At 36.2% G+C, this 70,357-nt stretch overlaps 1 protein-coding gene across 1 annotated transcript; it reads left to right on the forward strand.

The window, feature by feature from the left end:
* The first annotated feature begins 6,185 nt into the window (after window positions 1–6,185).
* On the forward strand, window positions 6,186–49,592 carry TINAG (tubulointerstitial nephritis antigen). The gene is made up of 11 exons (XM_072410411.1): window positions 6,186–6,578; window positions 9,877–9,940; window positions 17,693–17,782; window positions 21,343–21,457; window positions 26,323–26,446; window positions 31,191–31,341; window positions 33,064–33,247; window positions 34,024–34,069; window positions 39,231–39,351; window positions 46,148–46,187; window positions 48,873–49,592. Exons 1-11 carry the CDS (start codon window positions 6,200–6,202, stop codon window positions 48,996–48,998), a joined length of 1,440 nt encoding a protein of 479 aa, XP_072266512.1. The 5' UTR covers window positions 6,186–6,199; the 3' UTR covers window positions 48,999–49,592.
* Window positions 49,593–70,357: the final 20,765 nt, after the last annotated feature.

Below are 70,357 nucleotides of genomic sequence, written 5' to 3' on the forward strand. Positions count from 1 at the left end.
CACAAGAACACTGGCACTCCATGTGCTAACTCAGGGACTGCAGGTAAATAGAATTTTGAAACAAAAAAGACAGGGACAGAGCTTCTACACAACACATGTTTCAATTGTTTTCATAAATGTATTTGTTTTCATGGGAATTAAACAATGGAAATTTCATGGTGCTCCATATATCAATAATGTAGAAGAACATTTCCCTTCATTCTGCATCTGGAAGGCTAAAAGACAAATCATTTTTCTAAATGTCCAAGCTTTTAGGTTTATCAAACACTTAAGAGAGTGTTACAGGGTACAGGATACAAAATATATTTGTGCGTCCTGTGGTTTTAGAAAGGCCATTATGATGGTCCATCATGAAACTCTGAAGAGTATCTAAACTCTAAAAAAAAACAAGAGAAAAGAAATACACATTGTCTTTTAGATGTGGTGGTTGCAATGTTTTTTTTTTTCAGACTTTTTTTTCCTTTTATTGTTAATCCTGTACATAACAAATATGCCAAGTGATCAGGAATAAATGGGAGCGCAAAGCCTCCCAGGATACCTACGTCACACATCCTGGGAGGCTCTTGGCTGCTCCTTCTGCACATGCCCCATTGGGTGAATGTGATTTTATTGCAAGGGTGATTTTATTATTTTGGGTTAGTTTTGGGTTTACTTCCAATGTAATGGTTTTAAGAGTGAAGTGTGCATTTTTCTGCATTTTAACTAATCACTGCTGAAAATATACTGCTGCTATTTTGTGCAAATTCCATCAAACATAAAGGTCTTACTTTTTTGTTTTTATTATCAAAGGTTAGTTGTCTGTCAGAGCTATTTAGAACATTGAAAAGATTTTTCTTTCACAGTAAATGTTAAACACCATGTGATTCATCACCTTGCCCTGTGAAGAGAGACTACAAGTTACATACTTAACATTTAAAAAAGACAAATCTGTTTTTGTTTGTTTTCCTTCTTAAAATAAATAGCTTTGCAAGATATACAACAAATCGATGCATATTCTGCATTATAGATTTTTACACGATAAGTTTTATTTGCAAAATAGTGAAAACAATCAGTGACAATCTTTCTTTATACTGTAACTGGCCTATAGATTTACAATGTAATAATAATAATTTTACAAAGCATCTTAAATTCTAAAATAAAAAATCATACTTTTGTTAAATCACATTTTTTATCTACACATTTAGGTAACATGGATTGTCCTAGTTTGTGTGTAAATGATTTATAAAGGAATAATTAAAATCATTTGCAACAATTGATCATCAATGATCAACATCAGCAAAGTTGATGGCATTTTATATAAATGCTAAGCATGCCATTAACAGAAAGCTCACTTAATCTATGCAGGAGCTGTCAACCATTTCCACTTTAAAGCCTTTTTTGCTAAGTCTCACATCCATGTTTAATCCTTGCTTTAGATCACTTATATTTGGTCTTTTCATACTTTATTTTTAGTTGATTGTTCTCTGGTCACTTTTTAGAACTTCAGAAGTTTAGAATTAAGGCGTGGGCCTGCATAACTGTGTATAAAAGACATAATTAGGATAGGTAGATAAAGTAAACAAAGGGTGGGGGTAAGAAAGGTATAAGAAAGGGGGAGAGAAGGATGGGAGGTCACAATTTTGAGAGGAATAGAGTGATTCAGAGGACTTTGTGCTCACCTGCCTTTTCATGGAAGCTGTTGATTAATTGTGGAGTCTTGTGAGACCTGGAGCCGGATGATGAGGAGGACCTGGAGGCACCTGATGCTCCGGCCACAGGGCCTGCGGGTGGGCCGATGGTGCGTAGTGGTGGTGTGAGTTTGGGGAGGCTTGGGGGTGGCGGGCTGGTGGGAGGCAAACGCAAAGCGGTCTGGCCTTTCTTCCGCTGGGATCATAAAGATACAGGGCTTCGGATGAAGTTGATGACTTTGGCAAGGTTGGCTAACCAGCCCTTTCTTGGAGGGGCTGGGAGTCAGGGATCATTTGACTCTCCAGCCACGTGCAAGAAGGGGATCTGAGGGCAATTTAATGGGGGGGTGTACACATTCTGGAACACTTGCCGTTTTGGCCAGGAATTTACAGGGTGCAGGAGAGTGCAAAGTTTTGCCCTTTTCGGGTGCCTGTCCCACCAGCGCAGGGGGGAACACTTTTGAAAAATGGAGAACCCTGGTGAACCTAGAAAGGATGGGGCCTTTCGTAAATAGATATATCTGAAAAGGCTGGCGGCTAGGGTGCTGGAAGACAGTTTTGCTGGCGGCTTTCACATCCCATTACCCATCAATCCCTTTACCTGACAATATGTGATCAGCATTGCAACACCGGGAGGTGGTTTGGGAGAAGTTGCAGAAGGAGGCTTAGTGCCCAAGAAGGAAAAAGGGAAGTTACAGCTTATCTACCACCTGTCATATCCGAAGGGGGGTTCAGTGAATGCAGCTATTGATCCTGAGGTTTGCTCAGTGTCCTATGCATCTTTTGCGGTAAGATGGGTGCAACAGTATGGGAAGGGGGCGCTGCTGGGCAAGGTGGACATTGAGGCGGACCTTAGGTTGTTTCTGGCAGTTTTATGTGGATAGATGTCTTCCCATGGGCTGCGTGGTGTCTTGTGCGCTCTTTGAAACCTTTAGTACGTTCCTCGAGTGGGTAGTGTGTGACCTAGCCGGGCTGGATTCGGTGTTATATTACTTGGAGACTTCCTGTGCAAAGGCCCCCTGCGAACCCTACAGCATGGGGCTGACCGGTTTTGGGTGCCTTTGGCACCAGACAAATGAGAGGGCCCATATGCGCTCTCTTTCTTGGGCATAGTCATTAATTCCGTCGAGTGTAGACTACCAGAAGGGAAATTGGCAGCTTTAAAGCAAGAAGTGTTGGCGGCAACAGAGAAAATGAAGATAAGGTTGAGGCAGATTCAATCATTGTTTGGCAAGCTCAACTTCGCTTGCCACATTATGCTGATAGGAAAGATCTTTGCCAGGAGATTGGCGACGGCAGGGGTGCGGGGTGCTAGGCCCATCTCATTTTGTGTCGCCTGACAAAGAAGTTGAGGGAAGACATGCAGGTTTGGCATACTTTTTTAGAAGAGTGTAATAGGCAGGCTTTGTGGATAGAGGGCCCAATAAGTACTCCAGATCTGGAGATATTCATGAATGGGGCAGGATTAAAACGTTATGCTGTATATTTCCAAGGGGGCCTTGGGTGCGGGCCAGTGGCTGCAGGAGTGGGTAGAAGCGGATTTGCTAACCAACATAGTGCTGCTTGAGTTATATCCTATAGTGTTGGCAGTAGAGCTTTGGAGTGCAGGTTGGCAAATAAAGAAATTCGATTTCATTGTGACAACTTGGGTGTGGTAAAGGCAGTAAACAAGTGGTCGGTGTCCCCACCGCCGGTCATTCATTTGCTCAGACATCTGATTTTGTTATGTTTGCGCTTTATTGTATACGTGTCGGCAGTGCACATTCCGGAAGTGGCTAATAGATTGGCGGATGCTTTATCACGGTTTTTAGTGGGAGATGTTTCATGCACGGGTGCCAGAAGCGGAGCAGTTGAGTGTGCCTTGCCCCCCTGGGCTATGCCGGATTGTAATGAAACCCTGATGTCTTTAATCTGGCAGTCAGTCGCCAAATCCACGTGGTAAGCATATACGGCGGTACAAAGGGAGTGGTTTCTTTATTGCGATGAGTTGGGTCAGGTGCCGTCTGAGGAGGAGTGTATATGTTTGATTCTGGGTTTTGGTTTGGACTCATTTCTGTATACAATCTTGTAGTTTGTTAGGTTCCTATCCCTGCTTGATGTGGATTGTGGGGCACTCCTATGTGAGCTGGGGAGCTAGGCGAGCAAAAATGTGGCCTGTAGGACTTCAGCTGGGGATTTTGCACTCAGAAGGAGTGCTTTGATGGATAGGAGTGCCAGGCATGCCATGGAGCAGGATGCTAGCTCAGATTCATAGATTCGCCAGGTTGGATAGATTGCCAAACATAGTGGTTATACATGCGGGCAGTAATGACTTGGGGATTAGGTCCATGTGGGAGCTCATTAGGGATATTAAATGGGACTTCCTGCAGTTAACTACTGCTTTCCGTGAGTTAATTGTGGTGTCATCAGAGATTGTGGCTAGAACAAGGTGGAGGTGGGCATGGTCTGTGGACCGTTTAAACAAGGCTGGGGCAAAGTGTGTCGGGAGGTTGGTTAGTGTGAAGTGGATCTGACATGCCACAGTCTTGACATGACAAGTGTAAAGGGGATGATACCCTCAGACCATCACTCTTCATTAACCTTAAATGAATACACAAGACCTGTCTTTGGATAAAATTGGCCATAGCAGCCTCATATTAGCCACAACAGCTTATTAATTTACACAACATTAAACAACATTAAACAACCAATCATATTTAACAGTAAATTATAACAGATATTTTGTAGGTCCATGACAGCACCCCTCATTACTACCAGATTCTACATGGATATTGCTGAAAACCACAAAAGACCTCCAGCCATTACCACGCCGACTGAGGGACTGTTTACAGGTATCCAAATGCTCACACCAAGCCTCACGACAACTCGGTGTCTCATGAGACCCACTAAATACCAGAAATCCATAACCTAAATGGAAATCTAGACCCCCACATTATTGAATGCATAGACAAATCCACTCCCATGAACCCACAAAAACGCTCCGCCGCTATGACAAATAAAAACATCACAAATGCCCAGAACCTAGGGTGGGAGGGTGGGAGATTTTTTCTCCTCTCTCTGTCACTGACCAGTGACCTTCCCGCACTTTTCTGTCTCCTTTATCTCCTCATCTCCCCCTTTACCCTCCCCCTCCAGTTCTGAATCCACCCATCACTCCATCTCACACCCCCTTAACTGCCTATCACCATTAAGCCTCCTCAACTCCACCCTCCTCCCCTTACCCTGTCATGTGGCCCTCTAATTACTGCCCCCCTTTTGTTTTCACTTCGAGCCATCTTTATCCTTCTAAAATATATCAGATCACTGTAGTGCACCCTACAGGTATTTTATTCACATTTAGGAATTAATACAACTGAATGCACAAATACAATCTCTAACTTTATTTAGGGATGGGGGGGATATGAAAAATCATGTCATTTTTCTTCTATTTAATGTTTAACCATTAAAAAACACACATAAACATAGAAAACAACTTTTTTTGGGGGAAAAACAACATATATTTTCTTTTGTTCTTATGTTCTCTGTGTCATGTTCTCCCTAACCATTTAGTAACTTTTGTGCTAGTACCATGTTTGGTAGCCTTGCAATTAACTGAAAAAACTTGTCAGGCAGCTTTAAAAATATTGTTTTCCTGACCATATATAAATTTTGATTTATTTTCTTTGTTACTTGTGGCAAATTTCCTTGCCCACCAGAAATTTTGGTTACAATACTATACTCAGTGATTTACTTGAAAGTTGGCACTTGGCTTTATAATGCTTTTTTTCTCAACTCTGATTTAAAACAAAAACTGCATGCTATTTTAAGTTTCTAACAGGTTTCATTAGATGACAATACCATGTTAAATGGCTTTTTACATATTGTAGAATATACAAAGTGTTGTACGATCAGCTTGGTAAATTTGTTTTTTGTGAAGATTTCTCTACTTGCGAAAATAGGGTTTATACAGTGAAATCAATCAATTAAAAATTGTCTGCCCATCCCTACTCATACTGACCTTTTCTGACACTTACCTGAGTGTTAGATGACCATGCAAGTCTTCACTGTAGAGAGATCAGAGACTGTAATTTAAAGAGATAATAGATATATAAAAATACATCTATAAATGTATTCAGGCACATGACTGCAATGTACATGTTTTTATATTGTCTAAAACTGCACTATTTATAAAGCCACAATTCGGTCATGAATTCAGTTTACAATAAAATGAGCAGCACTTTTTAGTTTATTGTCGTTTTATTGTTGCAAAGGGTTAAGGCAAATGGAATATTGATGTCATAATACCTTTAGCTCAGTGTAAATCCAGAGATCATATATGTATTTGCATTTGCATTTGTAGGTTCAAAGTCTACTTGACTGAAGTTATTTTACTATATAAGTGTGCTGAACGTTTTATTAGCATTTGCACATTTTGAAGCTGATGACTTGATAACACAAGTTAATTGTTAATCAAAATCACCCAGCAAAGTTCACTAATTTCAATATTCTATGTTATCCACTTCACACTGTGATTGCCTATTTCCTAGCTGAAGATGGGTTTTCTGTGTCAAATTCCATGGTGCCTATTATTCACAAATATCCTTTTCTTAAACAGCTTTGTGTCTGGGAGAGGTCCACTAGTAAATTTATATTCTGTAGAAGATATCAGCTTATTTAGGAGCATCAGAGCCAAAAGATCAGTGGAAACTGACAGTTACTGTCAAAAAAATGGCTGTTGCGACAGCAGAAATGATGACTGCAATGCATATTTCATTGGTAAAAATGCGACGTGTTATTGTGAGACATTTTGTGACCAGAAGGAGTTGGGACACATAGATTGCTGCCCGGATTACTGGTCAACCTGTGCTGGACAGAATCTAGAGCAGGCTACGACAAAGGTTCCATTGACTGTGACCTTCGACAATGGAAACGGTAAGAGAATAAGGTGATTTTGGCAACTACATTTATACTGAATTATGTTTGCAAAATGAAGTTCAGGACCAAAGTACATGATCTGCACTAAATTAGATAAATAGCAGTTAAGGTCAGTAAAGGTTGTTTTACAGATTGCAAGCAGACAAATGAAATCTCAAGGCACTGTAGCAGAACACACCATTTCAATCACGGGCTGCTTGGATTTAATGTTTAGAATTGTGGTTGTCTGTCTGTAGATCAGTTACTAATGCAGAGGTTATGCTTAATGCATACATGAATCTAAACTATCACATCTTTTTCTGTATTGCCTACAAAAAGTGTAAATTGCATATTACTGTGCATTGCATAAACAAGTATACTAGGGACGCTTTTACATGATCTTGCTTTGCAGTTACTAATAATTTAAGAATTTGTACTTTATTGTCCCTAAGATACCGATCAACATCTGGCTTTTAATTCCTAACAATATGCTTTTACATTTTGAATATGATATTTCACATATCATTAATTTCAAACAAAGAAAGTAAAGGCAAAATGAGTTCTTAAATGCACTGTGACAGTAACATAATTATTGCAGAGTTGGGTGCATAAAATGTAGTTAATTTATAACATGTTTGTGAGATAAACTTTTGATTGGTAAATGATATCACAGAGGTGTAGGGGAGACCTTTGAGAGTTAAATCAGCATTTATTAAGTAAGAGAATACCCTGTTATCACCCTAAACAGAATGTAAATGTTACTAATGTTTCCTTGACTAGAAACAAATTGTACATTTTTTAAGGTAACTTCTTTTCTCATGTGCCAGGATGACTTTAAGCTGCACCAGTGCTATGACTATAGACATTAAAGTATTTATATATTCCTTATTAGCAATGAAAACAATTTATTTTAGCTTCCAACATCTTATAGAAACTTTATTTGTTTATATTAAAAGGCTAGGAGACTATCTAACTCCACTGAATACAAGAGGGTAGGAGCTGTAAATGAAGTGTTTATTTTGTGAACTTTGAAGATTATTTTCTCCACATTTCCTTTAACTACAAACCCGAATGGGGCTTGTTTTAAAAATCTTTACAATATGCAATGCCTAAATGTGCATAGTTTGGACACAGTTTCACTTAACTGCTTTCCTAAAAATTTGCTGTTAACAGAGTCCCATAGCTGAAGTGCAGATTACATATGCAGAGTATTGAGATTTATTCTTTTCATGACACAGTTCATTTCTTTGTCTCTCATTGCATCCTTATTTGAAAGTACATTAGATAGACTTTGAAAAGAATCAGGTTCTGACCTAATGCTCTGGGAATTTAGTGTCATGGATGCAATAATGTAGTATAAAACAGATATAATTAATATTATTTATTGCAAAGTAATGATTACCAAATGGCTACTAAGTATTAGGCCTGATTATTAAAGCTCTCCAAGGCCGAAAGGATACACTTGAACCTGGGTGATTCAGAAAACCTTGAATGGATTTTTTAAAAGGTATTTGCTATTTGTTAGCAATTTTTTTTATAATCCTGGACCAGATCCATTGTATATTTGCTGGGTCACCCAGGTTAAGTGATGAAAGTGTATCTTCACCAGTCATGTAGAGCTTTAAAAGTATCAGGCCCAATGTGTTCACAAAACAAAATCCTAAAGATGTACCTGAGCAAGTCATCTAAAATTGTTCACCTAGTCTGAAGTCTAGCTGTTTTTATAATCAGGAAAAATGTCTACAGTTTAGAATATGCAATAATTACTGCCATAGTCACTTTTTATGTTAAACTACAAGGCAAGCTATGGATATAGTCTTGGACTTTTACATTAACCTTTGTGCACATGTAAGGGAATTGATCCCATGCCCTGAGTGGTGTTAATAACAAAATTGGGATGAGAGAGTAAGAGAACCCCAGAGGGGGCAACAAAAAGAAAGGAAAGAGGCAAGAGAGTAGAAAAAATGGGAGGGATTGAGTTCCCCTCCAAAAAAGGGGGTTCAATAAGAGAGTGGGCAGGTGACCTGCTGACAAACAATATGTTTCTTAGGGGTTGTAGTACTGGAATACTGTATCGATTGCAGACAAAAATGCTACAATCACAACCTGTATAATGTGCTGGTATATATACACTATAGAAATGCTACTGAATTTACAAGTATGCTAATAAATAAAATACACCGATCTATGCAGTAAAGAGGTCAGTTCAGCAGTCCAGAATTTCTGTATCAATACTCTACTAAACTAAGACTTTCTTTGATGTATATTAAAGCAGATGTTTTATGATTATATGTATAAAGCAGTAATAAAACATTTATATTCACAATCAAGTAGAAAATAAATTCCAGATAGAATTTAAGTTTGTCCACAGCAAAGGCAGTGTTTCAATGTACACAAAGATTTTAAAAGTCCAAATAGTAATCCCAGTACAAAGTAACAAATAAATCAATAATATTTCAAAACTGTAAGGAAAAGTTGTTAAAACCATACTATGCTGTCAGGTACCTGGTGGATGGTGAGGATGACACGGATACCTTTCTTGCTTCTCTTGCCTAGGTTATCCCGATGGTGCAGAATGAGGCACATCGACACTAGAAGAGAACAAGTACTAGTTGTAGTGTGATCAAACAGCCAGGACCCATTACAGATCTATCAAAGTCAGGTGAATGGGCTGAGGTTGACTAATTCCTGGTATGTGAGGTACAGAACACTGAGCAGGAGTAGGTCAGGGGGATAGGCCAAATTGAGAAACTGAGCATCAAAAGCTCAAAACCACAATTGTAAGAAAGGCAGGGTACAAGCATAACATTTGTCTATGCACGATGTCCAAAATCATAGATCTGGTAAGCAAAACATCTAAAGACCACTCAGAAATAAAGCAGTGGAATGCTGGAGTTTATATAGTTAGCTTAATGCCAGTGACCTCAAGCTACTGAGAATCTATCTTGCCCTAACAGTAGCTCCCAGAGTGACCCTGGCCCCAGGCCAGCCGCCCTAACACCTCAGGCACTATATATCAATATATGTTGTCACTAAGTTTACATATGTTTCTTCTTAGCTTCTGAGCTGTACTTGTAGGTTCATTGTCTTTCTAATAAGTTGCCCCAGAGTGCATGGAAATGTGACAAGGGCCTGACATTGTGAAATTTTGGGGGATAACTTGACTAATTTGAATGTTTATATATATTTGTATTCTTCAAATCTATGAATAAGGTGTTAGAGATGTATATTGTAAAAAGTACAGTTAAATACCACACTATAAGGGTAAATGAAACAGATCTTTTTCATGAAATAATGTTGCACATTGTATTGACAGGGTGCGACAAAGCTGGAACATATTATGAAGATAGATCAGTAACTAAAGACAACTGCAATTACTGGTAAGGTCTCTGTACTTTGTTTTTCATGATATTTTGTATGTATTCTGATGATCCACTTTAAAGAATATGAGGCAGTAAACTGCAAATGTAAGGTCACTTAAGGGTTTTCCAAACCAGTGATTTGACACAAAATGTCCCAATGAACTAATGACTTCATTGAGAGTTCATCTGCAGTCAAAGCTGATTGAAAGCACTTGCGTGCCTCCTATCAGCTGTGAACAATCAATGATAAGTACAGCCCGGTGACCGTGGGAACTGAACTCAGATGAACTCCCAATAAATAAATCCTCCAGGGCTGCAAGGGAATCCTCCTGTTTGTGATCCCCGGGCACTGGAGGTTAATTTATCTCTAGTGCCCCTGGATCACAGTGGATTCTCAGGGCTGCAATCATTCTTGCATCCCTGAGAATCCTCCTGAAAATGGAGTTTCTCCATTAAGAGTGGGACCTGAACTCAGATAAACTCCCAATGGAGAAACTCCATTAAGAGTTCATCTGGAGTTGGCCTTTTTTTTTTTAAAAAAACATATTTTTAAACTCGAATTTGCAAAGTTGAATTCCGTGTTGTTCGGGTCGGGTCTGCTCGAATTCGAACCACCATTTTCAGGTCAAGTGGAGGAGGCCTGTCTAATCTGGACTGTCACTTTATTGCGTGCAGTGGGCCAATTGGACTGCATAGTCATATTAAGAAGCCTTGCACATCTCTTGTAATAGGGAAATGGTGGTAAATATATGCCACATCAAGTTGAGTCAAAATTATGTCCTCTGTAAAAGAACACACGATAACTAGAGTAGAAGCATGATAAGAAAGATATAGCTCAGGAGATAACTTTAATTATATATGAAAATGTATATCACTACCACACTTTGGAATGCAAATGCTTTATTGACTGTTTATGTGTATGTATTCATTCTCCCACACTGTACATGAATGACAGCTCCATTCCACCATTTAACAGATTTGTTTGTAATTGGTCCCTCTGAAAGACAAAACTCATCAATATCCTGGAAAAGCCGTTGGGCTGACAGTATTGGAAGGTAAAATGATTTACCCGTGTTGTATTGGGTCTTCCAAATGCGGTGCAATGTGAAAGCATGTGAAGTGGATGCATATGTACTCTTCTTTCAGTACAGTCCACTACTATTATTGACAAATACTTTGAATGAATTCACTAAACAGGCAAGCAGCGTAGATGTGCAGTGCTACAGTAATTACCTTTGGGAACCAGGGACCTCAAACACATTAATATATAGAGCAAAGGTCAGATTTGAATCTACTTATGTGTGGTATATGTAACAAATATGTAACAAATCTACTTATGTGTGGTATATGTAACAAATTGTGACCTTGCATGTTTACTTGTGTAGCAAAAATAAACACTACTCGCTAATTAGGGAATCAACAGAGAATACTAACCATGATAAAACTCTTTATCAATAGGCAAAGATGTTGCACACTTTAGCTGAAATGATTTAGGAATACCAATATATTCTGCTGTCCCTCTGGGCTCTGCTGGATTCATTCCCCAACATGACACATTTGTCAGATTGGTCTATTAAATACTATCCCACAGTTTAAGATGCAGGGACAAAGATCATTTGTGTAGCTGCATGACATACAGTCTAGGCATACCTCCAAAGATTAAATAAACAAGGACATTTTTGTAACCTGCATTGTCTATAGGATTAGGTAAAGCATAGAATTTAGTAAAAAAAAACATCTAAACACGGACAAATACCACAACCACCAACACATTTCAAGTAATACTTCCTGTTACTCTAAAGTAGACCATATCAATCCACTCACCAAATATTCTTTTTTTTAAATAAAAATGTGGGAATATAATGTGGGATTGATTCATATTTATATTTAAATATCATTCCTAATATAGTATTAATATTGTAAGCACCAGAAAATAAAATCTTATGCTAAATCCAATTTATGGTTAACTGTAGTTCAGCTGTACTATTTTTGAATCAGTTATTTTTCATTTTCCAATAGCCAAGCATACCTAAGGGGGACCTAAACTTAAAAATTTTTAGTTTACATAAAGGGAAGACAAACTTTTTATGTAAAGTAAAAATATTTTTTTTTTTTAAAATGCAACACCCTTTAAAAAAAATAAATAAATAATCAAGACAGAATGGGTGCACAGAGCTTCCTGGGATACGTACAATATGCATCCCGGGAGGCTCCTGGCTGCTCCTTCGGCGCATGTCCGAGATCAGGCATTCACAGAAGGGGCATTTTCCTACACTGAAGGGAAAGAGATTCTGGCTATGTCACCCAATCTCGCACCTGTGCAGTGCAAGATCAGGTGACATAGGCAGAAGTAGGAAAAAAATAAAAAATAGTGGCGCCCAGCCCCGGTATCCTCCACGCCCGGACGATAAATGACTGACTAAGTTAATGTCAGAAATGTAATACATGGGGAATCAATAAAAACCACAAGTGAGTTAAGTGAACCTTTAAAATTAAGGCAAATACATTAATGCCTATTCCCGGAGGAATATCTCAAGAGTCTGAAACATCTCCAAGGTTTTTTTTTTTTTTTTTAAATCAAAGCACAAATTTGCAAACAAAAATAACGTTACATAAATACTGTGCAAAAGAAGGAACATATCCACTCTGTTAGGGATGTGATTTGCATTTGGCATGTATCATGGGTTTGATGCAAATCCTGTTAAACAATGTATTTAGCATAGTACCCATACATTTGTTGCTGGCTGCAAATATTTTTATTGGCAGCCTTTTTTTATCGTTGACAATATTGTCTTGCAAAAGCATTTCTATTTTTTATGTAATTTATAGACAATTCTCTTTTCTATTTTGATCAGTGTTAGTTTTATTCTAGTTCTATGCTAAAAAAGGCACACTATTTTTTAATAATTTATTTATAATCCATAAAGTATTAACAGTAATAATAAAAAGGAGAGCAAAACATTAATTAGAATTACCAAAGTGTTACAAAAAGGGTTAAAAGTGAAAATATTTTATTTAATTTACTTGTAGGGATTTTTGCTATAAACTTAGTAACAATATACTATACTATACTGTTTTACCTAGAGACATGCTATCCTTACTAGAGAAAGTACATATGGAAAAAGACTGAGAAATCTGAAAGCAGGGATTTTATTGAACAAGAGTACACAAGGTCTGCATGTACTATTTCTGTGGAGGTTCTATAATATTTATGTGCAGGTCATGTTATAACTCATAAGGTTTACACTTTAGGTGGACTTGTTCTGTAATGTTGAAGATGTTTCACTACTTATCCCAGAAGCCTCTTTAGTTTTAAAAACAACATATGCAATCATATAAAGTATTCAAATTATTAAGTGTATTATGCTGAATTTTGTGTTACTATTAAATTAGATGAATTTTATAAAAGTGAATTACTACTCATTTTCCAGATTGTCATAATTCAGTATGCAAAAAGTCTGGTTAATTCCAGTTCTAATTAGATAGGTCATGAAACAAAATATGTTTTTCTAACCAGTGATGCTTCCCCTTTCATTAAAACCCTTAGTTTTTCCATTTAAGTATGGAAATACTCTGTGCCTTTGGAAGACAAATAATATGTTACTGCCTAATATATGCACCAATTTCATGTATTTCTTTCCAAAAAAAAAAAAAACTGCGGTCCTAACTGCGGTTCCTAATTAATATTTTCAACTAAGGATACTACAACATACATAGAAGGTTAATGAGCAAACCAGAAATATTATTTTTTAAGGATGGGGAGCTGGCCACTTCCATGGTGGACATATATTAATAGAATTTTTTTGCATAGAAAAGGTCTTTTCATATGGCTTCAAGGCCAAAACAGAAAATGTGCAACAAATGTATACAAAGCTATATGTGAATTAAAAGTCAATTTTCCCTAAATTTTAACTAGACCCTTAAATGACATATCCCTTGTTCTACTGCAAGGGTGCCCAACCTATGGCTCACAGGCCACATCCGCCACACGGAGCTGCCAGATCCGGCCCTCTGCTCATTCCCTCTCTGCTCATTGTCTTGAGGGGATGGGGCGTCCACATCTCCTATGTTTCTCTAAAAGATTGTGCTGCCAGCAGAAGGAGTCCTATAGTCCTGGCAATCAGCTGAGCTGTGTCCATGCTGCTGTCATTATCCCCATGTAAACCTTCATATCTCCTACACTGAGTATCAAAGAAATGTGATATTTTAGGGTACCCTGAGAGCTGTTACTAAACCAAATTTCAGCCCCCTAAACAAAACAACTTGCCAGATATGGTGATATTTTCACATTAAGGGTTTACATGGAAGTGGGTCCCTAATCATTTCCACTTCAATGGAAATTATCTTTGGGGTACTGTCAATTTACTCGGTGCTGTGGTGCCCCAAAGATATACTTGCTCGTTCACAACCTTCAAGACTGAGTATAGACTGGCAGTGAGGTTGCAATGTGGTTATTCCTACCTAATGCCATGGAACCCATAGAAGAGGAGACTCTAAGTACTGCTCACTGCTGCCGGGAGTAAAATCTGCAGACAGACTCATCGGCCTGTGGGGTGCCTGTTACACATAGCTGACTACCTACTTTCAATGACCCTCAATTTCTCCTGAACAGAGGGATGTTGGCTACTGGAAATGTGGGAGCCAGTAGGAAATGCCTTTTGCCTCCTCCGCCAAAAAAAAAATTGGTATACCCATGATATCATGCTACCTTGTCACACATAGCTATCCTCTTACTCTCTATGAATACCAATTTTTCTGTAGGAAAAGGTAAACGTAACTGCAAGTGCAGGACTCTTGTGGCTAGCTCCCCCTAAAATTTCATCACTACAGCACCATCACAAGATAAGAAAAACTATATCTATCATACCGTGCTACCCTGTCACACATAGCCGGCCACTTACCTTCTATTAAGCCTAATTTCTCAAGAATTGGGAGATGTACAGACCTGAAAATGTAGTAGTAAGAACATGTACCCCTTGGCTATCTGTCACATGAATTGCATTTCTCTGGAAGTACACATTGCACAGATTTTGGGGTAAAAAAAAGGTTAGCTGCCCCTTATAACAGACAGGATGTATTGTATGGTGTAGTTTCTGCTCTTTGGTACAGGAATGGTGAGCAGGGAGCAATATGACCAGCCAGCACTGTATGATAGCTTTAGTTTTGTGTCTTTCATTAATAAAAGGTCGCATTAATAAAATGAGCATCCAATGGTCAGTGCAGAAATTCTTGATTTGTCATGTCCTTTATTTGGTGCACATACCTTACAGTAACTAGAAACATTTCAATTTAATTTAATAAACATGCATCTTTAATGTTTGTTTGCATTGTGGCCCGCAAGTTTTATCTCAGTGTCAACAGCGGCCCCCAGATAAAAAGATTTTTAGCCACGACTGCTGTACTGTATCATTTCAGTTTTAGTCAATACTCAGTATTCCCTGGGGTCTTAAAACAGCACATGGAATCTGTCAATTAGGTATGGGAGTGTGAAGGGTTACCATCATTGGTCATCATCACTGGTGATGATACACTTTTATCAGTAAACCTGGGTGATCCAAAAAACCTGGAATGGATATGGACCAGGAGTTAAAACATTTGCTTACAAATAGCAAATTACTTAAACAAATCCATTCCAGGTTTGCTGGATAACCTACGTTTACTGATGAAAGTAAATCCTCTCCAGTCTTGGAGAGGTATAATAAATCAGACCCAATGACTTGACCAATTTATCTGAAACAAATTGGACCTGATTTATTAAAGCTCTCCAAGGCCAGAGAGGATACACTTTCATCACGGATGCTGGGTGATCCAGCAAACCTGAAATGCATCTGGTCCTGAAAAACATTTGTTAGCAAAAAGCAAAAACCTTTGAAGAAATCCATTCTAGGTTTGCTGGGTAACTCAGCTTCACTGATGAAAGTCCAACCTCTCCAGCTTTTGAGAGCTTTAATAATATTTATTCTTATGTTCATTATGTTTGATTATGCACTCAAAACTAAATTCATACAATCAATTTTTATATTGGTTACTTTATGGAGTATAAATATGTAAAATGTTTATATTTCAATTATACATTTTGAATGTTTTTCTTAAACATTTTATTTAATTTTATTAACATTATATACTTATATGTCTACATCAGTATTCTAATAAAAATCATACCCAAATTTCATCCTAATGATTAATCATGAATTTTTACATGTAAAATATACACTTATTTAAATACACTGATTAATAAGGATAAAGAAATACCTTTTAAATCCAATACCTAAATAAAAAATGGTCTAATGCTTAAAAGTTCATTTAAACCGGGTTTTCTGTTGCCTTTAGTCAGTAAATCTGGTTTCTTTTTGTAAGAGGATTTTGTCTACATCTTCTCCTCTTATGTTTTGAGACTCTTTCCAATGCTATGAATGTGATTTTATCAGTATTAAAATTGCTTTTTTTTCTCTTCATTTCATAGTTTAATGTACTATACTATATACATTCTGTAATACCAAAATACACTAACAAATCGGAGTGTAAACTGAACACATCCCACTCTCAAAATAAAAAGTTTACAGCCTAGAAAAAAATTAAATAAAACAAAATTTAAATACGAGCAGTTAACACCAGGCAATGATGTAAACCCCTGATCATCATGGATATTTTGCAGATATTGGATCATGAATATTTTGCAGAAGAAAAGAGAAGGACTATTAATAACACATTAGCTGTATTTCTCATTTGTCTGAATTGTACAAAGGATCTCAGACACATCTGTTCAATTCTATAGGCTTAACTATGAGTGGCCTTAATCTGAAATAAAATATCTTTATTCTATAGTTAACATATTTTTGAAGGGAAGCGATAGATTGACAATTAAGCTGCAGTTATTTGTTTATTCTGCATACATTCGTAACAGGTTAAGAACATACAAGACTACTTAAAGATAATAGTGACTGAATAGCTGCAGAATAAGACATGCAAGGTCTAGTTGTTATTTAAAGTGCCGTAATGTTTTGGGTCTGGGATGATCTGGAAATAAATTAAGACCTTTGAGCACCTATATTATCATGACCTGGTTACAAGTTACAATCAATCCACAGATTTGCCTCTGTACACAGAGAATGTTTACTTTGCATCTACTCTTTAATCAGGATCTGTTTTCCTTTTACACTGCCTTTTTTAAAATCGCTAAGATACAAAAAAAAAATAAAACCTGGCAAAGGTTCTAACCACTGCACACAGTGTTAGAAAATGTCCCCATTAAAGAAATATCCTGTCACTTTGTCTGTGTAGGTTCCCGTTTATCCAGGTCTTTTCTTGACTAGAAGTAGTTAGTCAAATTTGATTGGACTTGGTAATGTTAAAGATGTTTCACAGCTTTCTAAGCCACTTATCTGTTCTACATGAGAACTACTGTTAAAAAGCTGCAAATGTCTTCAACTTTGCAAAAACAAGTCCAGCCGAATGTAACTAACTACTATTAGTTTTCCTGGCACTTCCAATTTCTTTAACCCCCATGGACAATGAGCATGAATTTGAACCTATCCCACAATTTCCCAAACAAAAAGAAAACTTTAACCTGGAGTAAGAGGTGAAGGGAAGTTGCTCTACACATTTTGTCCTACATACCATTTGTAATATATTTAATGTTTATAGATTCTCAGTTCAGTTGGCTTTTTATTGTTTACCTCTATATTTAACATCGACTTTTGTATGCATTTCAGTTTTTCATTATTTATAGTTATTTGTGCATACTGTTAACAGGTGATTTTTCTTTTGTAGTTACTGTCACAACAGCCAATGGATTTGTACAAACCACACTTGTCTTGTGGAACCAGACCTGATTAATTTAATCAATACTAGAAACCTTGGGTAAGTAGACAAAAACATTTTTAAAACATATCCAATATATTCAATATTCTCTAGTTTTAAAGATTTGATTCTGATTGTAAAGAGTACAAAAAGTATTTATTGTAAAATGTACCAAAAATGATAATGGCAAAATTTGTTATTACTAATTAATACATTGAGACTGTATTGACCAATGATATTTCACCTTCTATTTAATTAATGTACGGAATAAAAAATGGACAACATCTTCACTTATGTGTCTATTTTACCTCCACAATATGTCAGTATGTATACTGTCATTGTTGGTCTCTTTCCTAAAATAGTAGTTGGCTGTAGTACAAGCCACAGACCAAGAACAGCTATGTTGTAACTGAATACCAGGGAAGTTCTTTTCTGTATAATTAGTTCAGGTCAGAAATTAGGTAGTGTAAAGTTGAGAGGGTAAAATGAGGACATGATGACTCACACATATAATTGTTTCACAAAGAGCACAGTAAATAGAGTTTTTTGATAACCACTTCATAGCTTTCTCACAAATGAAGATGTAATATTTCCTTATGTGCCAAAGAACGGTGTCAATAACAAGGCTATTGCCTTAAAGGTATGGGACATTTGGAGTACATAGTTATGATCAGTGATTTTAAAACTACCAAACTGATTCGGGTATCCTAAAAATACTTGTTTTTTTCTAATTTCGTCTTACAATGGAACAAAATGAGAGGACAACTTTACCAAAAAGTAGGCAAGCACAAAACTGCAAATTTTGTAGAAATATCAATTTGCCAAAATTTAAGCTCATCTTTTCTTTTTGGCATGGTTTTGGCATGGCATGGAAGCTGGTTTTCTATTCACAAATAAGGTGAAAAATCTAAGTGCACAATAAAAAACACCTATTAATATAGACCCTTTACCAATGCTAAAGTGAAGGCAGTAACATTTGTATAAATCGTATAATCAAACAAGTATAGAGGGACATTTTGTGAGCCTACTCTTATCTTTATCTATTAGAAGATAACATTCTGCCTATAAAGCAATAGATAAACAGACTGTGGGATGTTTTCTGAAAGCTTTGGAATGAAGTCATTACAGATAGGAAAATATTTCATCTCATCCTACGTTAACATCCATTAAAAATTTTGACAGCTCACGTATATGATATTGAATACTGATAAAGTTTCTTAAGTGATTCTGAAATGATTTTGATGTATAGCAATTTTACCATTTATACATAATTTTCAGATGAAATACAGATAGTAATAGTAATATCTAGAATTTTTAAGGGATTGAATTATTTTAAGTGTGTTATCATGTCACAGCATTGTGTACCAATGTCCAGCACTTTATCACAAATTTAATTCCCAGTTCCCTACAGCAAATGGTAAAGAAAGATATCACTATGTCTAGTTTATACAGCAATAAAGATGAGAAAATAACCCCAACTAGTTGGAGGCGTAAGTTACAAAGATGAGATGTGATCAACCAGAGATGGGGATGCAAACATCTGCATCATTCCTCCAAACCATAAAAGGTTCTCTGGTTTGCCGAAAAATGAAGGGGGGAAAAAGTGTGTAGACCCTTTTTCTTTTGACAAAACCAGACCCCTGTCTGCCCCAAAATGTAACCCCTGTGTTGAAGAAGCCTGGCTGAGCCTCTGTCTTTGTTTAATCAAACTGGGCTCCAGACAAAGACAGCAGTCATTGACTAGTTCTGGAGGCAACTTTAACCAATGGCCACCATCAGTAGCATTTGTCAGTGATTTTTTTCCTGAAATGAAACCAAAATTTTAACAAAGCTTCTTTGATGGATCATTGATTTCATTATTGGGGAGGAAATCCCTCCACCTGACTTGTGCTGCTGGTGCCAGCTTAGAAAAAAAAATCCCTTGGATCAGGCATGTTCAGGGTTTTACCGGGATCAACATCATTTTCTTACTTGAAAACCATACTTAGTAGAGTTGTGCATTAGCTATTCACAATAATCACAACTAATCATGTGTGCCATAAAACGTATCTGCATTAAGGGTTGCATTTTATTGCTTTTTTGGTATATAAACCGCTCAAAGGGAATTGTGTCTTTACTTCTTATCTTTGAGGAAATTACCCCATTAACACTTCTCTAAACTATATAAAGCTTGAAGAAGGGATTTAGGTCATCCTATAAGCTGGCATATCTAATATTTAGGCTAGCCAACAAAGAATACAGTTTGAACTAAAATCTTTCTCCGTACACCATACTTATCCTAAAACTACTGCTTTCAGTCAGAAAAATGTGTGCCGAATCTGGTCCTCAAGGATTGGAGGTGAATACTCCTAATATTTGCTTATGCATTGCTTAATAAAAATATACCAAGAAAAATAATAAAACACACAATAGGGTAATCATTTTTTCCCTATATCCTATTTAAAAAAAATCATAATATGCTAGCAAACATGTTTACCTAATGGGATAAATGTTCAAATCCTGACTATAAAAACACTGTCTTGTTTACACTTACCTTTTGAATGTTGCAGCTCTTGAAGCTACCCAGAGGCTCACCTAAAAAGTACCCACAGTAACCAAGTAGAAGAACTATAACATATACTGGATGCTAAAACGTTGATCTAAACACAGGAAATATATTCCAGAATTCCAAATTAAGTTTACAACATACCACAAATGTTCATCATGACGATTTGGACCTGATTCATTAAAGCTCTACAAGACTGGAGACGATAAACTATCATGGGTGAACCTGGGTGATTCAGCAAACTTGTAATAGACCTACTCCAAGATTGAAAATATTTGCCAAACAATAACAAATGATTTTAAGAATTCAGTTCCAGGTTTGCTGGATCACCCTTAGTTGTCTATCTTCTCCAGTCCTAAGGAGATTTAATAAATCAGGCCCTTTGACTTTAAACATTTTAAATAGTTATTGATATACATCTATGTTTATGGATCACATGAATCAAAAGTTGATCGACTTAACAGACATTGCATACAGGCTAACAAGCCATATGTAAATCACAAAACACATCATTTCATGTATATCACTGTAGCCAATATGGAGTGATATCACTTGCCGCTAGCTAAAATGATACACATGGGCATTTCACATGGGATTCCTAATAACAGGTAGAGGTAAAATAGCTTTTTAACACTTGAAGTGCCAAATTATTATAAACACTAGCTTTCTGCAAGCTACATACATAAAATATGATAATTTACATAATCACAATTTATGATTTTATTCTATTTTGTAGTTAGTGAATAGCTTGGATAGCTTAAAGCAATGCAATTTTAACAAGCTGATGTTGTATTTCCTAAAATCCTTATTTTCTTTTGCTGGAATTATCACATAAAGATTCCTTTATGTTCATATAAAAGGATATTGGAAAGTGATGGTTGCCATAAACTTGTTTTTTCTTCCTTTTCTTGATATACTCATATTTAGAGTAAAATCATATTGTGGAATAAAACTGTATAGCAGTATAGCAGTTTGTAATTAACTGTAGCTCACTTCTGTCCCTTCTTCATTATTATTCTTTGGTATTTTTACTGCTTAAGCTAATATTAGCAATAAAAAATATTTATGAACACAGGTGGAGAGCAGAAAACTACAGTCAATTTTGGGGCATGACGTTAAACGAAGGATTTGAATATCGACTGGGTACAATACCTCCTTCTTCTTCACTTCTTAGCATGAATGAAATGGCTGTAAGTTTTCTTGACATTTTAGTATTGTTTGTTTGAACAACATGATTGTGCTTTAGGGGGTATTTGCAGTATGGAATATAGTTTTCAAATTGCTGTTAAAAAATCAAACAGATCATGCTTTCTTTAACAGGAAAATTGTATTTAATTCAAATACCAAAGAGGGTTCTTTGTTTAGGCAGCTTGAATCTCATAGGAAGAGGTAAGGTTAACATGGGTTTACTAATCTCAAGAACCACAGATATTAGAAGTCACTAGGAGCACATTTGATGATATCCCCCCCCCAACACATGTGATTGTCAAGTGATTCCCTTGTCCCTGAACTTTAATGAATGGCAACTTTAAAAAGAACCTGGACCCTGACTATCCACTCTATAGCATTTACATATTTTGCACGGTCTGACCATGGGGTGAATTTGCTGGGTCAGCCACTCCTTGAAGAATATGCACCTGTTTTCCATTTATGAATAATCTTTCTCACTGTAGAATGATGGACTTTAAATTGTTTGGAAATGGCCTTACGAGAGTAATAGGCAGCAACAATTGCCAGTCTAAGATAATTGATGATGTATTTCCTCCCTGGCATTGTGTTAACACTTGAATATTCTCTCTAATACACCCACACATATTGGACAGGACTGCAGGGATGGGTCCTGGCTTGGAGGTATAGTTCCCCATTATTAAGGACATGAGCTTTTTAAACCAGGGCACATGCTGGGAAAAGAGTCTAGAATTAAAGGAAGCAACTCTGCATTGGGTTGCTAAGGTTTAATTTAATTTCAGGTCTCTGGAATGGGATGGAATGTACTGAGTGGGCCTTCCCATTACACCCCTGGTACACCAAATGGTTTGGCTTTTGCAGACTGTAGGTCTGGTATAGGAGCACAGGTAGACTAACATGGAGGAGGAAGTGGAAGCGCAGCAAGCAGCCTGAAAACAATTTTCTGTTGACGCTAACTAAGGAGCTGTGTTGTTATAAGAAAAGCTTTAATGCTGTTTGATCTGATCTGATTTGATTTATGGGCTCTGAGTAAGCTGCCTTTTCATTTTGTTTTCAGTTTAAGCTGAAGAAAGCTGTTTGGTTTGGGATAATATTAAAGCAATTTATAGGGACAACCAACCTTTCTGTGTGCTGCCTGCAAGAGCTATATATATATATATATATATATATATATATATATATATATATATATATATATATATAAACAATATAAACAATGCAGACATTATTTTAGTCACATGGTAGGAAGATCTTTTAAAATAAATGGACTACCTGACCCTACATCTACAGGACAGCACAATCACATATATTGGCAATGCTATTGTGGCTTCATATATATAAACGGTGTCTAATAAATTCTGTTTTAAGTGAATATGAAAAGACTGTTTTGAAACTTGGCAAATGCTTTGTGTCAACAGGTTTTGTTTTCTGTCTGGCTGTCATACATCAATTTTTAGTTCCCTGTTTTCAATAGGAAATCATTGTCAATGCACAGTAAGTGCAGTATATGAATTGCAGATGCGTTTAGAATGCTTTCACAACTTCACAAGTAAAGTGACCTTAATAATAATAAAAACAAACAAACAAGATAAAACAAAACTGGAACAAAGGAGAAGTGCATCATCTTTTTTAAAAGCATCATAAAAGCAGCCTAAAATGCATGACTTGTTTTCTTTGTTAAGGAATACATCACAGAAATTAATGCTGCCTCAAGACCCAAAAATAAACAACAATAAAGTAACCTATTCCAACAATATCATTCTAAATATATGTAATACCAAATTAAATATATATTTTGTAGCACCTTAAAGTGAAGGATTCATTCAAAATTACATTACTTTCATAATACTTCTACATCTCCTTGCTTTAGTGTTTGTTCACATTTTCAGAATTATTAATGTGTGTAATTTAAATATAAATTTAATGATTTTCTTTTGCTGTGTTTTATCTGTATTTTACATGGTTTTTATCTTTGTAATAAACGTAATAAAAAGCACTCCACATTTTATCCAAAGTGAACTTTAAAATGCAGGTTAGAAAGGTAAATGCACCATTTTCGAAATGCAGATGTGTAAATGTGTTCCTACAGGAATATGAGCATTTGTAAAGTTTAGTTTTAACAGTTATATCTGCTGGAGATGTTATGCAACATAATGAGTTTGAGCAATATGCAGATTCTGACAACTCCAGCATATTAGGATATTGTTAAGTTCCTGTTTTTTTCATCTGTTCATCTGCAAAGCTAGCAAATTGCAGACAAAAATGTGCAGGAGTTCTACCAAAAAAGAGCAGCTACTGAGGCAGTTTCTGTAAATAAAATGAAATGTGTCTTTCCAGGCAAGGATTCAGGAGGTCATAAACAGGAAATAATACCTGCATGCCATAAATTTCATTATCCAAAGCAGAATAAAATAGAGGTGGTAATTAAACACCAGAAGAAATCCTTGCCAATCCACTCTGCAAGAGATCTTCGTGATTTAGACATGCATGCATTATACCATTATGATATACCCTTTACCTACCTAAGCTTTACATCTTTATTTTAGGCAAAGCCTCTTTCATTAGAAATGAATCTATTTCTTTTACTTCTGACTCCCCATTTTATGTAAAACTCTTTGATCTCTACATCTTCAGATCCTATTTATAAAGGGACAAACAGAATTTTTCCTAAGAAAAAGTGCATTTTTTTGTGCACAAATCATGCCTTTTTTTCAGTTCAGCCCAACGTTGATCAGATAAAAAAAGTGCCACTTTTCACGATGAGCACCATTTCTAATAAACACTACTTTGCATTTACATTTCTAGTTATATATACCATATATATATATAAAGCCTAATCACCACATTTGATACCTTTAGATGGTTTTCACCGTTTTGAAAGTAAACACGTAAGTAAATAGAACTTCCTATCTTCACTTTGGAGGAAAAATTGTTCTATTTCTTGTCCGGTGAAACAGTTGTCAACAGAACAGGAAGTATGAAAAAATCTGCTCATAAAATTGGCACTTAAGTATAATTTTACCCCAACAACTAAAACTAAAAAAAATTGCTAATATTATTAGGAAAGGCACGTAACACTGAGAAGATGAGCACTATGCCTGTGCACAATAGACCTTTACTCAGTCTGCTTCTACATAACTATTGCCAATGATACAATGATGATGATACATATTATGCAAGACAGAGGGCATCTGCAAACTTTTTTGATATTCACATGTGGTCCCAAAGTAGCTACTCTGTTCCTATACAACAATAAGAATAGGAAACAAGTCTATATATCATTTATATATATATATATATATATATATTCCTAAATGCTTTATAAAATAAAATCAAATATGTGCAGGATTTGTAGAAGGGAATAGGAATATTAATATAATCAATACAGTTTTACTTTGTAGACACACATTTGTCAAGTAAATATAGAACAGGTGAAAGTAACATATGCTAAGTTTTCATATCTACAATTTACCAATTCAAACAGTTCTTGTAAGTATTGTTAAAAAATAAGCATGGTTACTTTAGGAGTCCGTATTGTCAAATATTGCAGTTGATTTTTTTTATTATATGCTTAACTGCACACAAATAGAGCTCATTGATATTGTGATTTAAATCATGATGCTTCTGATTCAGCTAAGCACTACTTTTTATTGTATATTAGTGGCTACAAGTCCAAGTTCCCAAGTTTTAGATTATGTAAATATGGTGAATTAATGTGAGTGTGGACTCAGGAAATTCTATTTTCAGTAGACAAAGTTTGCAAATAATTTATTCATCTTCTGAATGTAATTTGAGGTCATTATATCATATTTACATGTTTACCAGGTAATAGAAGAAAAGCTACTACAAATGGAGGTTGATCAATTTATTTCCCACATGATGCCAAGTGATCCCTAAATAAAATATTGCTATTTGCAAAAACAGACCAAATTTACTCTTGGTCTGGTCTACTATAAAGCTAAATTTAGCATACCATACACCTTTGTATACTATTACCTTATTTTATAACATATTTTCTTTTAAATTCCTGTACATTGAAATAAAATTTCAAACAAATCCCAGCTGTCTTCTACAAATTAAAAAAACTCCTTATGTAATGGAGTTAAGGATGAAGAGGTGTTTGTAGTTCAAATCCAGAGAGCAAACCCTACAGGATCACCTACATCACGCATCCCGGGAGGCTCTCAAGTGCTCCTTCTGCGTATGCCCGGGCATCTCAGGCATGGGCAGAAGTACCCTTTTTGTGAAAAGGGAAAAAAATTGCTGATCTCAAGTATGCGCAGTGAGATTGTCAAATTTTTTCCAACCTATGTCTCGCATCTGGGTCGGGTGACATAGGAAAAAGAACCTGGAAGAATAGGTGAAGATGGCGGCGCCCGGAGCGCGGGCCCGAAGACAGATGTCGGGACGATGCGGGACCCGATGGAAGAGACTTCTGGATGGATCAGACTTGATCAGATTGAAGGTAAGTGGATTTTTTGTGTTTATGGGGATTTTAGGTTTAGTTCCGCTTTAAATCCTCCCTAGCTGTCAGGTAACCTTACTTTATAAAATATTGTCCATTTAATATTTCTGTTGGAATACACTTTGTGATCCAAAATAGATTGGGTAGCAGTGATATATAAAATATAAAATAGTTGATCAAAATAAATACATTATGTAGCTTGATTAAAGAAATGTAATAATTAAACAAGTTTACACTCAGCTGTCCTTTCACAATTTACTGACAGGCTGTGAAAACTGTTGGCAGTCTTCTACTTCTTCACATTTGAAACTTTTGGAATATCAGATGTCTGTTAAATAATATTTTGCTGTTTTTTTTATGTACCATACAGTTATTGCTGAACAATTGGCTGTTTTATTTTAGGTTCGAGTATCTCCAGATGAAGAATTTCCATTGCACTTCATTTCTTCATACAAATGGCCTCAGTATATCCACAGGCCTTTGGATCAAAAGAATTGTGCAGCATCCTGGGCCTTTTCAACAGCAAGTAATACATATTAAATATTATAATATTATGTTATGCAATGTTAAAGAAGAAACAAGTTTTAAGGTTTAACAGATTGCAGAAAATAATTTACACAGTCACAATGACAGCCAAATCGCCGAGTTCAATTTCCACTAAAAGGAAAAAAAAAATTCACATATGCATACTACTATCAGTGTTTTTCCTTTGTGTCTTTTGCAGGCATTTTTACTCACTTCTTTCTCTGGAGACATAAGAGAAAGTAAGAAAGTAGAAATAAAGTAAAAAAAAAAAAAAAGCCCCTTATACATTTAAAGTATTAGCAGCACAGACATCGCCATATAGGAAAGATTTCCCCAAACAATATTTTTACAGAGAACACTAAAAAATATTGGATTTCCCAGCACTTCATGTGAATGGTCACCGGAGGATTAACACCCCATCCACTCACTGAGGTAGACAGACAATATTTAAAGTAAGTGAGTATAACTTTCTTGTTTTCTCCACAACTAAAAAATAAAGTATGTTCTAAACATTTTAGGTTGCAATATTGTAGCCCCAACAGTCAGGGGTATGTTTGTGTTTGTTTTTTTACAATGTTTTCCCTGTAAAGGCAAACATTAAGCTAGCTGTCCCTCAAAGGAGTTCACAATCTAATGTTCCTACCATAGTCATATATCATTAATGCAGTCAAAGGTCAATTCTGGGGGGAAGCCAATTAACCCAACTGCATGTTTTTGGAATATGGGAGGAAACCGGAGGAAACCAACACAAACATGGGGGGAACCTGCAAACTCCATGTAGATAGTGCCCTGGCTGAGATTTGAACCATGAATTTAGCACTGCAAAGGCAAGAGTACTAACCTTTGAGACACCCTGCTGCCCAGTAACAGTATTTTCCCCCTTGCAAGCTAAACTTCTGTGGAATTATAGGCTGCTAGTGAGGAAGGAATACCAGAGCAAGACCCTGCTGGATTGGATAATAAGGCCCCTGACTTGCAAATTCCTGCCATGCCTCCTAAAGCAGCAGACCACACCACAAGTCAGTGCATAATTTTGGTTCTTCCTCCAGAGGAGGAATAGCAACAGCATAACCAAAGGCAACATGTCGCTTCCTGGAACAATGGCGTAACCACAATTTAATGCAACTGTGTGCAAATACTTGCACAAAGTAGTTCCCAACCACTACCATACAGCTGAACAGGAATAGCTGGGTTGAGTATGTGGTTTACCGCAATTCTCAAAAGTGTGAAAAATGTAGTTGTTGCTGTCAGTTTTGTCCCCAACAACAGAATCAAAAATGTATCACAAACCTGAGACATCCTTCTCCCTATGAAGGTTTAGAGCAGACTCTTTGCTAGAGGAAGAAAGTCTTGAGTAATCTTGACAGAAGATTTGTTTTAGAGTCTATTAAGCATCTGTTATCAGTATTAAGCTCCTGCAAAGATAGGGTTGCCTTCAAACCTGGCACTCACCTCTGTCTGATACAGAAAGAATACAGAGGTAGAGATTTATAAAATTGCATAGACACTTTCATGAATGGTTCTTTCAAAAAACAACCTTATTTCAACAACTAAAGAACTGCAAAGCCACTGAATTTTAACAAACCGATCTTCAAAATAATGACAACTATATTTTGTACATGCAGTGCAATAAATAAAAAAAATCCTTTGAGAGTATTCAGTATTTAATTTGCAACCTTTTGATGCACTACAGCTTGCACAGAAATAGTGTTAGCCCTTAGAAGGCCCAAGGCGCAGACTCCAAGCAGTAACCAGTTCTTCTCCAGAGCCTCTAGTGGTGAAAACCTGGTGATGTTGCACTGCTGGTTACTGCCAGGTTGCGGTCCTTGGGCACACCAAATCACTAAGCAGAAGAATTGTCAAGGAAGGTCAGGATCAAGGCAGGCAGCAAGCAAGAGAGGTCAGTTTACAAGCCAGGGGTCAAATACCAGGGATCCAGCAAATAAATGCCAATGACACAGGATCCACTGCAGACACAGGATACACAGGAGACACTGAAAGCAACAGGAGGCACAGGTGACACAGGAATATCCATAGACATAGAGGAACACTGGAATAGCACAAGGGAATAGCCTGGGAAACAACAGACTGGGCAATACGGGGTTAACACAGGAGCTGGACAAGGGAAACACTAAATTAACCAACAGGTGAACAGGAAATGCTCAGCAGAGCTAGGGGGCTTGGCACTAGTGGAGACACATTGCGCAAAGGCTGGGTGTTATGTCTGAGCTAGCTAAATAGCCAAGGATGATTAGGAGGCTTTTGAACTGCCCACATGCGCAGGAGAGAGGTACATGCACTTTAGCGTGGAAGAGGTAAGTGTGACAAATACTGGAGGATCACCAACTCATCACCTCCTAAAGATTTGTCTTATCTCAAATTTGCAAATCCAGGCATCATAGTTCCTGTGTTGAATGATTGTCAGAAGATTGTATAGACCTAGTCAGATTTATTTTAAAAGCCAAAATGAACCCCAAACTAATAAACTATCCCTGTGGCACCGCCATCTTTCTTCTTTTCTACTTCCCAAAGAATTTCTTTGGCCATCTTGATTGGCCATGGTTGATTGGTTTAACCAGAAATTCACATAACTTGCAATAGAAGCCAGGATTGCCAGGCTATCCTGGAAACCAAGACCAACCAATGAACATTGCCTGTCCCTTTATGCAAACACCACTTGCCTGAATCTCAGAGGTTTAGAGTATGAAATTACAAATTTTCCGTTGGACCCAGATTTCAAACCAATTTGCTCATCATGCACTGGTTAAAGGAAACTAGTGCTTAGAAACATCTGAGATTTGTCAGCACTGACCTCTCCTTTGGGAAATGTTTATTACTTTTCTGCCTTGCTGGTCTAATGTTCAATTTTTTGTGAAGCACTGATCTGGAACAAAAACGCAGGTGAGGAGTTCAGCATAACTTGCTTTTTTCCTGGTCATTGACTTAGAATGTGTTGAAGTCAGATGATCAGCATTGCTTCTAGTCACTATTCATTTTAAATTGTAAGTCAGCAATGGTTTCTATATACTGGTGTCTTGGTTCCTATCTATTGTTATGGGTTTTGTACAACTGCTATTGCTGAGTGCAAGGATTGGATTTGTGAGAAATGTGTATTTTAGTTTTATTACTTTTTAGATGATTTGAAGACAATGACAAGCATAGGTTAAAACAATACAATAGGAGCAATGTGTATTTCAGAACATTTAAAGTCGTCACTAATAAATAGTATTTCATCCTATTTTAAAAATAGTTTGTGGTTGACATTGGCTCAAACATAAAATACAAATATGCATGAATGGTTACCATCATTTTACATCTCAGTTGTCCTTTCGTTAGTGGATTTCTATGAGAACAATATTCCAGTGTTTATAGACACAAGGGGGAGAATGGTCAAAAGATCAAATGCTTTTTTTTCCTTTCTTCATCTGTATGTGACTGGAAAATAAATGACCTTGAGTTTTTTAAGTAATAATGTTTCAGGTAACTTAAGGGTCTGCACATATTCACTTTCACTACCAGTAATATGTCAGATGTGATAGTTTTCGTCAGAGATAGAGGAAGGACAAGAAGGAAGCTCTGTGCTTAAGAGGTTACCAATTATTTTTAAAACATACAACTTATACATATGTCTTCATGAATTAGGCTATTAACCCTCTACTATCTCCTGTAGAGAGATTAGTCAACAAACCCTGCATTTTTGTCTTGGCTGGACTTGAAACCATGGGCTGCAAAGGCAAGAATTCTAGCTATCCTACCACCCCATTCTTTTTCACATAGAAAGTCTTGACTAGGGCACAGCAGAGGAAGCCATGAACTGCACCTTCCCCAATCTAACCCAACTTTCCCATTAAAATAGACAACACCATTTGTTGGATTAAATTGGCCATAGCAGCTCATTTTATTAACCATTGTATATAATAACAGACTTTTATATATGCATCAACATATGTACAACATCAAACAACAAACTTTTCATGACAGCCTTCTATTCCACCAGCCATTGTTTTTCTTTCTAGGTCCATGAAACAATTCCTCCCATCCTAATCCTTTTAACAAATACCTCCGCTCACTAACCAGGCCCCCAGCCGCTATCACACCGCCTCGGGGACAATTAGCTTTTAACACCTAGCCCCCACAACAACTAAGTGTCGTGCAGGACCACCACTAACGGAACAGGGCCCATCCCCTGATAGGCCCTACCCCCTTATTCCCTTTCTTCCCGAACCTTAACCCATTCATGGACCTAGTAAAAAACCACCTGCTGCTATGACAAATGCCCAAACCGTACTTCCAAAAAACAGGGAAGGAGGGTGGGAGTTGCTTGTTACCAGAATTTTCGTCTGCCCCTCCCCTTGTGTACCTTTTTAAATCTTGCCCAGCACTCCTCCCTGCATCAATAACCCCCCAACCAAAAAGTTATTCTTTCCTCTCTACTTTTTTTTTTTTTTTTTTATTTTTTTTTTAAACTTAACCTCTGCTTTTCCTGCCTGCCCTTCTTACCATGTCATGCGGCCCTTCGCTTAACTAGCTCCAGGCCAACTTTCTCATTTTGAGTGCCACTTAGTCTTTGGTAAAAGTTAGCAAAGAGGAACACCAAATGGTCTGTGTTTTTACAAAAAATTGTGTTTCTGAAATTACATTAAGGTCATGATAGCATAAATGCAAAGAATGCTCTGTGGAATTCTCGGAAGAATAAATGATAGCTAATTTTAATAACAAAAATCTATTGTTATAATTTATTATAGGTGTTGCAGCAGATCGGATAGCAATACACTCTGAGGGCCGCTTTACATCGAACCTCTCTCCTCATCATTTGATTTCTTGTAATGTTCACAATCAGAATGGGTGCAGGGGAGGACACATAGATAGTGCTTGGTGGTTCCTGAGAAAACGTGGGTAAATATATTTTAGAAAGTATTTGCAACAAGCACTAATCAAAGTAAACTCTTATTTGTTTGGTATAAATTGGACATATTAGAAACATTTTGCTATACTTTTTTTTATCATTTTTAGTTATATACTATACTTCTACATAAAATGAATTTGAACAGATACTGCTTTTTTTTGTTTATCATCGGGCCTGATTTTTTTAAAGCTCTCCAGGATTGGAGGAGGCAGACTATTATGGGAGAATCTGGGTAATCTAGCAAACATGGAATGGATCTGGTTCTGGAATAAAAACATTTGCCAACAAATAGCAAATGATTGGTAAAAAAAATGCATTCCAGAATTGCTGGATCACCCAAGTTCTCCCTTCATAGTCGATGTTCTCTAGTCTTGGGGAGCTTTATTAAATCAGACCCATCATGTTAACAAATGAAAGTCAATATGTATATAGTATTTGTTTTACAAAAAAAATTAGTAAACAGGAATCACAAAAACGATGGGTTGCTTGTCTATCTCAAAGCATGAGAAAGGGTCTGGTTTCAATTTATCATTTGATTTTTTAGTTTTGGGGCACTACTATGTAGATTTTTTTTTGTCACATTACCATTTGAATGTGCCATACTGGAGAGTTTTTCTTAGTAGTAGCTGGATTTGCTTTTGGTTCTTTTCTTTTGTATAGCTTGATGTTTAGGGCTTCAGTTATTTTTTTATGTTTTTTTTTTACTTTGATTTATGCAAAAACTAATTTTTTTAAATTTTGGAACATGTTTCCATAGGTCTAATTAGTGGTGCCACTACTATTGCTTTGCAAGTAACTCAAGTTTGAAAAACATGTTCCCACTGTTTTTTTTTTACTTTCCTAACAATTTTGTTGACCTTACTATGTCCAGGGGGTTTGAATTTAACTAAAAAAATGTCAGCCATAAAAAAAGTGGATAACTTTGCAAGTTGTTTTTGAAAATCAACTTTGTTGTTTCAACCTCAAAAGTTGTTTTTCATTCATACCTGCTTTAAATGTTGCCACTTGTCTCTAGCAAATTTTTAAAATAACATGTAATATGTAGGTTGTAACTTTGCATCCAGTTCAATCCTATGTAATGGAAACAATCTTTTATCATAGTATTTAGGTTTTTTATTGTTTTTGCAAAGTACCAACTGTTAAATGAATTTATTGAATTATTAAGTTACGTTTAGATTGACTGGTTTAAAGATTTATTTAGTTTAGTGTATCATTTTTTTAGCTTAAAAAAAGTTTATTTGGTGGTCAGTCTTGCCCCATAACTTCTTTTTTAACGAAGACTAACTGAAGGACTGTAAAAAAAAATAATGCACTTATACATAGCTACGATGTCCTTAGACCTTGGATCCTTCTAGGTCATAGTATATAGATCATCAAGCTTGATTGGTTGAGTCCATGGTCATTTGTTCCTTGGTAGAGAATCTGCAGTACAATATAACAGGAAACCTCCTACCAAACCAAATTGGCTTACAACTAGCAGTATTTTACATAGTATTTAGTAATTCTTATGTATTCTTATGTGTACTTTTTTAAATGTCTTTTTTAATGTTAATGTTCTGTTATGAATATAATAATTGCAAGCATCTTAGCCAGACATTGTTTTGTTAGATAAAGCATGGTAAAAGACCAATTTATTTTGAGATAATAAGCTGGCCTATGACATATTGAGAAAACATATACAATAAAAAATGGAATTGTTTTATTTTTTCCAGGTTGGTGTCACATGAATGTTATCCTTATACAGCAGATGACAGTAATAACATACATGCCACATGCAGCCTTTCAAGTGTTACAGGCAATTATGGCAAAAGCTACGCAACAACCCCATGCCCAAACAGTTTGGTTGATTCTAATTACCTCTATCAGTGTAGCCCGCCTTACAGAATAGCATCGAATGTAAGTATGTCATATTTAATCTGTTTAGTCTGACACAGGGTTAATACTGAGAAAGTCATACATAAACAGCATGCTCCATGACTGATACATATGAATTGACAGTTAATTCAAGATATGGAGGCCTTACTAGTACGAATTGGCTGGTAACCCTATCATTGAAATTATATTATTTGATTCAGTTTGTTTTCTTGATGAAAGTGTTTTGTATAACCTGATAAATAATAAATCAATGTAGATCCCACTAGTAATCTTGTCAGCTGATAACCACTTGTACTGCACTTTTATCAGTTACTTTGTTTCTAGCAGTTCTTGAAGACAACAAAACTATTTTTTACATTTTCAAACAGAATGTAACATTAAACATGATAAACAAATGTGTTTATAGACAAATGTAAAGGGGTTTGATGGGCAAATCAAATATTTTCTTTTTTATGAGTTATTAGGCAAACTACTGTCAAAAAAGCCATTGGGAGTTAGGACTTTTAGAGGACATGTACCGAAGCAAAAAAATGTTTCTTAATCATATCACTCAATCTGATAAAGGGTTTTTCAAGTGAGTTTGGGAGCAACATTGAAAATATAAAAATCATTTTAATGATTTGTCTGCATTACATTGATATTATCAATGATGCCTTTGATGTCTATCACAGCCTGTTCAATTATTACTCCAGCAAAGAGGAAGAATTATTTATGGCTCCTATATTAGAACAGTATATAATCTGAAAAAAGTGTGTGACACCTATGATCAATAAATTTATTGTTTTATTCAAATACAGGAAAGAGCAATCATGAAGGAAATTTTTGAAAATGGTCCTGTGCAAGGTAAGTCAGAATACTAATTCAAATGTTACCATACATTTAATTGAGTTTAAACAACCTTTGCCATTAAAAAGTTTAATTTTTAGGTATATAATATACTATACAATATGCATTTAGCAGGCTCTCTTTAGTATTTCTTGCATGTCAATCTTTTGCATGTTTACCCTCATGCCTTCCTGTCTATTGGTACAGCTAATACAATTTTGCAAGATTTGCGCAATTAGACACAACTTTAACAAGTATAGCTGCATGAGCACAGATTCAAGTGTGATTTTTAATAAATACATATATTTGTTGTTATACATATATTGTGTATTCAGGATCCATGCCCTTACATTATTACATTTATATCAGCCCAATGCAGAGCAGATGCTGTTAATCCTTGGCACTCTTTATGCAGTCTTATTCATAATGTATAGTTTTGACATACACTTATTTTATCAGTATTTCTCTGTGCCTCAGGGTTGTTGACATTACAAATGTCACACACAATTGGTATGAGGATGGATTCAGTTTTAGCATTAGAATAGGGTAAGAAATTGAAAATTGTAGAAAGTTAACACTCTTTTTTTGCATTTTGTGGTGTTTATGCCAGCTGAGTTATAGAAGTACTTGTGTGCTAATGAAACAAACACCCAACCCTTCTTTTGCATGTAATGTCAGGACACTGTGAGAAATGTATTACTCGTGTTATGTGTACACTGCCAGTTTCTGCGTTTCCATAATTCAGACAAATGATCTCCTATTCACACTATGTAAAAAAGGAATATATATATATATATATTCTAATGTAAATTGTATGTGTTATATTTCCTAAGGCAAAGTTAAAGCATACGTATAAATCAGATTTCAATCTGAAGTTATAAAACCATGTCTTTGACAGCTTTAGCCAGAAAAACATCTAAATGTCTTAGTCAATTAGGCTGTCAGGTAAAATACAAAAATCATTGTTGTAACTTCCTCAGAGCAGGAAAATTGACATCAAGAAATGGCATTCCCATTATGTCTTCTATACTGTTGGGGAGGTTATTGAAAGTAGCACCCATAGCAGCAAATATATTGCCAGAAGCAATGGTAGGATGTGCTAAAATATTCCAGTCAATCAGCTAAAATTGTTGATTGGATAGCATGCTTTTTTTCCTTAAAAAAAATGTTTAATTGAACAATAGCATATTACAGCATACTGTATGTCATACAACGGTGTAACCAGAACCAGCCTTACAGCGTTACAGTAATATAGAATATAATATTAATATTTATCTATGACCCCTTGAGCAATTTTGTTATAGAACACTATTTCAACAAGGCAGAGCAGCCATCTAAGGGGACAAGGGGTACTTCTGACAGAGACCTGATCAAAACAGCTTGAAAATGCTGGAATTTTTAGACTGGTGTGGGAGCTTGGGAGGTTTACCAACTATGGACCCCAGGAAATTCTGACAGTGGTCCTGCAAACAAGGATTGGTAAAATAACTTGTAGGTTAAAAGAACTGACATAGGTGGGAGTAAATAGACAATATAGGAGAATATTTTTTTAATGCCCAGAAAAAAAGTTGCTTGGGTAATAAAATAGTCTCCACATTTGATTAAATATATATTTACGCTCAGTTTCCCCATCTCAAAATGGTCTACTGGGAGATTTAAGACTAATGTCTCTTGGTGGATTTATATGCTGACAATCCTGCACAGTCCTTAAAGAATTTAGAATAGGTGTTTTGTTTGTCATGTTTAATTTATTGTATTGTATTTATTGTATTAATATTACAGAATGGATCAACTTATGGCACAATTGTTTCTGTGACAGTGTGGACAACTTTCTACAGTTTTTCAAGAAAAGAAGCTGTGTTGCATTCAAGCATATTTAATCCCCAAACTCCCCACATTTTTATGTACTGAAGTTTGCTATTTGTTAGTCCTTAGCTGTCACTGCATTAGGTCTTTTTTAAAATTTATTTTCACCTATTAGTCCCTTGAATAACAAACTCTATATTCCTGTGTGACTACATTTACTATTCCAGTGTAGCCATGAGTATCACCTACACTGGGCTACAAATTTCAAATTGCAAACTTCATTACATGAGCTAAAATGGGATTAGTACGCTACAATAGGTTGATGTAATTATTTTTTGTTTCAGTGCATCTTACAGGAAGTGACAAGGACATTACATTTCTGGCAAGATCAACAGATACTTTCTGTAATTGCTGAAAATATTCTTAGGTTAAAAAACTAAAGTGACAACCACAGCAACTTGTAAGCTGCAATACATTATATTTTGTTCTTGGGTTTATTGACCCTTTAAAAAAATTGGAACTTTTAATATTGTACCTGTCAATGCTAAGGAGCAGTGGAACAATATGATCTAGGGATCTAGAAATAAGAGAAAAGTCTGTTTATTTAGTAATTTGGATTACTGGACAAGACCATAAAATATGACTAAAAGTTCCTGTTTGAGCTCTGCCCATTTGCGTCTTGAAGGTGTGGCCATATCTTGCATATGTATTTTGGTAATCTGTTCAAATGGGGCCGTAATTTAAAGTTAGAGTCATCCTATTGTTATGCATGATTGTGTGTTGGTAAGTTGGGAGCTTAGTTTGTGTTTCCATTTCCTGATATATCTAAATAGGTAACAAAAAAGATAATAAGTATTTCTATAGGCGCACATTTATCAAAGAACATTTTCTTAAGCATCTAGTTCCGTTGTGGAGAGTATAGGTTTAGGATACAAATTATACAAGTATTCAACTTTTTGTTATCTCTAGTAGTATAATGATTGTATGGTGTATATTCTCTGACGAAAACAAGGGGTTCCCTTTATGTAGTTCAAAAGACTGATCTCTGGTCCAGGGCTTTATAAACGGTCCAAAACTGACTTTATAAATTTGGAATAAGGGAGTTGCATGCCCATTGTATTCATTTTGTAGAATAGAAATTCATGGTGGGTGTGGTTAGTCATTACTTTGAAAGCATTTATTTCGGTGGGCATGCAAGCCAGCCAAGTTTCTTATTGAAAATAGTTATAATGTATAGCTTTTTGGCAACTGGTCAGAAAATCCATATGAAAGTTTCTGTTACTGACATGTACAAGCTCCAGAGCTATCTTTTTATGCTTCAATTATGGCACATGAGTGATCAGAAGGGGAATACCGGTATGAATGGCACATGAGTGATCAGAAGGGGAATAATCTTTCAGAATCTATTTTTCTAGATTTTCCTCCTTTAAAATTGGGTGCGTCTTATATTCCGGAGCGTCTTATAGGGCGAAAAATACGGTATATGCTGACAAACCTGCACAGTCCTTAAAGAATTTAGAATAGGTGTTTTGTTTGTCATGTTTAATTTATTGTATTGTATTTATTGTATTCATAATACAGAATGGATCAACTTATGGCACAATTGTTTCTGTGACAGTGTGGACAACTTTCTACAGTTTTTTGAGAAAAGAAGCTGTGTTGCATTAAAGCATATTTAATCCCCAAACTCCCCACATTTTTATGTACTGAAGTTTGCTATTTGCTGTCACTGCATTAGGTCTTTTTTAAAATTTATTTTCACCTATTAGTCCCTTGAATAACAAACTCCATATTCCAGTGTGACTACATTTACTATTCCAGTGTAGCCATGAGTATCAGGTACCTACACTGGGCTACAAATTTCAAATTGCAAACTTCATTACATGAGCTAAAATGGGATTAGTATGCTACAATAGGTTGATGTAATTATTTTGTGTTTCAGTGCATCTTACAGGAAGTGACAAGGACATTACATTTCTGGCAAGATCAACAGATACTTTCTGTAATTGCTGAAAATATTCTTAGCTTAAAAAACTAAAGTGACAACCACAGCAACTTGTAAACTGCAATACATTATATTTTGTTCTTGGGTTTATTGACCCTTTAAAAAAATTGGAACTTTTAATATTGTACCTGTCAATGCTAAGGAGCAGTGGAACAATATGATCTAGGGATCTAGAAATAAGAGAAAAGTCTGTTTATTTAGTAATTTGGATTACTGGACAAGACCATAAAATATGACTAAAAGTTCCTGTTTGAGCTCTGCCCATTTGCGTCTTGAAGGTGTGGCCATATCTTGCATATGTATTTTGGTAATCTGTTCAAATGGGGCCGTAATTTAAAGTTAGAGTCATCCTATTGTTATGTATGATTGTGTGTTGGTAAATTGGGAGCTTAGTTTGTGTTTCCATTTCCTGATATATCTAAATAGGAAACAAAAAAGATAATAAGTATTTCTATAGGCGCACATTTGTCATAGAACATTTTCGTAAGCATCTAGTTCCGTTGTGGAGAGTATAGGTTTAGGATACAAATTATACAAGTATTCAACTTTTTGTTATCTCTAGTAGTATAATGATTGTAAGGTGTATATTCTCTGAGGAAAACAAGGGGTTTCCTTTATGCAGTTCAAAAGACTGATCTCTGGTCCAGGGCTTTATAAACTGTCCAAAACTGACTTTATAAATTTGGAATAAGGGAGTTGCATGCCCATTGTTGTATTGATTTTGTAGAATAGAAATTCATGGTGGGTGTGGTTAGTCATTACTTTGAAAGCATTTACTTTGTGGGGCATGCAAGCCAGCCAAGTTTCTTATTGAAAATAGTTATAATGTATAGCTTTTTGGCAACTGGTCAGAAAATCCATATGAAAGTTTCTGTTACTGACATGTACAAGCTCCAGAGCTATCTTTTTATGCTTCAATTACTATGCACAGAGTCAATGACATAGAAAAGGCATGCAACCAATAAAGTGTATACACATACGTCTTCTAGGAGTCAGAATGTATGATGAAGTTGACAGCTCCAGATTTTGTACCTTTTCAAATCAAGTCAGCAATTACAGCTCCCATATACCTATCCTGACAGGCTACTTTTAAAGTTGAACTTTAACCCAAAAAATGAAATAGCCTATTGTACTAAACCCTTGAAACACGTTTAGAAAAGCATCACAATGTTCATCTGAAAAGCTGCAATTAGCAACAAAGACAGCACTTTAATGACACTTTCATAGCTCTATAGGCCTGGTGACAATGCCTTTGCCTCTCACCTGTCATCTGTGAAGGTTATGTCACTAGTCTGGCATTAAGAATCAAATTAACATTTACCATCACAATGCTCAGTCTTTTTTTTTCTATTTTTTATTTGTTTTTAGCGGTCATGACGGTCTATGAAGATTTTTTCCTCTATAAATCTGGAATCTACAAATACAGTGGACTGGAAGGAAACACACCTTATAGGCAACTAAAAGGCACTCATTCTGTGAAAATTATTGGGTAAGACAATGCAGGTTTCGCAAATGAATTCAGTAAAATTAGAAATTCAGGTATATTTAGTAAGGCAGTACAAAGAACACTAATAATGTAAAAACTTCAATGATCTATACAATATTTGTTGTTTTATAAACTCTTTATTCATGTATTATCAGAAACAATGGTAGTGTACAATACTTCATTCATAATCTTCTATTTTCAACATAATATACATTTAAAGTAGTAACAATGAAAGCATATGTTTATTGTATTACTTTTGTTTTTACTGTTTGATTTTACTGTTGTTTTGTACATAATGCTATTTTCCCAAAAATATTTAGGCTAGTTTACTTATGAGTTGAGAATCATCACTCAATAAATTGTAGCTGTGCATAGTTTGTACACCCATGTGCATGTAAAACAAATTTTGCTTTTCACATTTCATTGATGCTAAATCAATAAGGACATTTTTCACTAAATCGTCTTTAAAATTGGTGTATATTTAATCATGTGAAAAGCATTAGAACATGACTGGGTGTTCAAAGTAAACAAGAATTAGCTGTCTACATGATTGGATAATTGAAGTGATACTTTAACAAGTCTCAGCTTCTTTAATAAAATTAGTCCAATTTTATCTATTCAAAACAGCACTTTTACAAATTATCCACATTATTTAAATTTAAAACTTAATTTTTGCTGAGAAAAAATCAGTCACTTACTAAATATATATATTCATTGAATGGTAATAAGGTCATGCACACAAATGTTTTTGGCAAAGAGTACAGGGGGTTAATACAAGAATAGAAGGAGAACATAAAAAGAGCCTATTTCATACATATAAAAAGCAATCTAAAGATGCCTTTAAACCTCTGTGTCTCTGTCGCCAGCTTTTAAACATAATAGGAGTGCTGGTAAGAGCACCAATCTGTTAGGAGTTCCTAAATCTAAAGCACTGTACAGACGTCATATAGACTTGTGATTGTAGCTGGAAAGGATCTTTCATAATCGTTTCTAGTGACATATGAACAAATTAGTGCCGTACAAATAGCGCTGTACTGTTCAAAGCACAGACGTGGGAGGAAGAGTAAGCAGCACTCTGCTGTGCTCTTCTCCATAGAAGCTCACAGCGGACGTTCCCAACCAGTCGTTTATCAATGCACCATGGACATCCCCTTAAAGGGATATTTCACTTGGGTTAGTGAATAATATGATATTCTGCTGATTTCAACCATCCAATTATGTGCAACCAACTGTTTTTAATTAGTTTTTGAATTCTTGCATGTGATTGGGTGTTTGTGAAGCTAAGTGAAATATCCTTTGTAAGGGTGAAGGGGGTTTTTGTCTATCTTAAATTATTTTTAGGTTTGGAGCAGAATCATATCAATCTTTACTTTTTTAACAAAGTAACATAATTCTTAGACTATTATTGTCCTGGATCTCATGAACCTAGTTGTTCCCAATAGACTAAATTAGAACGATGGCATATGTAATATTTCAAAGAATAAAAATTAATGGTTGGCCTCATTATGAGCTTGGAACTAGAGCATTGGCAATTAGTCCTACAACATTATAATTATTAAACATTATAAGGCAAAGAAATATTCCAATCCAGATCTGGTCTTACCTTTTCAATTTACAATATGCTTAGGACTTTCTAGCCTTCACCATTTAATTACACACATCTGCATTAAAAATAATTTAAAGTCCACTCTGTCCATCTTTTCCACCCTCTACCCCTCATTGTTGCTCTTGTTTACTGACCCCCCCCCCAGCCCAGTTTCAAAATTTTTGGATAACTTTGCCTCTTGTCTCCCACACATTCTTTCTCACAACCTGCCCACCCTCATCCTCGGTGACTTTAACATTGCAGTGGATGACAGGCAAACTACTCTCCATTACCTCCTCCTCTGGACTCACACAGAACATAAACGGCCCCACACACATCTCGGGACACACTTTAGACCTGGTATTTTCCAAACTTTGCAGCTTCACCCACCTTGACGACTCGCCATTTTCCCCTTCTGATCACAACCTTATCACCTTCAACCTATCTCAATGTTGCCCCCCTTTGTCACATCCTAGACACAGTCAATGGCAGAGAGATATCTGGAAACCTTGACCACAACCTATTCTCAAACTGCCTTATGTCCATAACCCCCACTCTCTCTAAATACACATCTTCAAATAAAGCTGCCACTGCAACTGTTCAACCACACTCTTTCTTTGGCTCCGCCACCTTCCGCTACCCCCGTCTCGCTAACCCCGACCCTGGCACAACAATCACACCAAACATCTACAGGACTGTTCGTGCAGCTGAGCGTAGTTGGAGGAAATCTGTCCTCAGCGCTGACTCCATGGACTACAAAGCCAGACTACAACACTTTAACACTGAACTCACTGTCACCAAGAAATTATTTCTAAGCTGTCATTTCCTTTCAAGCTTCCAACCCATGCAGTCACTTCTCAACAACTGACTCCTTTATAAACCCCACACCTTCTCCCCCCACTACCACCTTCCCTGCCCAAGACATAGCGACTTACTTTAGAGATAAAATTGACAAAATCAGACATGATCTTTCTGCTCACCGTGCCACTCCAACCATATCCACCCCTTCCACCTGTAAATCATTTTTAACCTCCCTCAGCCCTGTTAGTCTGAATGAAGTCTCCTCTCTTTTCTCATCATCTCCATCTATTACCTGTCTGCTTGGCCCAATTCCCTCTGATCTACTCTGTGCCCAATCCCCCACCCTGGCCCCCACCCTCCCTTTCTACTGGTATGTACCCCTCCGCTTTCAAACATGCCATTATTCTCCCTATTCTGAATGGATCCTCACTAGACCCCTTCCTACCTTCTAGCTACTGTGCAATCCCCCTTTTCCCATATGTTTCCGAACTTCTTAAACACCTTGTCTATAAAAGACTAACTGAATATCTGATTAGCAACTCTCTGCTTGACCCTCTCTAGTCTGGCTTTCGAGCTGCCCATTCCACCAAAACAGCCCTTACTAAAGTGGTCAATGACCTCATCAGAGCTAAGTCTCAAGGCAACTTCTCCCTCCTCCTTCTCCTTGATCTTTCCTCTGCTTTTGACACTATTGATCACCCCCTTCTAATACAAATCATGCGCTCCATTGGTATCAGTGACACTGCTCTCTCTTGGATTGCTTCCTATCTGTCTGACCGCTCCTTTCAAGTTTCTTTCAATGGTAATTCCTCCTCGCCCACTCTCCTCCCTGTTTGTGTTCCCCAAGGGTCAGTCCTTAGACTGGTTCTCTTTTCTCTGTACACCTCTTCTCGTGGGAATATCATATCCTCCTTTGGTGTACAGTACTATCTGTATGTTGATGACACTCAAATCCATCTGTTCACCCCTGTCTTGTCTCCCTCAGTCCTGAACAAGGTATCAAGCTGCCTGTCAGGTATCTTGTCTTGACTGGCTGACCGATTTCTGAAACTCAACCTGGATAAACCAAACTCATTGTCTTGCCCCCCCTGACATATTCCTAACTGTTAACAACACTGTTATTCCTCCCTTCCCTCAGGCACAATGTCTTGGCGTCACCTTCGATTCTGTCCTCTTATTTACCCCCCATATTCAGAACATTTCCAGGTCCTGTCATTTTCACCTGCACAACATCTCTAAAATCCCCCCCTACCTGTCCCCAGACACCACCAAACTCCTTATACACGCTCTTATCATCTCTAGTCAGGACTACTTTAACTTCCTCCTCTCTGGTATTCTACTAACCCAACTCTCTCCTCTACAACCTAATATGAAGCCCGCAGCCAGACTCATCCATCCTTCCCACCGCTCCTCTTTTGCTGCCTCACTTTGTAGTTCTCTTCATTGGCTCCCATTTCACCTGAGAATCAAATTCAAGCTCCTGTGCTTTGCCTTCAAATCCCTCCACAGTTCTTGTCCCACTTACATTTCTGACCTGGTAAAAAAAAATACTCCCCCTGCCGCTCCCTCATTCTTCCAATGACCTACTACTACCTGACTTTCTGCAATGGTTTTCTTCGTCCTATTCGGCTTGCTCCTACTTTCTGCTTATTTAAAAGAGCACTTAAAACCCATTTTTTCAAACTTGCCTAACTGTCTTCTTCTGACTTTTGAAACCCTTACTACTTCTCACCACTACATATCTCCCCTCCTATTGTGTGTTACTTCCCCCACCTCCTGGATTGTGTGCTCTTGGGGGCCGGTTCTTTTCTCCTCCTGTGTCACTGTCTGTATCTGTCTGTCATTTGCAACTCCTATATAATGTACAGCCCTGCGCTATATAAATCCTGTTTATTAATAATAATACCAACTAAGATTCTCAACTTTCTGGTTTTTTTTGGCTGGAAATCTCATTTTCTGGCACTAGAGATGAGTTTTGAATTCATGGTGAACGCTGGATGTTCACAGTTCATAAAATTAGCAAACAGAGGATGTTCACAAAACAACTTGAATTCTTTATGAATTCTAGTGACTTTACATATTAAACAGGTAATCTGACATTCCCTCTGACATTCCCTGATTGGAATCAATTACTACTATTGAAACACACAGACCTGAAAGATTCCCACAGGGAAAGTTTGAGTGAATGTCGGATTTCCTGATTTATAAACCCTAGCCCTAGGTGTTTGCAGTTCATGGTAAATTCTAGCTGTTCACAGATCATAACTAGTGATGAGCGAGCAAGTTTTTAAAACTCGATCTCGCAGCGAATTCTGTCTTTCACACTTACCGTTAATTAACCTCTAGTGCCCCTGGGATCATGAAAAGGAGGATTCCCAGGGAATCCTGTGAATCCTCCTGTTATAATTTCCTCGAGCTTACAATGGTTTTGTGAAATCGGTTCGCCGAAATTTCCCAGAACCATCAGAAGTTCGCGAGAATGCCAGAGGTGTTTTCGCTCATCCCTGATAATACCATTTTTTTTAAAAATGAGGAATTGAGATGATGAACACTAGGTATTTGCAGGATGGGTCATAATATTTGCAAATTCAGTTGATTGTTACCAAAATTAGAACCAAGTTGCAAATATAATTGTTTAATTTTGATCTTTAAATACTAAATATAATGTTTGCCCAGTGTGCTGCAAATGTTTAGATAATTTATAGCTGTAAAATCTGCTCTAATCAGTTAACTTTGTGAAGTAGTAAATGGCAAATTCTCAAATTTCCTAGGGTTTTTTTTGGCTTGAGTCACCCTTTTTAATATACCATATTTTTGCCATTAGGGAGGAGTTCATTACAAACATAGCATTAGCAAACTGAGGATGTTCAAAAAAAACCTGAGTTTTTAAATATTCAGACATAGAGCAGTTCTAAATGGGTCCAATAGTACGCAGATTCCGTGCAGACTTTCACATTTGTTTTCCACTGCTTGTTACATGGCACTGATAGCAAAATTTACTAATATAATATATACTAATATAAAAAGAAAATGATTTCTGCCTTTTCCACTCTGCCCTGTACCATGATGATCTTGCTTTACAAAAAACAGATTTACAGAGGGACTAATTTTATTCATGCCACTAGGATTGTTTCCTAGGGCTTTTTTTAACCTAACATTTCCAGAAAGTACAGACCCATAATTGACATTATTATAATCAATTAAGATAAATATCATTATATGAATTGCATTTGCCAATTACTGCATCAGAAAATAAACTGTTTAGAACAGATTTTATTAAAACTCAAGATTACCTGCACAATTGCAGCACATTAGGCAAATAATATAAATCCTTCAGGGAGATCTCTGTTATTTAAAGAGCTAAAATTAGGCATATGGATGACTCTAATAAAAAAATGGAGGACTTTAGTAGAGTTCCTGATAGATCCAAAGGTTGAAGTATCCATACTTTCCAGTACAGGTAGTCTCTGAATTAAGAACATCCAACATAAGGACGACTCCTAGATATGAATGGTGCTTCCCTGCTCGTTCGTGTGCAGGACGGAGGCTTTAATGGGGGGAGGGGGCGGTTTGCATGACTTGCACAAGAAATCTTTTGCTGCTCTGCAACCTCTTGTAACTCTTTAATAACCATGACCAACTGTGCAGTTGTTTCTTTTTGCATATCAAAGCACAGCTTGCTTCAGAAGTTAATAAATGTCTAGGCTCCATAACGTTTTTTATTTTGCTTTGATTTTTTGCTTCGTTTGTGACTAACTCACAGTGTGGATTTTATACAGTAACTGACGCCATGCTTCCCAATATGTTAAGACAAACATCTGTCCTAATTACATTTATTAAAATAATGTACTTGTTCAGACTTACATACTAATTTAACTTAAGAAAAAATCTACAGTCCCCATCTCATATGTAACCCGGGGACTACCTGTACTACAATGCTTAAATTATCTCATGATTTATGAAATTTTATCTTATATTTAAAATATGAACTGTATACAATAAATGTTTTTTTTAAATATATAGATTTTTCTTGACAGTGTGGTCACCAGCAGAAATAAAGAACATGACTCCTCCTAAATTAGAAACTGGCCAGTGTTTCTCGACCATTTTAACATGGGGGAACCCATGAGACACAAATTGCTTAAGGAACTCTAGCAGCTTCTGGAGGAACCCCAGGATTCCACAGAACCCATTATTGGAAAACACTGCACTATACACTTCAAAACTAGTTTATATCTAAGCCAAGGGCCCATGCAGCATATATATGTGTGAATTATTCAGGCAATGGTCTTTAACAAACTTTCTGAGAGTCTAACATAGAATATAGTGTCTCTTTTATTGGACAGAAAATGTATATACTAATTATGTTTAACAATTGTATAAATGTATTTTGTTACACTGTGCTCTGTCTAGGTGGGGGACTTTAGGACATTCAGAAAAGGATAAATTCTGGGTAAGTTTAATCTGGCATAAAATCCATTAACCATTACTTTACTTTATGTATGGCAGAGATCAAATGTATAATTGGAAGCTAACATAAGGAGAAGCATCCTTATGAAATTTTATGTGTTTTTAATAAAAAAGAATGCATTTGGAAAACATGAATTTATACATTTTGATAACTAAAGTTTTGTTTTTATCGGCAAAGGTTGTTGTCTATTATCTTTGGGAAGAAGATATAGAAAGCATTATAAAAACATCTGAAATGCATCTGAGGTGCATTCTACGTGCTTTTCTATTTATTTGAATTACAAATTGGCATGGGACTTACTTTAAAAGGACCACTCCACTTTACTATACTGTCAGCTTTATGTGTTTTAACAACTGGGCATTTCAGGAATTGATTACTACAAATGTTTGCCATTTTGATTTACTATCCCTTACAAATTATTTTTCTGTCTGTTTTTTTAAACATTTAATTTAAAATTTTAGCAGAATCGCCACAAAAACATAGATTAGTCAGTCGAATGGAGAAGCTTTTCTTTTAGAATGAGTCTGAAACTAAACTGTTTTAACCGAATGTATATACTGTATGTATGTTCTGATCTGTGCCCCAAAAATTCTTTATTTCAAGGTTTTAGACAGGTAAAAAGGTTGTTTTTTTATTAGGTATACAAAGGATGGCAAGCTAAAAACAGAAATGCAGTTTACATTATAATAAATACAAAAATTTGAGCTCTAGCCTTGTGAGTTTGATGGTTCAAAAGTACCTTGTGGGACTATCTTTGCATGGTATGGCATTACAAACCACAATAGGCTTTCTTGGTTCCAGGTAACAAGAAATTAAAGTGTCAACTCTCCTGTATACAGTACACAGGTATACAATGTCAATTATTGTGTGGTGCTACATATGAAAACAGAACTGAAAAGCCTGAAAGCTCAGGTAAAACGCCCTTGGGGGGCCTTGCATAACCAAAACTTAGGCAAGCCCTAAAGTAGAAGCCGAAAACTTTTCATGGGTCTTCCAACATTAGAAAATGAAGAATATGTAGAAGTATAAAGTATTGGAGGGGACTTACTAAAAATAGTTAGGTCCCACAGAAAAAAAAAGGACTGGAAGAGGTTTTTTACTATTTTCTTTTTGTTTAGAGGTTAAGAGGGACGAGAAGGTGGTAGGTTTGAAAGAAAAGGAAGGTATGCTAGAATTTGGTTAGGTTAACGCCAGGATTGCTAATCAGCACAATCTGTCATTGGGGGGGGAAAAGGAGACTGTTCATTGCTCACAGAAAATTGTCTGATTTGTGTTAGTCAGGGAGTGGAACTGGTTTAAGTTGACCCATGCCAAGTCAAGAATATCATAACTGTGCTGTGGTTGGAACATACATGATGTTCCAAGAAGTAATAAAACGGCCAGTATGCCATTTTGGGTTAATTTTCATTAAAATATTTTGCAATATCAACAAATTCAGTTTTCAATAATTTTTCAATTTCAAATTTGGCAAACAGTCTTCTGTAATAAGGTACAATAATATTTAATCAGGAAGTTGTATTTTTGGCTTGTGTGTTATTATGTTGTTAAAGATGGGTTTTAGGTATATTTTTGCTATATTCTTAGCATTTGTAGCCTACTTTTTTGGTAAAAGCATTGGATATTTGGGTATTATTTGCAAAATACATTTTAATATAAGCTAAGAGAAAATTTCTTTGCAAATCACTTTGCTAAATAAAACAGCCTAAACTTTTAGTAAATTAACCCTGTTGCAATTAAATGTAGTTCTTTTGGTGCCCACCGATCTGCCTCCCATACAACATTGTCCATGTATACATTTTCATACCAACCAACAGCTTGCTAATGTTAAAAAAGGAACCACATGACTAAATCAGAACGAACAAAATATATTAACAATGTTTTTATTTTCTTTTTTGTTCTTAAACAAGCAAGGTATGTGAATATGCATATTTAACTTTGATTCATTTGTGATTATATTAACTAAAAATACTGTCTAAAAAGAAATGCAGGAGGAAAGTTGAAGAGCTGAAACCTATAGCTTACCCTGCATTATACCGCAGCAACACAAAAATATTTTTATTAAAATAGCACCATTGGCGGATTCTAAACTGATTAGACCTAATCAATTCATTTTGATAAATAGGTGCATTTACTTTCACAGAAGAATTGCAACTTAATGTATTATATATTGCATTCCACTTTCTTTGCACAGCTGCACTACACATACATGGCTCAACTTCATAAAAAATAGAACCACATTGCAAAGCTATGTGATTGGAGGAGAGTAGGTAATGTAACTTTGATAGGTTCTTACAAAAATGTCAACCTAAATATATAGGTTGCTGATAGACCCTATTCTCTAAGCAAAATTACTCACTAAGTTTGCCACACTCTAAAGTCAGTACAAAGACTAGGGGTCATTCCTAATTGTAAGCATTCATATTTGGCTATTCACTGTCCACTACACACAGTGTGATCCATCCCGGACACAAAAATGAGCTATGGAGTTCCCTCTGCTCTGATCAGGTACTCCAAGATTCCCTAATTTCATTGGACAATGGGTCAACAATCTAATCTGAATTTTAAATGCGTTTATAGAGCAAAGTAATTGTCTACTATGTAAGTCTGTTTATAAAAGCTACCTTCCAGAAAAGTAAATCATTTTTCTTTTGTAAATATGTATTTCAGATCGTTGCAAATTCTTGGGGAAACTCTTGGGGTGAAAATGGATATTTCAAAATTCATCGTGGAAAAAATGAATGTGGAATTGAAAGCCTAATCATAGCAGCTTGGTGTCATGTTAATACAAAGTGAAGTCATTTTGCTTAATATTTAATTAGTATATATTATATATCCTAGGAAAATTTAGCAATGACACAAAAAGTGTCACAAACAATTTGATTATAGTAGTACAATTTTATTGTATTTAGATTTTATTATTCAGAATGTATATTTATGAAAAAAAAGCAGTTATTTTGCAACCAGCATTTATAGTTCATAACACATTATTTTAAATATTATATGTTATAATTATATTTTGTTACATAAGAGGAGATCTGTTCACTATGAAAATGTAAACATTCATATGCAAAATGTAAATTTTAAAGGATGGAATCTTTTTCAATATATCATTTTTTTTTCAAATGAACTCAAGATATTAATAGTGTTCGATAAATGTATGCAGCAGTATGAAGCCAGACAAATACTGAGAATAAATGCCATTTCGTGATTTATTTTTCTCTCTTATGCAAAGCTCACAAAGGCATAATTTGCTTTATAAAATGAACAGGAAAGCAATCAGAGGTGGTGGAGATATGAAAAGTGTTGAAGTATTATTATTGGAAGTGATTCAACAATATGAAATGTTAAATATTAAAAAAATCATCATTTGCAACATTAAAACAATGAAGTATGTGTGTGTGTGTGTTTTATTTATCAATAAACCAAAATAAAAAAAATCCCATTAAAGGGAAACTATAGACAAAAAAGCACAAGACATAGATGAAATACAAATCTGGGGGGGGGTATGCTACCTGCCAAAGTATTCTTATTTCTATTTATTAGATTTACACAGGGTTGAAACCTGACTTTCTATGCCATGGTTTCATATTTACCTACACATCTCCTCCTCACCCCCTACATTGTGTTTGGACTGTACAGGGAGATGCATCATACTGATAAGCCTATTTATCTGCCTCTCTTCTCCTATTGGCATGGCTTTTTCACTACAGCACAGCTGAATGGCTCATTGTTCTGCCACTGCAATCTCTCTATGAGCTCTGCCTTGCAGGGACTGGAAGAGGCTGATAGCCAGTCAAATTAAGTACTTACATTGTGTTGATTAGGGATGAGCGAAATTTCAAAATTTCTTGCGACGAATCGGGCCTTTCTCGCTTATCGAACATGTAAGTGAGAACGGCCTGGGTAAATTCGGCCGATGGGATCGAATTTTTTGGGACCTGCAAGAGCGGGGAGGCAGGAGGAGTGCCTGCCTCCCCGATGTTCGAATTCAGGTTGTCCGTATATTCGACCCAAAAATGGCTGTTCGAATTCGGGTAGACCCATTCCGAAAAAAAAAGAAATTTGACAGTCAAAATTCGGATAGAGAAAAAAATGTAAAAAAAGTGTTAAAAAAATAAAAACTAATGTTAAATTAATTTATTAAGTGTTTGTGTTTAACTATTTTTTTTACAGGTTATCCTATTGTATCCATACAATGACATGATATCTCTTACTCTATAACACACTTTCAAGCACAGAAATATTATGATACATTTGTTACATTTTTTTTTATCCAATGCGAGAAAAATGTAACAAATGTATTGTATTACTGTGCATGTTACACAGTAAAAGATACCTGCTGGCCGACATCTTCTCAATGATTGCAGACTCTGCGAAGAGTGTGTGATCCCCGGGGAAGTACAGTTCAGTTCGTGGGAACTTTGCATGTTGAACTTTGTGTTCTTGGATAGAGAAACTCTATGCTCTCTCAAGCTGCCTGTCAGCCATCTCATCATGGATGTCTGACCGATTCCTGAAACTCAACCTGGATAAAACAGAACTCATCATCATGCCCCCCTCAAATTCCAAATCTCCCCCTGACATATATCCAACTGTTAACAACACTGTTATTCGGCCCTCCCCTCAGGCACGTTGTCTTGGTGTCACCTTTGACTCGGCCCTCTTATTTACCCACCATATTCAGAACATTTCCAGGTCCTGTCACTTTCACCTACGCAACATCTCCAAAATCCGCCCCTACCTGTCCCCTGAGACCACCAAACTCCTTGTACATGCTCTTATCATCTCCCGTCTGGACTACTGTAACTTCCTCCTCTCTGGTATTCCACTAACCCGACTCTCTCCTCTACAATCTATTATGAATGCTGCAGCCAGACTCATCCATCCTTCCGTCCGCTCCTCTTCCGCTGCATCTCTTTGCAGTTCTCTTCATTGGCTTCCATTTCACCTTAGAATCAAATTTAAGCTCCTGTGCTTTGCCTTCAAATCCCTTCACAGTTATTGTCCCACTTACATTTCTGACATGGTTAAAAAATACTCCCCCAGCCGCTCTCTCCGCTCCTCCAATGACGTACTAATGACTTCCTCACTCATAACCTCATCACACGCACGGATACAAGACTTCTCTAGAGCTGCCCCGACTCTCTGGAATGGTCTTCCTCATCCTATTCGGCTTGCTCCTACTTTCTGTTTATTTAAAAGAGCGCTCAAAACCCATTTTTTCAAACTTGCCCACCCGTCTTCTTCTGTCTTTTGAAACCACCACTACTTCCGAACACTACTTCCCACCACTGCATATCGCCCATCCTATTGTGTGTGAAATTCCCCCACCTACTAGATTGTAAGCTCTTCGGGGCAGGGTCCTCTCCTCCTGTATCACTGTCCGTATTAGTCTATCATTTGCAATCCCTATTTAATGTACAGTGCTGCGTAATATGTATGTGCTATATAAATCCTGTTTATTAATATTAATAAACTCATGGAGAAGGAAGAGATAAAGTTCCCAAATGTCTTGTCAGTTTATGTAAAGGAAGAAGAATATCAATCAGCCAGTATCCAAAACTGGGTCCCAGCCAGTAGGTTGAGGGCATCTGGAATCTGAAATGGGGATAGACATGAAGTTCAATATATTAGGATTGTAATTAGGATATTGATATCTAATTGAAATATTGATAGGTACACACAAGTGGTTTTGGGTTCAGTATGACAGTTAAGGAATAAAATTCAATTTTTCAACATTCTACTTTTTTACTTTTTCTAGTTTTCAACATTAATCACAATTATAATGGTAGATACAATTTACCATCATAATGTGGCAAGTTTAAGGCTGCATATTTCACCATTGCAGTTAATAATGGAAAATGATAGTAATATACATGAAGTAATCAGGGTTTTTAAACTTAATATTTGAAAAAATTATGCTTCTTGTGGCAAGGTTGTAATGAACACAATCTATCCTTAATGGACACATAAACATTTATGATCTTAAGTGAATGACATTTAAATGTGAACATGTTGATATCTTTAGAGACCAAAAGATGCACATTTGAAGCATGCGACATTGATTATGTGACCTCTTTTCATCTTTATAACGAGAATCTTCTGTAGACAACCTGCATACAGTCTTTTGCACACTATTAATTTTCTATAGATACATACTGAATTGCTTGTTTGGTTAATTTTATTAACTATACATGGGTGATGAACATAATTTTTTTGTATTTGTATATGTGTTATATTAAAAAAAATAACAATTAGGATACTTGGGGTTAATATATGCTATTTATTTAATAAAGCTTAGAGCATATTTTCTGGACCTCATTCCAATTGCGCTCTTGCCTAGAGCTGATGTATTGTAAATTGTTCCTGGGATAAATGGAGCAAGGTTGTACTCCTATGATGGATGGATCAGAGAATAGCTATCAGCAGTAAGTGAGTACAAAGAAAGTCCTGATACAAAAAGTGTCACCAGGTACCTGTAAGTTAGTTACCTCCTGTTAATAGGAATTAGAGGGGGTGGGAAGAAGGGATGGGGCGGTCTTTTCCATTCTTGCCCAGAATTAAGTTTTTTTATCCTCCAAATCAATGCAAATTCAACTTTTTTGATGAACATGAAGAAAATTGTATGATAAAATAATATCAGTCACACTTCATGGTCATTCAGCCCCCTGTACAGTAGGGAGTGTTAACGAACCTCTGATAACATTACTGTGGTCCCCTACAGTATCACATGACAAAGCAACACCTAATTGGCAGTACTAGAATATTAAACACAGGTGTGTAGATGTCACGCACCCGGGACTAATCTGTTACAGGTGAACAGTCTAGGCTTTAGGTTCACTGAAGTAAAGACAATGATAATCAGGAGCAGGCAAGAGTTGGTTACTAGTGGAAAATCAGAAAGGTATCCAGGAATCCAGGTACAGGAAAATACCAGGGGTCCCAGGAAATACATGGGGTCTTAATAGACACTCAAAGTTAGTGGAGGTCAGAGAAGATACACAGGGTCAATATAAACACTTAGGGTCACTGGAGGTCACAGAAGATATAAAGGATTACAGGAGACACTTCGGGATTACTGGAGATACGTAGGGTCACTGAAGACACCTGTGATCAGGGGATGTACAAAAGTGACATGCTCAGACCAAACAAAAGAGCTGTCTACTGTTTGACTGAGGCAGCAGCCAATCCTGAGAGTGTGGAGTAGCCATACTCATAGGAAGGAGTGATGTGATGTAACAATAGAAGGTAACAGAATAAACATTTATTGGGGGTAATACTAATAGTAATACAGAGAAACAAAAACTTCAAAAGATCCAGAATACATATAGAGAGAAAGATGGGATCTGGAGACATCATTTGCCTTTGTTTTCCACCATCTATCATAGTTACTTGCCTCAATTACCCCTGCATTCATTTTCTTTATATCCAGGGCAAGTATTCTTGTTTCATTCAATATTGTAATAATGTTTCTGAACTGAAATTAGTTTGTTTAATGGCAATGCAATTCCTTTTTATTATTTGGGATTTGCTTGTTAATTGTACAGTTTTCTTGGTATGTATTAAATGTCATGACATGTCATACGCACTGAGCACTCTAAATTTGAGATATTGCACTATAAGATATTTAAATTTTGCTCTAGTAATGGTTGGTTATAAAGTAACATAAAGACTTTAGATATTTTAAACATTTTTATTTTTGTGTCATTGCAAACTCCCCTTGGAAGGTATGAAATATTGGTTGTACCTACAAAGCAGTGGGTACTATATACCCAATAGGTTTGCAACTGTCACACGCTGTACCTTGGCAGTGACAATTTAGTGTCCTTTAACATGGCATTATTTATGTGTTTTTTATCTCAAAGTAACATGTCCTCCACCCTTCCTTTTTTAACATATATAAAGTTTATAGGGAAAGGATAAGGACCACGCCTACTTTGTAGCCGGGTATCCATAAACTAAACAAGCCTTCCCCCATTCCGTCCATGTTCCAGCAATGAAAATATTTCCAGAGTCCCCACTGTTGTCAAGAATGCTATAGTTAATAATCCTGGCTCAGGAAAATATTTTCTTCAAAGCTTATTCTTTTTTGAAAGTTTCTTACAAGTTTTGAAGTAAACATTTTAACTCTGCCTTTATTTTCATGCTTTTGAATGTAGATAAAAGGTTTTTCTTAGCCTTCTTTCGAGCTTTATGGTAGAAAGAGAAGTTAAAGCCAATGTTGGCTTGACACATCTCATATATACATTTTTTTATATTTCTTTTAGTTTTAACGTTACATGTCAACACAAATTTTTACATTACTTTGTTCAATGCCTAATGCTGTGAAAGATTTGGAGCAAATACATTTTCAAGTTAGTTTGACAGAATGTCTGTTATATTGATCAATGTTTTGTACTATGACTACATTAGAGTTGTGAGGTTTTTCTGAATTCTGCTCCACTAGAGAGCCAGGTAGTCCGATAGGGGACACGTGGCAATGCAAACATTTATGAAGAAAAAAAATGGTTCCATAGGGTGAGGGTCTTTAATGCAATTCATAGACAACATAAAAAAAATATAAAAATACACAAACAGCATACATGGGGAATGTGTTAAAGCAAGTAAGTTGTTAGCATAGTCAGCCATTTGATCACTACAACTGACAATAGAGTTACATTGTAGGATGCTGTGATTCATACCTACTTCTGGGAACATATATAAACTTTACTTGTATAAAAATGGTCATTATGAGTTTGTGTTTTTTCAGTTAGATGGATTTTCAAAGTGTCAGTGTGTTTAATAAATTATCTAATTGAAGGAATTAGTTAGGGGGACTAATAATATCCCAGTGTAATATACTTTACAATAATATCCCAGTGTTTCCTGTAGTAAACCCCATACATTTCCCAGAAAACCTGCACATCCATTTTTGGTTTTGAAGAGCTTGTGTTAGTCCCTCTTCAAAAAGACAGGCTTGGAATGAGCAACCCAAGGGAGCTTAGGGGAAGGCCTGCATAACTGGGGGATTGGGAGAACAGACAGGAAAGGGTGAAACATTTGTGTTATTGAGGGGTCAGTGTGTAATATCTAACCTAAAAAAAACAATCTTTGCCTGGTTTTATTTCACTGCCACTCCTGTGCTGTCATCCAGGACAAGCTTTAGTGACAGGTCTTTCCAGGCCCAGAGTATCCTGGAAAAAATGGGTGGGTCAGGCCCTTGTCCAAGCCAAAAATTGAGGATGGCTCTGAAGAACTCGGCTGATAATAAAGGAGCACCTGTCAGCCTGAGGCCACATGGCTCAGGTAGACAGGCTGTGTGCAGCCTGTATTCTGGGAGAGACCAGGAGGTCCCCCAAAGTTTATGTCTGTGGGATCAACAGCTCTGAAGAGTGTCAGAGAGAGAGCCAGATGGGCAAATATGTGTTTTTTTTTTTTCTGTTTTACTGTTATGACTCTGAAGATCGCTTGTTAAGATTGATGTTTTTGTGAATAAAAGTCGGTACAGTGCCCTGACATTGAACTGAAGCCTAAAATACCTTTCTGCCGTAAATGTGTTTGATGGTAACCCCTTACAACTGTGATTGATTATTTTTAAATTTGTTTAAATATGGTGAAAATAAGTGTTTATAATTATCAAAAAAAGTTATATTCCATGAAATCCACCACAAACTATCCAATCTGATTTTTTTACACCTATTTACAGATACAGATTTGCTGATAAAAAGACGTCCACTAGAGGGACTCAGCAAACAGGTAACTACTGGTTGGTTCATGCAGCTAACAAATGTCATTATTCCTTTAAAGTTTGACGCACATTAATGGCTAAATATAGCATTTTAATTCACATATACAATCATATTTATTCAAATCAGTACATCAAATTACAAGCTTAAACATCAGATACTTACCATTTCCCCCTAGAGTTCAAAACTCACTGATACCGGTAGTTACATGTTTATAAAAAAAGATGTGTGTACAGAGAAAAAGAAACTTTAAAGATCAGTGGACTAAAAAAAGTAATATTTAATCTAAGGATAACCTTAAAGACACTTTCTAGTTTCTCATCTTTATAGAACATTAGTAGAAAAATGCCTCCAACAGAATACTAGTCTTTGCCTCTATGAATTCTTGCTGCTTTTGTTGCTTTGTGAATAAGTATGCTCTCAAAATTGATATCTTTTTATGCAATGAACTTATAGTTGTACATTGTACCTCTTTATGTGAAATGAACAGACAAGGTGACAGTTTGATCTACCAATAAAAAATGCACATACATATTCCGGTAACAGAACCATAGCCAAGAATATCTGCAATTATTTGCAAAGTGTAGCAGTCCCATTAGAGTTATTTAGAAATGTGTTTTTGGTTGCTTCAATGTCCTGCAGTTTGGTTGCTTATATGTACTGTATATTACTACTACTTGCAATTATTTTCCTTGTGGTTGTATAACATTAACTAGTAGTACTAAAACTGTAGGTTCAATATGGGCAAAAGCCAAAAATCAAACCAATGTGTTTATGAGTTTTAGAGAATGTTTAGGAAACCCACAAAACATAGCATGCACAGAATCTTTTTTGAATGTGTGCTGACGTCTATTGAACCGAAAACTCTGGTATTGTAGATGACTGCTTATTGGTAAAAAACAAAGGAAATTATGCATTTGTTCCTAGCTCTAGATACGTGAAGTTAAACAAAATAATTGTGGGCAAAATAAACACAAAACTATTTTTCTGACACCAAGCATGGTAATATGTTATTAGATATTAATATATAGTAATATATTAAATATATTTCACACCTCCTGATCTTGGACAATCAACATCTGCATTGTCACATTCCATGGTGATTGGATTAATGTTTTATACTATATATATCAATATAAATGCTGGGGTATTTCCTACACTGGTAGAACTAATGAATTAACATAGCAAAACATCTTCAACATTACAAGAATAAGTCTATTTGAATGTGGGTAACTACTACTAGATAATTCTAGGCCTACAGACACATAGAACAATCAATGGGCAAAATGTCTGTTACAAGATAGCTGCCCATACCATTATGGATCCTCTTCATATTTAGCAGCTTGTAGCAGATATAACATGCTATATTTTCAGTAAGATATTAAAAGAAAGAAATGTTCTGTGTTTGCACTTAAACTATTTAAAGGCAAGGCTAAGATTTACCGCCTTAGGTAAGAAAAGAAAAGATGATCTTGTTTTTATGGCTATTTATATCACAGACCCTAGGCAACAAATAGATGTAGGATTATCATTACCACTGTAAGTTTCACAATGTTTTAATGAATAAATATTGACTGTTCCACAGTGTACCATACCACTTGTCCCTTCACAAAACACATACTACGTGGATACATAACTCCTTGATTTATCTGTGTTAAATAAAGACATGCTATCAAGATACTCATGTTAGTGCTTGTGCTTGGAATTCAAGGGACAGAAAAATGTTTTGTAGAACAAATTTCATTACTCAGTTGTCAATAACCTCTATATAATGCAGAATGTGTGTAAAAGTAATAGAATTTTTATTAAAAGCTGAAACAATTATTTACATTTCCTTTTTTCTATTTGTCAAAGTGTATAAACTATTAACAGATCACACACCATTAGGACTTGAAATCCAAGCATATGACAATAGGCAGTATGTGCAAAGAAGAATGAGGAGGGGATGATGATAAAAAGTACATGTAGGAAAAAATTGTGCGGGGTACATTTCTCAATAGAGGGAGGCTTTCTCGATTTCTGGCCTGGAAGAGGAGTGGAATGCCTGGCCCACCCATTCCTTCCAAGAATCTCTGAGCCTGGATCCCCCCAAAAAAAGGCCACAAATCTAGAGAAATTACTTATGCCCTATCCAGGCTCTGTAATCCCTATTCCAGGTAGGAGTGAGGAAGATGATACAAAATACCCTCCAAATTTAGCAAAACATATTTAATAATTATAACACATAATAAATTCTTCTAAAAAATTTTCTACATATACATAGATACACAATGCATGAACTGCAATAATGCTAGGAAAGCATTTGTGAAATTGCTATTAGAAATTCATTTTAAAACATCTGGCAAATGAGAAGTAGTACTGTTTATGAAACTGTTTAGACTGAATAAATATCTAACCTGTAACATTTCAATATGAACTCTTCATTTTTCTCTTAAATAGTAAAATGTTTGATCACCTGAAGAAAAAAGAAATGATTAAAAAAGTTCTCTAAGGCTCTCTTGTGGATGTCTGTATGTTTAGAAAAAATATTTTAAAAGATTGACAAATTATTCCTAAAATTTTTAATTTAACAGAAAAATAATCTACAAGTGGTGACCACTAGTTTAAAACCAACAATTTTAATTCAGCAGCTGCCCATTTGATACTAAAAGCAGTTTCCAAGAATTTCAAAAATTACACTGCGGTATCTCAGGTAACTCTTGAAACACCTGCAGTCAAAAGTGCATAAATCTGCATTAAGAAAGAGATTGCCCTAATTTATCAGACATGGGAGATGTGCCAGGAAAAAAAACTTTTCTGGCTAAGATATAGGAACAAGTTTGCCTTCAATATTCAAAGACCCAGACCAGACCTTTTATAACAACATATGTCATCGACTGACAAATCAAAGACACACTTGTGTGAACCTTGTGTGAAAGTATACACCTTCATCTGAAAAGAACATATTTGTAAAGTTATCCTCAAGTTTTGTAGCAGATTATGCCTCTCTTGTGAGTCTGAAAAAAAGCAACTGTATTTCTTGGTTTGACTTGAACCTAGATGTGGAGTTTTCACATCCTGTATTGTATCAAACCTGACAAAATATTTCAATTTTTAAAGTTGGTAAATAAAGATATTACTTTTTGTTTGAATTTTTCATTATATTTTATGAGTATTTTTATTTGTTCAATAGCTAACACAGTATAAAAACTACTACTATTGTAATTGATAATGAAAAAAAGTTCCAAAGCAAAACCAATGTTGCTGAACCTTTTTTTTTTTTTTTATTGTAATAAAGTTTATCTCCAACCATCCCTTAATAATTCCTTCCTTTTCTTCCCTGGTTATTATTCTGCTATTATATTTTAATTACTATTATTTTGTACCACTTTTATTTAAACTTTTTTACATTTTCAAATATCCTTCGCTTTGTATCCATATTATTCTTTAAAAAAAAATTAAAAATGTAATTTTACTTCTTAACAGTCTTGCTGACACCATTGAATTATTACATATTTTGCCATTTTTAAAGAAGAGAATGATGTGGATGTACAAAGTTAGTAAAAAAGAATAACAACTCATTTGACTAAAAGCTCTTTGTACATGATGTTCTTTCATAGTATCTCATGAATTATTGCTCTTTTCATATGTAGAGTACTTATCATGTCTTTTTATCTATTGTACTGATTCCAGGATACTATTTTAATAGTATAAACTGTGAGCTTTACCCCTGCATTACATTTTTAGTATAAATTTAATGTTATGTTATATTATATGATATGACAAAGATAGAGGATTTTAAAATGCTGTCAGATACAGGTTTTTGGAGTTTGTCATTACAAATGAGAAGTAAGGCATTTCTTTTCAATAGTCTTAGTTTCTATTCATAAACATAGGAAAGTCAGTTTACCAGCTTCTAGCAACAACATTTAGACTATGTACAATATTGCTGCACCTCTGTCTGGTTTTCACATTCCTTAATAAGTATCGTGGGTGCCTTTTGCACATTGATTAAAGCCATGGCCAGCTCCTGAGAAACATGATTTGTCAGAAGAAATCCCTATTGTCTCCTAAATAAGTGTAAGTTTTCCTAAAAGCATTTACCCTAAACCAGGTTCTGGGTAGCTAAAAATAGAAACAAGCGTTACAGTGCAATCTGATTGTCATCCCGGTTTCCCGGGTGACGTCCCTAGATGCATCGGTGCGGGCGGGAGGCGGGGCGGGAAACTCAAATCACTTTGTATTGGATTCAATACAAAAAAGCTGTATTGCGTCCAATACAAAGAAATCTTTATATAATATATATATATAGTTTTATTATATATATATACATTATATAAGCTGCTGTACAGTTACATTACATTACACACTATTTTTTAAGATTTTTTTTTATAATGTTTTATTATTTTTTTTAAAGTTTATTATTAAATTTATTAAATTTTGGACATATTTTGGTGAGTTATGCCTAAGAATTATAGCCTACAATGTAAAATAAATTTCCATGCAAAAAATGTAACACTTTTTGCATGGAAGTACGCAAAGAATTAGAACGCTCGGCGTTTGTGTACACATCCCTCAGCGATTCCTGATGATGTCAGTGCATACGCCCGTCGACAGGGGTCGTAGCGGGAAATTCAAATATTTTGTATTGGATTCAATACAAAGTCCTCTATCTAATCCAATACAAAATAATACATAATATATTTATGTGGTTTTGTCTATAGGTATGTGACGTTGGACTCGTGGCACCACCCCTTTCAACTACCAGCAAACAGGAACGGATTAGGTACTAGTCCTTTTGTTTTATTGGGTATTAGGGGCAATATTCCACTTTTTATCTTATCAATTAGTTCCCATCAGGGTCTATTCTAGAATTCACTGAATGGGTTCAGCTTTCAACAAGTTCAGTAAACTTCAAAAAATGTTCACCCTGGCAATGAAACTATGAAACTATGCCCATCACTACTAACAAGGATTATCTTATCTGATTATTCTTGCTCTATTACAATTAAAACATTTTCTAATAACTGTTTCATGTGCAAAAACTATCTATTGATATTTTTCACATTCTCAGTTGCATTGATCCAATTCTCTTTATATAATATATGTATTTTACAATGGAGACACAAGGTGCTCTATTTATAAAACAGAATCTGCCATTCCCTCAAATGTTACCCTGTGGAAATCTTCCAGGTCCATGTGTTTAAATGGCAATGGCAAACTGATTCTCACCAGGGAATGTTTGAAGGAATGTTAGATTCCCTGTTTAATAAACAGAGCCCAAAATGTCACAGTAAGCCAAAAAAATAACCCACTAATAGCAAAAAGCAGGATAGTTAAAGTACCGGGTAATGTGGGGACACCACCAGCAGGTCTTCTCAATGTTTGCTGTAAAATATGTTGCACTTGCAAATAATTTAGTACAGTGAACCCCATTGAGAGCAAAAAGCAAAAATGAAGATTGATTTACAATACAGCTCTACACACTGAAACTACAGACCTTGCTTATTCTTTTTTCATTGAACTGAATCAAATATCTGATTTTCAAATTTGATTTAAAACTGACTCTGAATAACAACACTTTGTTGGGCTTTAGATAAGCTTTATAATAATACTTTATTTTTTGTTAAATAAACTCTTCATATGTTGAATTTTGAAATTTTTAGTAAACTTAGTTCCACAAATGTCAGTTTCTGGGACATTAACCAAAAATATTAAGTGAGTGCTGGTAATCTACTATGTGGCTACCTGCTGTGCACTATTTATTCTAAAGTTGAACAGTGAATTAAAGGCATTTCAAGTTAAAACTTGAATTATCCTTTTAAAATAAAATGAGGAGGGGTTAGAGCCAGGAGATCTAATAATCAATAAACTAATAGAGTCCATACAAGCTTTCTTTAGATCACATTTTGGGGGTTCCACTACCTTTTCATCAGCTGGAATTTGTGTGAACTTAAAAGGAAAATGCTTAGTTTGGGAAATTATTGGAAAGGAAAGTCAGTCAGATACTTATGAGCTGCAGCATTGAGCTAGCTATTCAAAGAACATGTATCATTACATACTGAGCCAGAAAATCATGATGGCCAAAGATGCCAATACCTTGATGAAGAGCAGGAAAAGACGTAAGCAGTGGTGAGGGAGCCTGCTGATGTTGCACTGCACTTTTTAAACTTTAAGGCCAGCTCAACCTAAAGGCTAAAAAACCTATGCATATTTTATTTCTTAATATAAGCTACAGTGTAATAAGCATTCCTAATTGACATCTCATCCAAAAAAAATACTACCTGTGTGTGTATAGGGCAAGGATTGGTTTTGACATTCCCTGTGCTACCCTTATAGCTTGCTGGTACTTGAGTTGTTGTCAGAGAGCTGTAAAATCACTGTGCAGGGTGAGGCTCAGAGGGAAATTTTCACAATAAGTAAGTAGTGCAGGTACTCAGACTTGCCTAAATTCCAGGTTGTTTTTATTGGAAAAAGCCCTGCCACTTACAGTTGATGTTAAAGTGCCTTACCCATCTATGGGTGGAAGATGTGAAGGGCAAGCTAGCTTTGGGAAAAAAAAAAATTGCCCTATCAAAAAAAAACAGCATTTGGGCACAGTATGTACTGTTATTGCATGAATTGCCACCGTCAATGGGCGTCTGCAATAGCTGTCAGCAGCTTTATTCTTTACCTAGCAAATAAGGACCAATGATAATTTTGTTTATTTTTCAAAAGGACTACAAATGTGAGCATAGCCAATGCCTACACACACTACTCTCTCCCACCCCACCCAAGCCATGAAAGACTTGTACCTGTGTGTTTAGTTTTTCTATTGTACATTTCAGTACACATTTGCTGATTGCTGAATGTGGGAAAGCTGTTTCCTGGCTCAGGGGCAATCCAAAGACTTCTGGGGAGACTTACTAATGTGAAAAGAAACACAATCACTTTAATTGTGTAACAATACACTGAAACGTGGAGTGTTCAAAATCCACAGATCTTGTTGTAAAGCAATCAGCTTGGATTTTCCATGGGTTCTGATTATCCATATCCATAATATTTGGTCATCCATAATTGCCAGCTTATAACAGTGTATTATTCTATACTTACTGTAGGCTAGTGTTTGATATTCATCATTGAATGCTTTAAGGTTCTGTAATAATGATTCAAAGAATTTGCATAATGTACATCCACTGGAATCCAATTTCCATAATTATTGTGTTTATTACCAATGGATATAGTATAATCAGCCTATCGTGTCTATTTTTACTTGCAGGCCTGGATGGTTTTTGTTTTTTTTCAGCCAGGCTTGGCTTCTTTTACCAATAATTGCAAATGTGACCTTTTACATAAGTTTATTTTAAATTTAGTTTTATTTTGTTTTTTCTTCCAAACACACAAAGAGAGAAAATAGCAGATCAATACCAAATGGCTTATTAATTTAAAAGAAGAAAAAAAACCTTTGTCCAGCAGAGTTCACAAACAAAGTACTCAAAATTCTTTTTTTTTATTAAGCACTGAAGGTGCAAAGCACTCAACAAATCTATTACATGCTGACTGTACACATGTATTTTTGGTTTAATAAAATAACCGCCAATTAGCAACACGCCGCTGAGGTAATTCATGTTTTGTGCATTTGATCTCTAGAGGATCTGGCAGGGACTGAGGTACCAGTGACATCCATTTCCCACACATTGAAATGATGGCTGGATCTCTTTGTTGGCAGCAGAGCTATACTTGTGTGGATTTGTAAGTATTTTTGTATTTATACTACGTTGCCTAAATTAAGTGAGCAAAACAAGTTGTCTGTAGATTTTACAAATTCCAGTAAGTTATCTGTTAGGGCTTAGACAAGCATTGTCTCTCCATTCCACCATACAACAAAGATGCCTTAGCCATCTAAACATGTACACTGCACTGAGGTTTAGACCCTCTGTCAAGTTTTGCATATACATACACTTTTTTACAGATGGTACTGTCACAATCTGAATGATAGATTTCTAAAAAAGAAAAACCTCTTTACCTTTCACCTTTTACCATTTCCCTTTACATTTTACATTAAACTTTTATTTTGAAAAACAGCTTTTCCGAATAGGCTGAACCATTCTTTGGGCTTCCCAGTTCATCTGAAACAAACAGTATTTTGTTCCTAGGTGACAGGGGGCTGACAACATCCACAGGGCCAACACTGGCATCCATAGCTATATATATATATATATATATATATATATATTTTTTTATCTATATATTTTTCTCTCTCACTTGCTATTCACAAAGCCTGGCTCCCTAAAATGGCCTTTCCTCTTTGTTGTCCTTCACAGGTGGAGTTTTCGTGTCCCTTTCTTGCGCTGGATACAGGCACTATATAGGTGTCCTGTAGCTTCTCTTAAATATTGTGGGTTTGAGTCCCCCAAATTCACCCTGCAGAGGGATACTCACCAAAGTTGTCCCCTTTCCTCTCATGATTTATCTTAGCAATTGAGACTCTTGTGATTTTTCTCTGTAGACATTGCAATGTTATGGGCATAGAAGTAGCCAGCCATGTAAAAAATTAGTTCTTTAAACAATATTTTTTTACAACAAATTTAGGATTGGCTTAGCAATCCTAAGAAATGATGGGCCAACAGCGGCTGCCTGCCAACCGCCTCATCTGTCCAATGGAACTCAATATTTTTCATGCAGGAGCTGTAGCAGAATGCCATCAATGAGTACCTGTACAACTATGGTTTGAGGATCAGCTCAGGGGAGGTGGTATGGTGGTAAAGGGTCCAGAACCAAAGGTGGGGTATAAGAAGACTTGAAGTTAACAATAATATTATTAACTGTCACACTTCCTCTTCCTCACTAAAGCATAGGCGTCTCTCTCGTGCCTCTGCTACCAAGCTTTATCAGGTTCGCCTAATCCACCGGCCAATCAGAAAATAGCCTGTTAACCATCCCTGGTTATTTAGCTAGCTTAGACACATGACTCTACTACGTGACTCTAATAGTGCTGAGCCCCTAGCTTCTGAGCTAGTTCCTGCACACCTGTTGCTTGACTCTTCTGTCCAGCTCCTGTGTTAACCCTTTGTTGTCCAGTCTGTTGTTTCCAGCCATGTTCCCTGTACTGTTCCAGTGTTCCTCTCTGTCTATAGATATTCCTGTGCCTTCTGTAGCTTCCAGTGTCTTCTGTGTTCCCTGTGTCTGCAGTGGCCCCTGTGTCACTGGTGTTTATTTCCTTGATTCATGGTATCTGGCTTGCCTGGTATGCCCGGCTTGTGACCTGACCTCTCTTGCTTGCTGCCTGCCCTGCCCCCGGCCTTCCTTGACAATTCTTCTGCCACAGCCTGGTGGTAACCAGCAGCGCAACATCCTCACTAGGGGCTCTGGAGAACACCTGATTGCCATTTAGACTCTGTGCCTTGCCCCTTTACAGGGCTCACTTCTCAAGCATGACATTAACAATAATTGATTTGGTGTTCGTTTCCCTTTTATTGTTAGTATTCTTGCAGGCTGAGGGGGGGGGGGCTGTGTCTCGGAATATTTGTCCCATATTACCACCCTGCATGGCTCTCTAAAGAAGATAGCCAACACAGTCTTGAAATAGAAATGAAACAGTCATGGGATTTTATGACTGTGTTGTATTTAACAGCGTGGCATTTAATTTAGTTCTACTGGAAGGGTGGAACCTTTGAGGCTGCAATTAAAATCAAGTCCGGGCTCAGCTGTGCACAATAATCAGATAACATTAATAGAGAGATTTAATAAAATCTGACGTTATAGCATGTAGAATTTTTATTAGAGCTGACATGAGAGGAGAGTAGCATTGGCTGTTTTAGTTCTGTGGGTATCAATTAAATTGTTTAAAAATCATAATAATTATTTCATGTCAACAGGTCACAGTGTGCGCAGTTTTATTTTACCTTTTTTTTTTTTTTTACACATATACACTTAAAAAAGTAAAATTTTCCTAATGTTAAGGGCAATACCACAGCATTTGAAGGGCTCCCACTTCCCATCTCAATAACAATTGTCACCAGGTTAGGATGTGAAAAAAAATCTTCCTAATAGGAACAAATAAAACTACTCACCCCATGCTCAATATGGTATTGCTGTTTTTCTCTCTGTTTAATAGAAGAGTGTAAGAGATCTTTTCCAAACTAAATGCTATTAATTACGGTAGCAAAACTAATTATTATTAATATTATTAATAAACAGGATTTATATACTCCTATTGTGTGTTACTTCTCCCACCTCCTAGATTGTAAGTTCTTCAAGGCAGGGTCCTCACCTCCTATGTCACTGTCTGTATTCGTCTGTTATTTTCAACCCCTATTTATTTATATGTACAGCACTGTGTAATGTTGGCACTATATAAATGCTGTTTATTAAATAATAATAATAATTAATTTTGCTGGTGTGGTGAAGACATCAGCCACAAGCTGAACTCCTATTATTACTCTTATTATGCGATATGTTGCATTCTATCATTCATTGTCATAGAAGTGCATTCATTTCAATGCCATAACACCACAATGTACTGGTAAAGCATCCTTTCTATGACATTGAAAACCACTGCATACATGCTGTGCAGCATTTTACACTGCAGTACAGATGTACTGCCTGTTCCTTTTTTAATGCATTTAGAATTTTAATATTATTATTATTATTATTATTATTATTAATAAACAGGATTTATATAGCGCCAACATATTACGCAGCGATGTACATTAAATAAGGATTGCAAATGACTAATACGGACAGTGATACAGGAGGAGAGGACCCTGCCCCGAAGAGCTTACAATCTAGTAGGTGGGGGAATTTACACACAATAGGAGGGGAGATATGTAGTGGTGGGAAGAAGTGATGGTTTCAAAAGACAGAAGAAGATGGGTACGCAAGTTTAAAAAAAGTGTTTTGAGTGCTCTTTTAAAGGAGCAGAAAGTAGGAGCAAGCCGAATAGGACGAGGAAGACCATTCCAGAGAGTTGGAGCAGCTCTAGAGAAGTCTTGTATCCGTGCGTGTGATGAGGTTATGAGTGATGAAGTAACTAGTAGGACATTGGAGGAGCGGAGAGAGCGAATGAATTGCACTGCAACATATCACAATATATGTGTTGGCATGAGTTGTGTTAAACCTAAACATTCATTTTGCAAAGGTAGCTTTCTGTTATTTATTATTTTAGCACATTCTCCATAAAAATATATTGCTCGTATGTTTAACACATGTATTTCTCATATGTTAACCATTAACATAACGTAGATATTGACTAAATAATCAAAAGTATTTAGTAAATAGGGATGGTAACACTGATCAATTTTATGTTTCAAAATATTGCATCAAGCATGGCAGAGAAAATATAATAACTCTATATAATCTAGAAATTTTTATTCCACCTGAAAACAATCACATGCTAATATTGTATTTCAGTTATATGAGACTGATATACTGCTAGTTATGCTAAAATGAATGAAAATATATTTTTATAATTTTAATAAATTTAAGCATTTTAATGTTTCTCTGCTATAAAATTCAATGTACTATTTTCAGCCATGTTGCCCAGTGTTGTGTACATTACTACTTCTGGGTAATGGAAACACTAGATTAACTTCATTTCACCTACTTCATGTATTAGATTTAAGGGTTTTACAAGAACACTAAATAAACACACATATGATACTTTTAATGATATAACTGGTAAAATATTTCCCCTTGCAAACTAGTTACAAAGTGAAATACTCAGGGGTGAATATTGTTCACTAAAATATAATCAGAAATTTGTGATAATTTCAGAATCAAAATCTTAGTTTTATAGGTATCATATCAGTCAAACTGAAATTGTGTTGGGTGAATATGTAAGGGATTTAGATACTTGTGGTGCAAGTACATGAAGCCAATCCAATAAAAAAGTAAATGTTTAAGAAGCTGAATTCACACTATGTGCATTTCCATGTGAGTTGACATTGTTGCATTTTTTTACACACTGTACTCCGTCGATGTGTTTATTTATTTATTTATTTTAAGCACAATAATGTAAACTTGGCCTAATGGAATCAAAGGGGTTGACTTACTAAAATAATACAGGCTGTTTAATTAACAAAGTGATTTATCTCCTTGCAAAGAAAAACTTAGTTTATTAAACAAAACAAAACATGATTTTAGTTTGTGAATGATTGGATGGTTGAAGTCAGCAGAGCCTCACACTTATTCACTAAACTAAGTGAAATATCCTTTGCTGGGTGACAATTCTTTTTAACAGTCTATATTTCCTAGGTAAATTAATCCTTTTGGATTACAGTTTGTCATTGCATTTGCTCTGCATTAGACAATGCAGCCTAACACATGCATGAATGATTGGCCCAATATGCAATTTAAACAATTTATTGCTTCAGACAGTTGCATTGCAGTATTTTCTTGCCTTTTTTTTTTTTTATGAATATGAGAAGACTATGGGGCATATTTATATACCAGTGACAGCGACATTTCCCATACTATGATGACTGAGGATCTAATGACGAAAAATACCACTTTACCGGTACTGTTAAATCAGTGACTGCATTTAAAGAAATCTAATAAGTAGGGAAAAAATCATTATGACAGGTTAAAGTTATTTAAAGATAAGAACCTCTGGGTTCCTCTAGAAGTTGCTAGGTATTCCTTGAGCTGTAAATGATTGATCTCCCTCTTGCTGGTGCTTGCATTGTTCATGAGCAAACGCCATATTTCCTAGCCAGCAGTTTGAACCCAGAAGTCATTTTATCTTTCTTTAAGGGTAATCTGCTTTTTAAATTTCCCCGCCACGCCTCCCCAGGATACCAACGCTTCACACATCACATCGATCAAGCCAAGGATGTGATGCAGAAGTCGGCCAGGGATCGCTGAGGATGCCCCTGGATTGTAGGAAGTAGGTGGGATTTTTTCAAAGCTACCCCGAGTGTGGCTCGGGGGTACCGCCACACCCAGAGCCACACTCAGGAAGACCACAAGGGGGGGTTAAAGGATTCCTCCAGAGTAGTTTAAAGTTTGAAAAGGCTGGTCTATATATTACTATTTCTGTAGGTATAAAAATTAGAAGCAGGTTGTCAAAACTTTGTATTAAGGTGTAACTAAAGTGCCACTTTGAAAATTGGCAAAAAACAGGTCTTTATTGCAGAAAGGGACCAGCTGTCAAAGTTTGCTGAGATAGGAATGTGCAGCTCAGCGTGTGTTTCCGGGGATACCCTGTAATCCGACTCCCCTTGCAAGCACTTAGGACTTACATGATCCCTACCCGGCAAATCACATGGCTGAAGATCAGAATGCAAAAACATTTGTGATGGAAAGGGAACAGGTGAGTATCCATTGGGTTTAGTTCAGGTTTAAATTAATGTCACAAGGGGTGTGAGGGCATGTTCACATGTTGTAGTAATGCATGCACAGCAATGTGCTTTATTGCACCCAATTAGTTGCATACTGTAAGTGCATACAAAGTCAATGGTGCAACATGGCAGGACGTTTCTAAAGTCCAGTGTCGAAGAGGTTTGATTGATAAATACAGCTTGCTTTTATAAATTAGTTGGAGACACTTCTGAGATCTTTTAGAATTTGCTGCAGGTGTATCTGTGTATTTCAATCTACTTTTTCTTTTCTTTAGACTTGTATGAGATGAGAGACTATTTTAAAGTGAACAAAAGTCCTTCAGCACTGTCCATAAATCCAGTAATCTTGTTCTAGATTTTTTGAGAGCTGACAGCTCCGCTCGCCTCCCCTCATTGCTTTTGCAGCCCTAGCATAAGTGTAGTATGTGTTCTTGGATTGAGAATCTCTATCCAAGAACACATATGGAACAGTGTAAGGTGACCGCAAGTTCCCACGCTCCTGAGGCTGTACTTATCAGCCTGGTGACTGTGGGAACTGAACTGCAGATGACCTCTAAATGGAGAAACTCGATTAAGAGTTCATCTGCAGTCACAGCTGACTGTAAGCACCCCCGTGCCTCAAATCAGCTGTGACCGCAGTTCCCACCGTCACAGGGCTGTACTTATTAGCCTAGTGACCGTGGGAACTGAACTGAAGATGAACTCTCAATAGAGAAACTCCATTAAGAGTTCATCTGCCGTCACAGCTCACTGTAAGCACTCCCATGCTTCCAATCGGCTGTTACCACAGGTTCCCATTCTCACCGGGCTGTACTTATCAATGATAAGTACAGCCCGGTGACCCTGGGAACTGAACTCAGATGAGAGTGATTGGCTGAGGAAAGGTAAACCCTGATGAGAGCATAGGCGTCATTAGGATTTTCCTTTCCTAGTGCCAATCACAGAGCACTAGAGGTGAATGAATAGGGAGACTTGTCCTTATTTAACCTCTAGTGCCCGGGGATCCCACACTGACAGGAGGATTCCTGTCATTGTGGGATACCCTGTAAAAAAATAAAAGTTAGTTATACAAATCATACACATTCAATAAATTACTTTAACATTAAAACCTCTTTTTTTTTTTACAAAT

The sequence above is a fragment of the Pyxicephalus adspersus genome, chromosome 4 (assembly GCF_032062135.1).
Source record: "Pyxicephalus adspersus chromosome 4, UCB_Pads_2.0, whole genome shotgun sequence".
Classification (NCBI taxonomy): Eukaryota; Metazoa; Chordata; class Amphibia; order Anura; family Pyxicephalidae; genus Pyxicephalus; species Pyxicephalus adspersus.

Coding starts and splice junctions, on each gene's coding strand:
- TINAG (XM_072410411.1), top strand. CDS start 6,200: ATGGGTTTTCTGTGTCAAATTCCATGGTGCCTATTATTCACAAATATC. Junction 9,941..17,692: donor AAAGACAACTGCAATTACTG/GTAAGGTCTCTG, acceptor TTTCTTTTGTAG/TTACTGTCACAACAGCCAAT. Junction 21,458..26,322: donor TTAGCATGAATGAAATGGCT/GTAAGTTTTCTT, acceptor GTTTTATTTTAG/GTTCGAGTATCTCCAGATGA.